This window comes from Symphalangus syndactylus, chromosome 13 (genome assembly GCF_028878055.3).
Source record: "Symphalangus syndactylus isolate Jambi chromosome 13, NHGRI_mSymSyn1-v2.1_pri, whole genome shotgun sequence".
NCBI classification, from domain to species: domain Eukaryota; kingdom Metazoa; phylum Chordata; class Mammalia; order Primates; family Hylobatidae; genus Symphalangus; species Symphalangus syndactylus.
Genome location: NC_072435.2, coordinates 52,048,230 through 52,120,318, shown reverse-complemented (window position 1 = coordinate 52,120,318; position 72,089 = coordinate 52,048,230).

The window sequence follows — 72,089 nt, the reverse complement described above, 5'->3', positions numbered from 1 at the left end:
AGAATGAATATCTTGAAAATGGCCATACTGCCCAAGGTAATTTATAGATTCAATGCCATCCCCATCAAGCTACCAATGACTTTCTTCACAGAATTGGAAAAAACTACTTTAAAGTTCATATGGAACCAAAAAAGAGCCTGCATCACGAAGTCAATCCTAAGCCAAAAGAACAAAGCTGGAGGCATCACGCTACCTGACTTCAAACTATGCTATAAGGCTACAGTAACCAAAACAGCATGGTACTGGTACCACAACAGAGACATAGATCAATGGAACAGAACAGAGCCCTCAGAAATAATGCCACATATCTACAACTATCTGATATTTGACAAACCTGACAAAAACAAGCAATGGGGAAAGGATTGGTGCTGGGAAAACTGGCTAGCCATATGTAGAAAGCTGAAACTGGATCCCTTCCTTACACCTTATACAAAAATTAATTCAAGATAGATTAAAGACTTAAATGTTAGACCTAAAACCATTAAAATCCTACAAGAAAACCTAGGCAATACCATTCAGGACATAGGCGTGGGCAAGGACTTCATGTCTAAAACACCAAAAGCAATGGCAACAAAAGCCAAAATTGACAAATGGGATCTAATTAAACTAAAGAGCTTCTGCACAGCAAAAGAAACTACCGTCAGAGTGAACAGGCAACCTACAGAATGGGAGAAAATTTTTGCAACCTACTCATCTGACAAAGGGCTAATATCCAGAATCTACAATGAACTCAAACAAATTTACAAGAAGAAAACAAACAACCCCATCAAAAAGTGGGCAAAGGACATGAACAGACACTTCTCAAAAGAAGACATTTATGCAGCCAAAAAACACATGAAGAAATGCTCATCATCACTGGACACCAGAGAAATGCAAATCAAAACCACAGTGAGACACCATCTCACACCAGTTAGAATGGCCATCATTAAAAAATCAGGAAACAACAGGTGCTGGAGAGGATGTGGAGAAATAGGAACACTTTTACACTGTTGGTGGGACTGTAAACTAGTTCAACCATTGTGGAAGTCAGTGTGGCGATTCCTCAGGGATCTAGAACTAGAAATACCATTTGACCCAGCCATCCCATTACTGGGTATATACCCAAAGGACTATAAATCATGCTGCTATAAAGACACATGCACACGTATGTTTATTGCGGCACTATTCACAATAGCAAAGAGTTGGAACCAACCCAAATGTCCAACAACGATAGACTGGATTAAGAAAATGTGGCACATATACACCATGGAATACTATGCAGCCATAAAAAATGATGAGTTCGTGTCCTTTGTAGGGACATGGATGAAACTGGAAAACATCATTCTCAGTAAACTATTGCCAGGACAAAAAACCAAACACCGCATGTTCTCACTCATAGGTGGGAATTGAACAATGAGAACTCATGGACACAGGAAGGGGAACATCACACTCCGGGGACTGTTGTGGGGTGGGGGGAGGGGGGAGGGACAGCATTAGGAGATATACCTAATGCTAAATGACGAGTTAATGGGTGCAGGAAATCAACATGGCACATGGATACATATGTAACAAACCTGCACATTGTGCACATGTACCCTAAAACCTAAAGTATAATAATAATAAAAAAAAACAAAACACTTGTCATCTCTCACATTTATCTCTTTTGTGGATCTGCTTTTTATCAGAAGAACCCCCCTTCCTGGGCCATCTGGGGTAGGATGTCACCACTGCCAGAGCATTCTCTTTGATTCCCAAATGTCTGTCCTGCCAAACCTGGACATGTTGTACCCTTTATTCTACCTGGCTCACAAGGTGGTTGTAAGACAGTGGTTCTCAACTGGCGGTGACTTTGCCCCTTAGGGGACATTTGGCAATGCCTGAGAACATCTTTAATGGCTGCAATTCAGGGGGTGCTGCTGGCCAGCAGTGCTGTTAAATAGCCCATGCACAGGACAGCCACGCATGATGAAGAATTATCTGGCCCCAAATGCTGAAAATGTCACGGTTGAAAAACCTTCTTGTAAGGGAGATATGAAATAATAACTGCATTCTATTTACATTTTACAGATGAACTAACGGAGGCTGGGAAAGGTTAGTTGCCCCACCCAAGGTCATACAGCAAGGAAAGAAACAGCAACCAACTCACAGTTCTTTTCAGCGTGCTCTTTATTCTCAAGTATGGTGCGTCTGGGGCTATCGATGGAACTGGGTAGGTGCCACTGCAGAGTGTGGAAGGGCACTGGATTAGGAAAGAGGAGAGGCTGCTGAGAAAGTGGGAGAGGTGTGAGACCCACTAGTCTCATATGATAAAAAATGAAGCATGTCAATGACTGTGCACATTTAGCTATCGGTGCTGGTTTTTGGCTGCTGCAGGAACCCAGGATTCCTCAACAAATATCTCCACAGGTGATCACAGAGTGTGGTGGTTTAGTGAGAATCCAATTCATCTTAAGGTGCAGCCCTGTCTTGGGCTCTGAAAGCAGTGGTGTGTGTGGCAGAGACTGAGAAAACTTTTCTCTGTGAAGTGGGAGAGGAGGTAGACAGGGGTAAGTTTAGTCTCCATTAATAAATGGAAGCTGGCCAGCACTCCCAGGACATGCACGATCGCCCTCTGCCAAACAGCCAGCATCAGCAATCAGTTCTGGGAGCCGAGTAGTTGAGGAATAAAAATGAGCTGTTGGCTCCGGGGAGGGACAGGCAGCTCTTTAGAAAGATTAAAGTTATCCCGTGCCTTTCTGTCCCCTAATTACATTCCTTCTAAAGGATGTATCTGAATAACCCGAGAATCTGCCATAGCTGTGCAAAGCCAATAGACCATTACCTTGTTCCACAGAAATTGTGGGAAGGGGCAGAAGGAGCTGATGCAAAACCACCTGACCCCAAGCTGGTACCTGCCCAGGTCTGCACTTTCCTACTTCGATGCCTTTGCTGACACCCTTCCCCATGCCTGGCATTCCCTTCCTAGTGCTGACACCCTCCCCTTGCCTAGCCTCGAAACTCCTCTGTTCTTCAGTGGCACTTCTGTGAAGACTGCCTTTAACTTCCATCTGGAAATGACCACTTTGCCCCCTGAATTCTTGTAGCCTGTCTCTTTATCTGCCTGTTTCTCGTGACTGTTAGGATTCTCTTTGTATTGTGTTGCGGACTGAATGTTTATGTTTCCTCCAAACTTTATACATTGAAATCCCAAACCCCAGTGTGATGGTATTTGGAGGTGGTGCCTCTGGGAAGTAATTAGGTCACAAGGGCAGAGCCCCCATGCATGGGATGAGTACCCTTATGAGAAGAAGCCAGAGAGCTGCTCCTTCTGCCCTCTACCATGTGGGAGCACAATGAAGACAGGAAGCTACCAACCAGGAACCAGCCCTCACCACACACTGGGTCGGCTGGCACCATGATCTTGAACTTCCCACCCTCCAGAACTGTGAAAAATAAATTCCTGTTATTTATAAGCCACCCAGTCTGTGGCATTTTGTTAGAGCAACCCGAGTTGACTAAAACTTGCAGTTGTTTGAGTTTATATCTAATTCTATTTGATGGTTTCCTAAAAGAAAACACTCATACAAAGATATTTTGTGGAAACTAAGAGGAGGGGTGTCACATAGGAGAGCCTACCACTGCAGCCATGTCTTGGGTCTCTGTGCTCTGAATCCCTGCTTGGCCAGCCTCCTGGAGGTGAGTGGGCTTGCTTTTCTCTCTTCTCTTTCCCAGCAGGCACTACCTTGGCTGACTCCTCTCTGTTCTATACTGGAGATTACAGTTATCCTCGCTTGAGCTTCTGCCTCTGTCTTGCTCACTCTGACCCCACTGGAAGTCAGTCTTGTGATCCTTCAGAGTCACCTTCATTCCTACACCAACCCCAAGCAGCTCATCAGAGCATATCCCCCCAAAAAACAGGGCTCTGGCTGCTCAAAGAGGAGTCCTGGCAATTAGAGATTCCTCCCTTTTATTGCCTTGCTCCCTGGATCCTTACTTTTCCTCTCTGCTAAATCGGATGGAGGGTATTTATCTTTGCCCTTCCACTTCTGTTCCAGCTCTTAATCTACACAGGTGCTTAAGAGCCACTTAATTGGATGAATTAATTAGATATTTTTCTTGCTGGAGTCTCTGCCAAGATAGGCTGAGGACCCCAATTCCTGCCTGAAAAGAACATTTCTTGACCACTCTACCTGCCTTTCTCCCACGTCTTTGTCCTGGCTTCCTGAGGGGGCTTGTCTTATCTAGACCTGAGGGGAAAAGGACAGAAAGAGAGTGATTGGAAGGATTATTTTCTGAAGAATTCCCCTGCCCAGGAACCAAAGGACATGAGGTAGCAGGAGGGAGTTGTGATCAGTAGAGGAGGAAAATGGAGATGCAAGAAAATTCTTATATAAAACTTTCAAACTTTAGAAGAGGAGAAACTTTATATTTCTTATATTGTGAAACCTTAGACAGTAGAAGCTGTGAAAAGAAATTCTCCAACTGAGTTTTAGCAGAATCTAAAGACTGGCGAACCTTTATGAAAAAATAGGTTTGGTTCTAGCAGTGAAACTTAACAAGAAGATAGGCTGCTCATTAAATACGCTGCCTGCCTGTGTTCAAAATTGAAGGGTGTCTTTCTAAAGTTATACCATGCTTCAGTGTCATTCCAATGTATTTTCTTAGTCCTTGACATTTAATTATTCACAACTGCTTTTTACTGCCTCATTTATATTACCATCATGAATGTAATATTATCATGCAATTAAATGGCATAATATCTTGCAAAACTCACTGTCTGCCAAGTAGGTCCTAGGTACTGGTTAAAACAGTTGAGTTGGCAATCAATGGAACGTTAAAGTATTTTATGGGAATTAAGAAAGACAAGATATATTGAATTTCAATGGCTGCTAGCTGAATCCTCTAACTCCTTTGTAAAGCTTGTTAGCCCAGTATTCAAACTAAGTCTCCAGCTCTAAAGTCAGACTTCAGAAGCAAAATCAATCAGCTATACTTAAGAAAAACAAGAGGGGAAAATAAGAGGTGAAGCAAATTCACGTAGGTCAGCTTGAAATCTTTAGCTGGTCTTTAAATTTGTTTAAAAGAAAAAAGAATTACATTACACATAAAAGAAGGGGATAAAGTATAGTATGTAAATTTAAAATGCTGCTTTTCAGACTTCTGGTTTATTGTCTGGCAGATTGGAGCTCAGAAGTCTCCACTTTGTTCTAATAACAAGTGAAAAGCTGACTTTATCACAGGATGTTTTTCTCTCCACACACCTTGCCATTGCAGTACTAAACGTCTGTTCACCTCAGTTCCTGTACCAAGTATACCATGTCCACCTTGCAACAAAAATTACAGGGCATATGACAAGGCAAAAACACAGTTTGAAGAAACTGAGCAAGCACCAGAATCAGAGTCTGATATGGCAGGAGTGTTGGAATTATCAGCCCAGGAACTTTACAAATATGTACATAAGTAATACGCTAAGGGTATTAATGAAAAAGTACATAGCATGCAAGAACAGATGGATAATAGAAGCTGAGGCAAGATTCTTTGAGTTTGAGTATATAACAGTAGAAACTGCCAAAACTCAAAAGCAAACAGAAAGAAAAGACTGAGGAAAAAAAAAACAGAACAGAGTATCTAAGAACTGTGAGACAACTACCAAATGTGTATCAAGGGGCAGAGGGAGGAATCAAGAATATTTTGTTATTATAAAGCACATGCACTTTGTGAAGTGCTACGGTGTTATCAGAAAGTGGGCTCGGAGTAGTTGTAAATGTATATCGAAAACTCTAGGGCAACCACTAAACAAGTAAAAGAAATATAGCCCACTTAGTGGTGAGAAACTCAAAATTTTTCCTGTAGGATCAGGAACAAGGCAAAGAATGTTACCACCTTTTTTTTTAACATTATACTGAAAGTGCAGCTAAATGTAAGACAGGAAAAAAAAAAACACAAGAAGCATACACATTGGTAAGAAAAAAAATATAACTGTCTTTGTTTGCAGAGTATAATCCTCTCCATAGAAAAATCTAAAATATTTGGCAAGAAAACTCTTGGCATAAGCAATTATAGTAAGGTTTCAGGATTCAAGGTTAATATACAAAAGTCAATTGCATTTCTATATACCAGCGATGAACAAGTAAAATTTGAAATTAAAAACACAGTACCATTTGCATTAGTACCCTGAAAATTGAAGATACTTAGGAAAAATCCAACAAAATATGTATAAGATCTATACAAGAAAAATTACAAGACTCATGAAAGATATCAAAGAGCTAAATAAATGGAGAGATATTCCATATTTATGAATGAAAAGAGTCAACATTGTCAAGATGTCAGTTCTTCCCAACTCATATATAGATTAAATGAAATTTGGATAAAAATTTCAACAAGTTATTCTGTGGATATCAACAAACTGATTTTAAAGTAATATGGAGAAGAAAAAGACTCAGAATGACCAACTCAGTATTGAATAACAAGAACAAGGTTGGAGAACTGACATCATCTCTCTGGATTCAAGACTTAGTGTAAAGCTACAGTAATTAGGACAGTATGGTTTGGTAAAAGAATAGACAAGTAGATCAACAGAAAAAATAGAGAGCCAGAAATAGACCCACATAAATAGAATCAATTGATCTTTGACAAAGCCAAGACAATACAGTGGAGTCAAGATAGTCTTTTCAACAATTGGTGCTGGAACAATTATACATCCACATGCAAAAGAAATGAATCTGGACACTATCTGCTTACACCCTTCACAAGAATTAAACTCAAAATGGATTATAAACCTAAATGTAAAACACAAAATTATAAAACTCATAGAAAATAACATAGAATATCTAGGTAACCTTGGGTATGGTGATGGCTTTTTAGATACAACACTGAAGGTATGATCCATGAAAGAAATAATTGATAAGTTGAGCTTGATTAAAATTAAAAACTTCTGCTCTATGGAAGACAATGTAAAGAGAATGAGAAGCCAAGCCACAGATAGAGAGAAAATATTATCAAAAGACATATCTCATAAAGGACTTTTATCCAAAATATACAAAAAACTCTTAAAACTCAACAATAAAAAAATGAACAGCCAATTTAAACCTAGGCAAATGACCTGAATAGACATCTCACCCAGTAATATTTACAGATGGCAAGTAATCATATAAAAAGATGTTCAACATTATATGTTACTAGAGAATTTCAAGCTAAAACATTGAGATACCACTGCCTACCTGTTAAGAGGGCCAAAATTGAAAACACTGACATCAACAAATTCCGGTGATTACATGGAACAACCAGAATTCTCATTCATTGCTGGTTGGAATGCAAAGTGTACAGCTACTTTGGAAGACAGATTGACAGTTTCTTATAAAACAAAACCTATAATTCAGCAGTCATAGTGTTTGGTATTTGCCCAAGGGAGATAGAAACTTACATTCAAACAAAAAATTGTACGTGGATATTTATAGCAGCTTTATTCATAATCGCTGAAACGTGGAAGCAATCAAGAATGTCCTTCAGTAGGTGAATGGACAAACTGTGTGTTACATTCAGAAAATGGAATATTATTTCGTGCCAAAATGAAATGAGCTATCAGACCATGAAAAGGTGTGGATATTACTAAGTGAATATTACTAAGAGAATGCACATTACTAAATGAAAAAGGAAAATCTGAAAAGGCAACATACTGCATCACTTAACTATATGATATTCTGAAAAAGACAAAACTTTGGAGTCAGTAAAAAGATCAATGATATCCAGGAGTTAGGAGGGAAGGAAGAATGAATAGATGAACCTAGGATTTTTAGGGCAGTGAAACTATTCTGTGTGATACTACAGCGGTGGATACATGTCATCATACATTTGTCAAAACCCACAGAATGTACACCACCAAGAGAAACCCTAATGTAAACCTGGACTTTAGGTGATAGTGATGTGTCAGTGTAGGTCCATCAATTAACACAGATGCACCCCTATGGTGGGGAATTTTGATAGTGAGGAGGTTGTGTGTGTGGAGACAGAGGGTATATGAACTGTGTATTTTCCTCTTGATTTTCCTATAAACCTAAAACTCCTCTGAAAAATAAAGTTTATTTGCTTAAAAATGATGCTTTATATGAATATTTCTAACATTAAAAGTTGTTTGCAATGTTTTAAGTGAAAAAAATTTACAAAGCCAATTACTGTTATACATTTACACTTATAAATATGTATGTTTATGTCACTTAGGACAGTGTGGAGCAGATAATAGCATGTTTATATCTTTACTCACTTGTTTAATTCTCTTAATAAAACTATAATGTAAACATGTTATTACCAGCATAATCCCCTTTTTGTTTAAAAGTGCATAGAAATAGTTTTGGAAGAGTATGAAACCATTTTCAGAATTTTTGGAATCATTCCTGGAAGGATATGAAAGGATTCTCTTTGGCCAATTTTTCTTTTCTTTTGTTTATCTCTGTTTTATTATTTCTCTATAGTGAACATGTATTGATATTTTTCAATAAAACAGTAATTTTTATGTTGTTTTACTTTGTTTAAATTAGGCTTTTCAACAGGTAGCTCACACTGCACATGAGGGTATAGAGTGAAAAGCAAATCTTCCTGGATCAAGTCCCTGGGTCTCTTTACTTTCTCCATCAGAAGACAAAGATTTCAGAAGGAAATAGTTCCTAGTGAACTTTTCAGAGACTGTCTCTATATTGACAAGCATAAATGTATGAGTTACCTTCTTTTCCCCATGACAAATGATAGCATCCTATGCACAGTTATTTACCCTGCTGTTTTATTTAGTTGCACATCTTAGAATTTGTTCTAAATCCATACATACAAAGCAGACTCTTTGTTTTTAATGTCTGTAAAATATATTTTTGTTTAGATGCACTATGATTTATTTAACACCTCCCCCAATAATGGGTATTTAGGATGCTTTGTCTTTTGCTTCTGCAGACATTGATGTTACAGTAAATATCCTTGTATAGACTATTTTTCTGCATACGTACAAGAATATCTGGGGTATAAATTTCTTGAAACAAAGGTACCAGGTCAAAGAGTTAATGCATTTTAAAATGCTGGCATTTGCCAAATGGCCGTCAAAAGCATTATGCTAGTTGAAACTCCCAGCAAAATGATTGAGCACCTGTATATCTAATGTGTACTTACCAGAGGTAGCCAAATATCTATGTATGCCTTTCCTCACCCAGCAAGGTGCTGTCAAATATTATTTTAAATAATGACAAAAAATAGATTCAGCAATCATTCATGTTAGACTTCATCTGGCATTTGTGTTGAGATTACCATGAGACTTTGAGACTGAAGTGAAAATATGCCTGGATTCAATTATTTTTAAAACACACTGAGAAATCACTTGATATATTGCTGAAGGGCCTTGCAGAGATATATTGTAGAGAACTGTTGAGAGATTGTTTGTTCTGAGTTCCAAAGAAAGTTGCATGCTAAAGTTTAGCAATTGGAGGCCTTCTGGCCAGGACTCATCTGTTTCACTACCTCTCTCCAGAATCTTCCTCCATGAAAAGGAAACTGGTGAACCCCACCATCTCACTGCTTCAACAATTGATTTAATCCTTCCAATGGGCTTTGACTTCTTGCAAGGACCTGGCTTTCAGGATAGGAGGAAATGGTCCAACTCCAGCAGCCTTGAGGATTAGGCTCCCAGTGATTATCAGGATTAATTATTACTCCATAACATCATTATAGTCAGGGCATTGATTTAGAAAAAAAAAACAAGACAATGTAATCTGCTTTGCACAGAGGGCAAGGGAGTTGAGAGCAGGTGCAATTTAAATGGAATTGTTTTATTACTTGCTCATCATATTTGGCTGCTGCCAGAAGAACAAAGATGTCACAAACTTTTTTTTCTTCCTCTCTTTTTTGAGACAGTTAACTTTATTTTGTGTGATGCAAACGAGACCAGCGTGACTCATTTAGACCCAGCCCAGCATTCAGATATCTAATTATTATTTTCTTGGATGTGTATTGGGTTTTGTGGACTTTTTAGAGATGGCTGTATGATGTGTTTGATAAGCAGGGAAGGCTGTGGGGGGAGATGGGGAGCCTGCAGCATTCTCTTCCACTGGAAGATGAAATGGGGTTCCTGCTCTGGAGAGGAATAGGAGGGGACCTGCCAACCTGCCATGTGCCCTCTTTCAGGGGTTTTGCTGTCTGCAGCTGTAATGGTTCTTTACAACAACCCTGAAAGGTTTTGGATGTGCACCAAGACTTTCAGAGAGTCCTTGCACTCAGAGGATTACACATTAGAATGAGTGAAGACCCTGCCCTTGGGTGAGCACCACGTATCTGACATGTGCCCTCTGCTCAGGCACCTCTGGGGTCCCTGGGAGACCACACTGTTCCTTGTGTCTGGATCATGTGACCCCTTCTCAGGTTCTGGGAAGTGGGAGCCTGGCTGGTAGGTGTGAGGCAGTCCTCACATCCCACTCCCTTGCCCTCCTTGATTGATTCTGGAGTTAGCACATGACCCAGTTATGACCAATAAGATGCCACCAGGTTTTGCTGGGAATTCTAGGGGAGAAACTCTTGATTTTTTCCACTTTGCTGGAACAGCACAGGTTGGGTACCCTGGAGTTGCTGCTGCCACTGAGGAGGGTCTGCTTCAGAGGGGAGCCAATGGGGAGGAGAGAGAGAGGAGGCTTTCCTGAAACACACACATGTTCTTTGATCCTACTGTGCCTGAAGCCAGCATGCCTCCAGGCTCCTCTGTTATAGGAGGCAGCAAGGCCCACCTTGGGGTAGGGTTTCTCTCATGTGTATCTAAAAGGTACCTGATACCTGATTTTTTTTTTTTCCCTGCAGAAAATCAGAAGCACCAAGTCTGCTCCTTAGTTACCTCTCACAAGCCACCTTCCATCTCTATGTAGCCTCCTACTTCCTGCCTGATTGTGTTGAGGGCAATATCAAAATTTCCAGACTCTATTAGGAGCAAATTTCTACTTAATGTTTTACAGCTTAGCACATTTTGATTGGATGTTTGTGGAAATTTGGGGAGGAATGTTGATGATAGACACAGGAATAGAAAATCGGTGCTAGACTACAAGTTCCCTAGGGGCAGGGCTGAGGCCTCCCCCAGTCCTCTTATGCCCCTGTCCCTGGCACTCAGTGCAGCGCTTGGCTAAGTTAAGGGATCAAGGTTTGGCTGGAATCAGGAACCCAGGGTTATCCTAATTCAACTTTCTCATTATCCTTTTGGGATGAGAAGTGGGTAGGGTGGTAGGTTCAATGACTATTGTCCTTTGGCCTGATTTACTTCGACTCCAGAGCCTCATTCCTGACCTTCTTGCACTGACTTCTCCCCTGGTGTCTAATGGTGTGTTGACAGTGCCTTTTATCTCTGATCTTGGGGGACAGCTGTGCCAAGAGTAGAAAAGATATAAGGGCCAGAAAAAAATTTGTCCGATGAAGTAATCTATACTGAGGCCAAATGCCCCCTCTGGCCCTGATTCTGGCTTGGTCGGAAGAGTCAGCAGCCCTGATTTGCAGTTCTGTCCAGGGCCCCTGGGCAAGTCACTGACCCCTCTGCTGAGGAAACTTAAAATGTCTGGTGCATAAATTCCCAGCCTATTACATCTTGCTTCAAGGAATGAAGCCGCTATGCTGGCATAAATCATTTGAAAAATATAAAGTGCTTTACATGTGATTGTTATTGTTAAAAATGTTATCCTTTTCCTGTGCTAATAGCATGGATAACAACAATAACTAAAACTGCATTTTCCCTGATGGACAGAAAAAACACAGGAGAACGCAGTTTGTCTATGTGGGTTCCTACCACAGGGCTTCCTGGGCCAGGCAGGCAGGAGAGTGGCTGCCATTCCTTCTTCCCAGGCTGTCTTCGTCCTTGAGGGGAAAGCCTGTCCTGCCAGTTGCCCACCTGGGCAGCTCTATCCTAAGATGAGCCTTAACATTTACAGGCTGCTTGCTTCTGGCATGGGGAAAGAAGCTATAGGGGAGGCAGTGCCAGGGCATCCTGGCTGACACCCATGTGGAGAGGAGCAGGGTAGGGCAGGCTTCTCCGGATAATGGTAGCAGGGCTCCTAAGCCTGTGGATTGGGGATATAATAACTGGTTGGTAACTGGTAACCAGTTGGATATATGTGACTTACACAGGGCCTCTCACTGTGGCATTTGCATGCTGGCCTTAGGAGGGCCTGGCCCAGCTGTCTCTAGGATAGCCCGGCATCCTGGGGGAAGCTTTTCTTCCCCACCTTTAAAGGTGAAACAAACATGCAAACCCCTCACCACCTGCGGGGATCCCTTGGTCCCAGGAGGAGGAGGTAGAACTGTGGAGTTCTGGGCAGGGCTTACACCCTGTTTGTATTTTCCTGTTTGGTTCTCACCATCATTTGTGATATAAGCACTATTGTGCTTATATCCCATGGGAAAATAGAGACACAGAGAGATTAAATTGATTGCCCATGGTATTATTTTGCTTAAAAAGGGATGGAGGCAGAATTTGAGCCTGTGGATTCCAACTTCAGAGCCTGGGCCCCAAACTCCTGTGCCGCCCCTTCTCACATGCACATGTGTTTCTCTGGTCTCCTGCCCTAACATGCTTGGCCCAAGGCAGATGTTTTAACAGGTTTGTTAAAAGGTCAGTGAAGGTTAGACATCAAATGATAAGGGAAATATTTTTGATAGCTTGAACGCTTCTAGAGACAGAGATGGTTATGTGTTCACCAAGCCCAGGTACACAGGAGACTCATGTCTGACTGCTGCCGTGAGATGGGGTCTGTGAAATGTGGGCAGAAGTGTCATGGGCTCCTGTAGGCCCTGCATATGGAACCTCCCAAACTCTCATTTTCCTTCCCTTTCCACTGGGTTCATGGGGTAGATGTGGAAGGTCCAAGCAAGGCAGAACTGCAAGACAGAAGGAGCTCGGGCACTTGTGTCATCACATGGAGGAGGGCTGTCCAGGAGAGTGGCTCAACCACTGTGATCTGAGCAGGGATACTATTTCTTTATTGTGTTAAGCTTTGAAATCTTGAGGTTTGTTTATAGCAGTTATATGTCCCAACCGTACACTTCTTTAGGAAAGGTTTGCTTTAGACTTGTTTAGGAATCTTCAGCTATAATCTTCATAATCTTCAGTATAACTTTGTGTGTGCGTGTGTGTGTGTGTGTGTGTATTCAAACATGTCACTTTGGATTTATCCAAAGCACATTTGCTCATTTATCTCCACTCTGTTCCCAAGTTCAAAACCCTTAAATGCCTATCTATTTTTTCTTCCCATAGCTACTAAGAGATCTCTCCACCAGACATCCAGAATTAAACATTGTACCAGTTTATACAGTCTCCCTTCAAACAAACAGTTTTCAGCCAACTCTAAAGCTGTCTCTTTCATTTACTTTCAGTGAAGCTCTTAGCATGAAGCTGCATACGGTTGAAATCTGGGCAGCTTTTTGGCAGAGAAAACCATTGGTATTTAAAAGGAAACTTTTTGGGTAATTTTTTTTATGAACCTCAGAAGCACAAAGGGTGTTTGATGCTACATCTGCTGCAAGCAATGGGCTGTGTCTGGGATGTGTGAGGCGTTCATGCCTAGGAAATCCTCAGTCTCTGAAAAGCCTGGGGGAGGCCGGCATGCCTGGCACAGCAGATGAAGGTAGGGTATTTCCAATGCCTGGAGACAGCTGCGACTGGGGCAGATGATGGAAGTCACAGCCATTTTAGAGGCCCTGTAACTGACATGGGAAATAGGAAAGCCACATGATATTTGAACTGATGAGTCATCAGCGTGCTCAACTAGAATCCAACAGATTCCCCTCACCATCTTCAAACCACAAGAGTGGCTTATTCTGATGTCTGTAGTGGCGGGGTTGGCTTTGTTACCCTAAGTGATCGATGCGGAAACTGAGGGAGCTGTAATAATTTGCTCAAGGTCATTTATCTAGTAACCGGCAGAGCTTGGACTTGGACCCGTGTCTGTTGGCTGCCAAAGCCAGGATTCGGGGCTGTGTCACAGTCTCACAGGGAAGTCTCATAGGGAAGGCAGGAAGTGCATGTGCGTCTGCTGGGATTATTCTGAGAGACCCCCCTCTCACACAACATCATTGGGAACTTCCCTGCCAGGCTTTTTTTTTTTCCTTTCTTTCAGTGGCACCTCTGCTTTCTTTGTATTCATTCCCAAGACCAAGGAGTGGGGCTGACCTATTTGGTATACAGTCCCTGTCTGTATGATTCTCTAAAGCAGGCCACACAGCAGCTGTGGTGTTGAACCCATGAAATCCTCAGCTAAGTGTGGTGGCTTGCCAGTGCAGGGAGGAAAGAGTATCTTGGGAAGAGGAAAGAGCTTGCAGAAGGCCCAGGGATGTTAATGAGTGTGGTGTAATCGGGGTGAAGCAACTCAAGGGGGCTAGAGCTCAGCATGGATGGGGCCAATGGTGAGGATAAGGGGAGAGATGACAGCAAGGACTAAAGGATGAAGGTCTGTAAAAGACATGCCAAGGACCCTGGGTGGCATCTTGTAGGATATGGGCATAGGTGGGAGGGTGGTGATCCCTGGTTTTGCCATGTGAAAGGGAGAGACTGCCTCGGCTCCATCTGGAACTGTTGCAGTGACCCACCAAGAAGACCAAGCATGTCATTCTTTATATTGATGAAGCATTTTGTAGGTTTCAAAGTCTATCCACATTCATCATGGAATTTGAAGTACATGGGGAGGATGTTATTATTTCTGGTTGACACATTCTGGCCCTGAGGCCTTTGTTGCCATGTGTATAATAAGTATATAACTCTGCTCTCATGCTTGCTGTTTGCACTCTCCTAATGGTCTTTTTTGATAAACGGAAGTTCTTATTTTTAATATAGACCAGTTTGTCGAGTTTGTCTTATATATTTCATGTGTGTGCCCTGTTTAAATATTTTTACTTACCTTAAGATCATAAAGATATGGCATTTTTTGAGTGTGAAAACCAGAAAGTATCTGAGACAGGTCTCAATCAATTTAGAGGTTTATTCTACCAAAAAGTTAAGGCCCATGGGCTTGTGACACAGCCTCAGGAGGTCCTGAGAACATGTGCCCAAGGTGGCTGGGTTACAGCTTGGTTTTATACGTTTTAGGGAGATAGAAGTTACAGGCAAAGACATAAATCAATACATGGAAGATACACATTGTTTGGCCTGGAAAGGTGGACTTTTGGAAGCCAGGGGCTTCCAGGTCATAGGTAGAGTCAAAGATTCCTGGTTGGCAATTGGTTGAAAGAATTAAGCCTTGTCTGAAGAGTTTGAAGTCAGCAGAAATAAATGCTCAAGTATAAATAAGGGGGTTGTGAAAGCCCAGGTTCTTGTCATGTGGATTAAGCCTCCAGGTAGCAGCCATCACAGAGAATAGATGGTAAATGTCTCTTATTGGACATTAAAAGATGTCAGACTTGGGCTGGGCGCGGTGGCTCACGCCTGTAATCCCAGCACTTTGGGAGGCTAAGGCGGCTGGATCACCTGAGGTAGGAGTTTGAGACTAGCCTGGCCAACATGGTGAAACCCCATCTCTACTAAAGATATAAAAAATTAGCCGGACGTGGTGGCGGGCACCTGTAATTGCAGCTACTTGGAAGAATGAGGCAGGAGAATCATTTGAACCCAGGAGGCGGAGGTTGCAGTGAGCAGAGATTGTGCCATTGCACTCCAGCCTGGGCAACAAGAGTAAGACACTGCATCCCCTCAAAAAAAGGTGTCAGACTCTCCAAAAAAACAAAAAAACAAAAAAACAACCTACTAAGGGAAGGAGATTCTCTACAGAATGCAAATTTCCCCCACAAGAGACAGCTTTTCAGGAACATTTCAGACTATGTCAGAGAAACATTTTTAGGGGTAAGATACTTTGATATCTGCTGTCTGTCATGCGATGCTCTGCCACAGTCAGGTCGGAATTCAGTGTCTTATTGCTGCAGTCTGTTTTGTCAGTCTTAATATCTCTGTTTTAATGTTCATGCTTGTCGGTTGTACCTAAACTCCAAAGCTAGGCATGTCTGATGCCCTTTTTCCATCATGGCCTCGACTAGTTTTCCAGATTTCTTTGGGATTCCCTTGGTCAACAAAGGGAGATACATTTGGTCATTTGAGGAGCTCAGAATTTTATTTTTGGCTTACAGTGGAAATCTAGAAAAGGCCTTTCTGAGTAAGTGACATTTGAGCACTAAAGGACACCGGGGAGAGGGCCAGGAACCTGGGCACACATCTCAGGCAACCATGCTGACCCCTCTGCTTGGGACGCCAAAGAGAGAGCCAGGAACCTGGGTGCACATCTCATGCGACCATGCTGACCCCTCTGCTTTGGACGCCAAGGAAAGGGCCAGGAACCCAGGCACACATCTCAGGCGACCATGCCAAGGAGAGGGCCAGGAACCTGGGCATGCATCTCAGGCGAGCATGCTGACCCCTCTGCTTGGGATGCTTTTTCCTTCAGTTGAACCCTGTCTTTGGAACCACAAATCCCTTTCCCCTTCAGGTTAGACTGCAGCAGAGAGGGCAGACAGCCAAGGAAAGAAATGCAGCAGCAGCACTGTTTGTCTTAGAGTCCTCAGAGTTCATGGACTTGTGGCTGGCAGGAAACAACAACATGAGATGCATCAAGAATTGCCTTAAGGTTGACAGAGGTGAAGGCAGGAAGTTGAGGTAATGCTTTCAGGACAGCTTTTGGCCTCCTGAGACATTTAGAAGAAAGGACACACCTTTAAAGCACTGGAGACAAACAAAGGGCAGTGCGCCTGCAACCTCCCGCATTTCCTAGTGAGTTTGATTTGATTTAAGAGGCTTTTGTGCAAAGTGAAAATCAATAAAAACAGAACTGGCAGGTCTCCCCTGCAGAGAGCCTATGAGTGCCTTCCATCAGGAACACACTTCCGGGACAGCGACTCCGGGTCCTCACTCGGGACAGAGAACGTTGGGCGTGTCTTCAGAGCTGCACTGCCCATTTCTCGGACCCCAGGCTGGGTTTATTCATCAGTGCCAAGAAGGGCCCTGAGCAGGTGTGAAGTGACGGTGTTATCTTCAGAGCAGCAGTAACTGTGGTCTAGCTGGTCCTAGGTCGGGGGCAACAAGCAGTGGTTTAAGGCTTGTCAAATTTTGGTCACTGTTCACCTTGGTTGACAGGGATTTGGGGATAAAGAGTGGCTAAGCACGAAGGCTCCAGAGCCAAGACTGTCAGGCTTGAATCCTGCCTCTGCCATTTACATCCTCTGGGACTGTGGGCAAGTGACTTACACTCTGTGCCTCAGTTCCCTCATCTGCAAAATGAGGATAAGAAACCAGCATGTTGAGTGGATTAATGGAGTCAATATGGGCAAAGCACCTGGAACAGCATCGACGTGGAGTCCCTACTCAGCAAATGTCATTCACCAACAGTTTCATGCAGTCATTACATCTACTGAAGCAAAAATGGACTCCTAGATTCCAGAAGCTATTTCAGCTTCCTTAACTATAAGGTTGTAGCAATGGGAAAATTATCAGAATAAAGTAAAGAAGTTTCCTGGTTGTTAAGAAATTTAAGAAAGTTAACTACCAGAAAATTATTGGAATATTTCAGATGGCCAAGTGCATGTTTGCCTGAAACATTCTGATAAAGGAGGCAAAAGTAACTGGGATTGCAGGACTATGCTACCACATCTAGCTAATTTTTTTTTTTTTTTTTTTTCTTGTAGAGACGTGATCTCCTTTTGTTGCTCAGCCTGGATTTGAACTCCTGAGCTCAAGTGACCTTCCAGCCTTGGCCTCCCAAAGTGTAGAGAATACAGTTGTGAGCCTCCATGCCTAGCCCCATTGCACTTTTTAATATGTAAGTGTGAAAAATAATGGCCAGGTGCAGTGGCTCACGCCTTAATTCCAGCACTTTGGGAGGCCAAGGCAGGCAGATCACTTGAGGTCAGGAGTTTGAGACCAGCCTGGCCAACATGGTGACACCCCATCTCTACTAGAAAATACAAAAATTAGTCTGGCATGGTTGTGCACACCTGTAGTCCTAGCCACTCAGGAGGCAGAGACAGTCAAGTCACTTGAACCTGGGAGGTAGAGGTTGCAGGTCACAGTGAGCCAAGATCATGCCACCACACTCCAGCCTAGGTGACAGAGTAAGACTTCAACTCAAAAAAAAAAAAAAAAAAAAAAAAGAAAAGAAAAGAAAAGAAAAATACATCAACTCCATAATACATTTAAAGGTTTCCTTCTTGGTGGGATGGTCAGTCAAGTTTTTCTCTCTGCATAGAGATGAACTTATGACTCAAGAACTTTGCATTTGAGTGAGGTGATTAGAGGATAGAAGGAGTTGGAGGTCATTCCCTGCAGCTCTGGCACCCGGAAAAGGCTGTGGCCTTTTTCTGAGTCTGGTTCTTTGTGGTTCCTGTTGTTTTAGTTGGTCTTCATCTTCCATATAAATCTCTAGCCTCTCCTTCTGTTGCTTCTGAGCAAAAATCTTGGGTTCTGCCCTCTATCCATGAGTGTCCTAGGCCATTAAACAAACACTGTCCCTTGAGGACTGAGCAGCATTTGGGGTCACAGATGGGCATCACTCCTGCCATAAGTCCATAGGTGACTGTCATGCTAGAGGTCCTACATCTGCCCCAGCATGCAGCATGTGAGCTTGGTGGCCCAGGATGCAGCTGATCTGCTCTGAGCTGCTGTCAATATGGCCACAGACACACCTTCCTTCTCGTCTCTCCTTTCTTTCTTTCTTTTCTTTTTTTTTTTTGAGACTGAGTCTCACTCTGTCACTCAGGCTGGAGTACAGTGGCACAATCTCTGCTCACTGCAAACTTTGCCTCCTGAGTTCAAGCGATTCTTCTGCCTCAGCCTCCCGAGTAGCTGGGACTACAGGCACATGCCACCATGCCTGGCTAATTTTTGTATTTTTAGCAGAGATGGGGTTTCATCATATTGGTCAGGCTGGTCCTGACCTCCTGATCTGCCCACCTTGGCCTCCCAAAGTGCTGGGATTACAGGCGTGAGCCACAGTTCCTGGCTGGTCATCTCTCCTTTCTTAACTCAGCAAAGGAGAGGGTAAGTTAGAGCAATGTTTGCAAACTTCATTTGCCTAAACCAAGAATTCCCCAGGGATTCCCAGAACTAAAGGAGTGAGGAAGTGGGCAAGCAGGAGGGGTCCAGGGACCCTGGCATCCCTTTAATGCTCACATTAACCCATTTAATGGTATGGGGTTTTCTGGAAAATTATTTTTTTAACATCAAGACTTCTGCAGCTCACAGGGTTTCTATGAAGAACCTTCTAGCACAAACATCCTATGTCCAAGCTCTATCTTGCCTGAAACTTTCTCAAAAGGCATTTTTTCCCGTGAGAAATATTTTAGAAAATTGGTCTGAAAGGGGTTTTAAAATATCTTCTTTGCATAAACATTTTATCTTCCAAAATCATTTGTTTCAAAATGTTTTCAGAATTATTTGGAAGAGGAGGGTGGGGAGTCTTTCAGTAGTGACGGTAACTTGTAACACTTGGTTCATAGAATGTCCCCTGCCCAGGAGAGGGGCACAGCTGACCTCCCTCATCAGGGGCTGCTGGCCCACTACCTGGCACCGGGAAGAGTAGCCCCCACAGGGCTGGCCTTTTTCTTTTACGAAGGACCCTCCCATGTGATGTCACTATCCTCACACAATCCTGTGGCCTGGCATTGGTTTACAGAAGACAATTTGGATCCTCACAGGGCAGGTGAGTTTTCTCTGGGTTTCACAGTGGATATCAGGGGATCTGGGCTCACACGCAGGTCTTTTGAGTTCCAGCCCAGTGGTCTTCCCACGACATACCACTGCTGAGGGAGACCACTTATTTGAACATAATAAGCTTAGAAGAGAGGCCTTATAGAAGGAGATGACTTGGAGCGCAATGGAGGAGGGTGTGTGCAGTGAGACAAAGGCTCAGAATGAGGCCCTGACCACAGCAGGTGTGAAGGTCAGGGAGGGGAAGAGGGGCCAGGGATGGACTGAGAAAGCCTGACCAGAGAGCTGGAAGGAAGAGCACAGGGCCCAGAAGCCAAGAGAATATGTGTTGAGGAGAAGAGCGTGGCTGCTGGTACACGTACATGCAGGACAGAAGATGCTTACTAGATAGAGGGGAAATGATGATTCTGGAGAAATACTTTCCTTGAGATTTCCATTTTTCTTCCCCTGGATGACCAATATCCTTCTCTTTGGAAAGGTGCGATATTGTGGCTCATATCAAGGCCAGGGAGTGGGAAGAGAGGGATGCGGTTCTGCTGGGTCCTGACTTTGGCTGCAAAGATCAGATTCAAAAACTATTCTTGCTGCAGGACCTGGGGGAAAGGTCATGTGTGGCCTCCTGGATTCCCTTTATCAGCCCTGAGCAGAGGAGCTCTTTGGACCAAGCCACTCCTCTGTTTTTGTACCAGTCCCTGTAACAGGCTTCTGTGAGGTGGGAGCAGCTGAGGATTGCAGTTTCCATCAAGGCCTAATGAGGTGAAAGGGGCCTGGGGGTGGTTCAGGCCAGTGTGCTTGGAGCGTGTTCATCTTCCAGGAGAAAATTATATGGACAGTCACCTCAGGTTTCCTTTGTAGACACGCTCTAAGGTGTGTTTAAGTTTCCGTGGCTAAAGCCTGATGGGGCACAGGCTGGAGCCCAGTCCAGAGCTCCCTGCAGCCACCTGAAAGCAGGTCTCTTAATGGCGTCTCTGGGTGGGTGACGGCTGAGCCCTTCACAGACTGGCTCGATCGTTGTCCACCTCCTCATGGTACTCTGTGTCCTCAGAACCACACAGGTTATTTAACTGAAGGCTGTAAGATCTTCTGCATCAAGGGTTTGTGCCGGAATCAAAGTCTTCTCCAGTTTGGTTATTTTATTGTTCTCATCTTGTTTTCACCTCATCAAGATTCACTGTTTGTATTTCTGTTGTTATGTTTCATATCAACAGTTTTTAGATGAGATTATAAAATCATCTGCGTGTGAAATGAAGGAAATGGTTAGAAGGCCTTTGGGTACTTTCAAACAAAGAGAGGGGAGAAGGGAGGGAGGAGGCATAGAATGAGAACTGTGTGATTTGTGTGTGCACACAGTCGTGTGTGAAGCATGAGCGTGTGGCCTGTGTTTAAGGTCCATGGGGAGGATTGTTTTTCTATCTTTTTTTTTTTTTAGACGGATCTCGCTCTGTTGCCTGGCTGGAGTGCAGTGGCACGATCTCAGCTCACTGCAGCCTCCACCTCCCAGGTTCAAGTGATTCCCCTGCCTCAGCCTCCTGAGTAGCTGGGACTACAGGCGGCGCCACCACGCCTGGCTTACTTTATTTTATTTTATTTTATTTTATTTTTGTATTTTAGTAGAGACGGGGTTTCACCATGTTGGCCAGGCTTGTCTCAATCTCCTGACCTCATGATCCGCCTGCCTCGGCCTCCCAAAGTGTTGGGATTACAGGTGTGAGCCACCGCGCCCAGCTGTATTTCTATCTCTGTTTACAGTTTTGTTGATCTGCTTCCTAATTCTTTTATATACTTCTCTTCCATAATCTTCATAAATAATCCTTTAGGGCTATTTCATTCCATTTCTATAGCCAGTCTTGTGCTTACATAGTCACTGGGCTCCTGCCCACCCCCATCCCAGCTTCCATCCACAAAAGGTCGAATAAAAGAAAGGCCTCCATGGGGACTGGTGCCTATCAGAGGGTCTCAGGCAACTGAACAGTTTAGAGCTAGCTATGGTTTAAGATATAGCTTGATCCATGGCTCAGATGGTATGACAGAATGGAATCTCTCTCCATTTGATGACTTTGCTTCTTAAAGAACTGTCCAATTCCTGACATCTGTCATCCTTTGGTTGCAAAATGGCCATTAGCATTTTTTTTGCAGCATTTACTTCTGGGCACAAATCTAGCCTTTTTAGCAATGTTCTGAGATCCACTCTGAATGGACTGACTTCAATTCCATATCCACCTGAGCCAATCATATGTCACTGGGGGAAAGGGGTCGTTGATTGGCCAGGCTAGGTTTGTAAGCTCTGCCTCTAAACTTGTGGGGCAGTCAGTTCTAGTAACAGCTTACAGAGCAGGGGCATGGTGGTCCTTCTGAAAGGAATGGTCATTGCTGAGCAGCATGATAATAAAAGGTAATTGCGCCATTTACTGTCTCTCGGACTTACTATCTTATTTACAGACAAGGAAACTAATGGTATCTACCTCCTAGGGATGTTATAAAAATTAAATAAAATTATCCATGTAAAACATTTAGTTCATTGCTTGACCCTTAGGAAGTTTCTAGTAGATGTTCTCTGTTATGCTAATTATTACCTCTTATCCTTAAAGATTTGGTTTCCTCTAGAAAAACCACTTCTGTGTGAATGAAACTGAGGCTAACATGAAGCCGCTCATCTTGTGGGGCCAAATTGAGGGGCACAGGCACTGTCGTTAGGAGTGATCCCTGGGGAAAAGCTTCCAGGAGGAAGTGCTCCTTGTTCTGAGCCTGGAACAAAGAAACAGGATATAACGAATCCTAGTGAAACCAGTGACCACCAGTGAAAGAAATCTGAGCCAAAGTGGATTCCGGGAACAGAAAGTATTGGCTGCTGTAGCTGAACAGCTTGAGGGCTAGGGTTGACCTCAGGTGGTCTTATGGAGGGTAAAAGCCTCCTCAGAATTCAGCTTATTTCTTTATTTATGTACTCATTTATTCTTTTAGCTGTAGAGACAGGGTCTTGCTACATTGCTCAGGCTGGTCTCAAACTCCTGAGCTCAAGCGATCTCCCACCTCACCCTCCCAAGTTACTGGGATTACAGGCGTGAGCCACCACAACTGTCTCTAGATTCAGCTGTTTTTCTCCACTCCGGATGCACCTCTGGTGGCAGCAAAAGGGTTTCTCTGGGGTGGTTTCCACACAAATCCCCAGAGTCACTCTGATTGGACCACCTTAGTCACATGCCCATGCCTGACCTCATCACTGCATTGGCTCAGACCTCACATGACCCCACCTAGGCACATGGACTGAGGTGGGTGAGGTGGAGGGTCTTTCATCAGAAGAGTGTGGACTGGATGCTGGACAGGTAGTTGACACATTTCCACCACAAACATGCTCATTACAAAACCCAGTAGAAGGCCGAGTGCAGTGGTTCCCACCTGTCATCCCAGCACTTTGGGAGGCTGATGCGGGTGGATCAACTGAGGTCAGGAGTTCAAGACCAGCCTGGCCAACATGGTAAAACCCTGTCTGTACTAAAAATACAGAAAATTAGCTGGGCGTGATGGTGGGCGCCTGTAATCCCAGCTACTTGGGAGGCTGAGGGAGAAGAATCAAACCCAGGAAGCAGAGGTTGCGCCATCTCAAAGAAAACCTCCTCAAAAAAAAAAAAAAAAAAAGCAAAAAACAAAATTACCCCACAAAACCCAGAAGAGGAAAGTTCCTTATAACTTTCCCCCCTTCTTTGCTTACCCCGGGGTAGTCACTGTGAGCAGTTGCTACTGTGTTTCTCCAGGTGCTCTCTGTGCCTGTGGTAATATATGAACGGTAGGTAATATGGTTCAGTGAGATCATCTGTGCGTGTCGTTAGGCAATTTTCTGTTGCACTTCATAGACCTTGGTTATTTTACTGCCTTACTAGTGTAGATATGCTTTGTCATATCTAATGTCTGTATGGTATTCTCAGGAATTAATGTAGCCTAATGTGTTTAATCAGTGCTGGGCATGGGGCATGGTTTGGAACGATGCAGGTGAGTGACGAGAATCCAGTGCAGGCTTGGGGAGAGAACCGCATGCCATCTCAGCCATGAAAATGTCAGCATTGTCACATCAGGGGAAGGACGGGGCATAGCTCATGTCATCCAGGCCACAGTTTGCTGCCCCCTGACAAATCAGACTCCCCAGAGGCATCAGTGAAACCTCATTACCAGTGGCAGGTTAATGAGCAGCTGGAGCTGCTGCGGTGGAGCTCAAAAAAATTATAAAGATGTCATCAGAGAAGCTCAAGGCCCTTTCACAGGTGTCATCCCCTGTACGAGATCTGAAAGGATGAAAATGTTATGATCATTATTACTCTGCTAATAGCTAAACAATAAGAGAAAAAAGAAATAACCTACCAAAGATCCTTGCAATTCAAAATTGTGCTGGAAGGACACTGTGGCTTTATAAAAAGCCACTGCTCAAAGTCAAACACCATAGCTTGCTGAGAGAGAAGTAGAAAATCAATATTAATGCAGCCTTAGCCTGGCTTGTGCTTCTCATAGAGAACCAGATCTTTTAATAGGGGAGGGAAATCGGTGAGGGTGTAGGGGAAATGGTAATAAACAAAGATGAAAACCTACTGCAATCATGTGCTGCCTGTCATGGGAGAGCAGAAACAATGTTCAAAGACCAAGGGAATAGTAAAATGGAAACAAGAAAAAGAGCCTTGCATTGAGATGAAGTAGTAATCAGGCTGCCTTCATGAGCCTTCTTGGTCATTTAGCTAAACTCGTAAACACACTTCTAATGTAGGATCCTTTCCTCCACTTCTAAGTAGCTTCCCTGTAGCTATGTAAGGGCAAAAGGGGAATTTTTACAACATTTTTCTTTTTTAAATTTTATTTCAATAGCTTTTAGGGGTACAGGTGTTTTATGGTTACGTGGATAAATGGTATAGCAGTAAAGTCTGTTCTTTTAGTGCACTGTCACCCAAATAATGTAGCATACCCCATAGGTGGTTTTTATCTCTTCCCCCTCCCACCATCCCCCCTCTGAGTCTCCCATATCCATCATAGCCGTCTGCCTTTGTGTACCCATAGCTTAGCTCCAGCTTATAAGTGAGGACATGCCGGATTTGGTTTGGTTTTCTATTCCTGAGTTACTTAGGATAATAACCCCCATTTCCATCCAAGTAGCTGCAAAAGGTATTATTTCATTCTTTTTTATGTCTGATAATATTCTGTCACATACATGTATCACATTTTCCAAAAGGGGAAATTGAAGGTTATTCAGGGCACATTTCCACCTCGGCACTACTGGCATTTTGAACTGAACAATTCTTTGTTGTGAGGAACCATGCTGTGTACTAGAGGATGTTAAGCAGTGTCCCTGGCCCCTATCCACTAGATGCAGTAGCATTCTCCCAGTTATAACAGTTAGAACCATCTGTGCACATTGCCAGAGTCCCCTGGGGGGTGCAGAATACCCCTAGCTGAGATCCAGGGAGGCTGCTGTGCACACAGTGTTTGAGGTGGCCCAGCCCCTAGCCTTTGCTCTGGGTCAGAAGGAGGAAAGCCAGGCTTCCCTTTGCTCTCCCCTGCCAACCCAGTGCAGCCATATTCCATCTCACCCCATCAAACCACCTTGCAGAACACAACAGTCCCTACAAACACATCCATTTTCAGAAGCCCAGATATGTTAAGGTCCTAGTAGCATCTAGCTGAGTCCTAGGACCTCCAAATGCTAGAACCCTGCTCAAGTACAGCCCCTGCTCTGTGGGTTCTTGGAAGCTTGGAAGATACACCAAATGTGAGTTTGGGCATTTGGTCCCAACCCGAAAGTCATCCTCTGGTGATCGAGGCAGGACTGCTGGGAGGGCTTCTATTACCAAGTGTAGCCTGAGCCTGTCTTTTCCCTCTTTATGGACTCAGGCCCAGTTAACCACTCAAAGATGGAGACATACTGTTTCAGAGAAAAGCAAGGTAGAGAAGTAGGCAAGGCAGAGAGAGCTTTTCTCCCTAAGGCCTAGAACTGGTCTCCTCTTCCCAAGTGGAAGCAGCCCCAGGGGCTTGTGCACTGGCCTCCAAGACCAGGGTGTCTCCCACTCTGCTCACTGCAGAAGAGCTGTGGTCGGTGGTCTCCAAGGAGGGCTGCCATCAACTCCCTGCCTATTGAATTACCTTGGCAACTTGTTGAAAACCGAATGAATCAAACGTATAGAACTCTTTCTGGATTCCCTCCTCTCTTCTGTTATCTATTTGTCTACTCTTATGCCAGTATCACATTGTCTTATTTTTTACCATATGTATTATGGTAAATGTTGAAATCAGTTAGTGAGACTCCTCCAATTTTTTTCTCCTCATTAAAAGTTGTTCTTATGATTCTCGGTTATTTTTATTTCCATATAACTTTTAGGCCTAACTTGTAATTTATATTAAAGTTCTTGTTGAAATTCTGATTTGTATTGTATGAACTATATAGATCAATTTATAGGAAACTGACATATTCATAATATTGAGTCTTCTGGCTGGGCGCGGTGGCTCAAGCCTGTAATGCCAGCACTTTGGGAGGCCAATGCGGACGGATCACCTGAGGTCGGGAGTTTGAGACCAGTCTGGCCAACGTGGCGAAACCCCATCTCTACTAAAAATAGAAAAATTAGCCCAGTGTAGTGGTGCGCGCCTGTAATCCTAGCTACTCCAGAGGCTGAGGCAGGAGAATTGCTTGAACCCGGCAGGCGGAGGTTGCAGTGAGTGGAGATCATGCCACTGCACTCCAACCTGGGCAACAGAGCATGACTCCATCTCAAAAAAAAAAATAAAATATTGAGTCTTCTAATCAATGACTATTTCATATCTCTTTGTTTAAATTTTTCTTACTTTCTCTCAGCAATGTTTTCAGTTTTCAGTGGTCTTGCATGTCTTTTGTTAAATTTACTTTCATATATTTATATTTTATGATGTTATTTTAAATGAAATTTTTAATGTTTAATTGTTTGCTGCTAGTACACAGAAATACAATTTTTGATATTGACCTTGTATCATGTGATCATGCTAAATATTTGTGTAGATTATTTAAATTTTCTATGGAAACAAGTCTATGAATACAAACAGTTTTACTTTGTTCTTTTCAATTTTTATGCATTTTGTTTTATTTATTTGCCTTATTGAAGTAGATAGCATTTTCAAGACAATGTTGAATAAAAATAATGAGAGTGGATATCTTGACTTTTTTATTCTTAAAGGGGCAGTATTTAATGTTTCACCTTTAAAAATGACTTAGCTGTAGGTTTTTCTCAGATATTCTTTATAAGGGTAAGAAAGTTGCATTCTAGTCCCAGTTTTCTGAAAGCTTTTTAAAAATGTGTTGAATTTTGACATTGGTTGATTTTTAAATGTTAAACCAATCTTGTATTTCTGGAGTAATCATAGTTGGTCATTATACTTTTTAAAATATCACTAGATTTTATTTTCTAATATTTTGCTTAAGACTTTTTTAACTATAGTCATGAGAGACCATTGGTCTGTAGTTTTTGTTGTTTTGTGTTTTTTGTTTTGTTTTGTTTTGTAATTACCTTGTCAAGTTTTATGTCAAAACTTATGCTGGTCCATATAACATATTCCCTCCTTTACTATTTTTCAAAGTGTTTGGGTAAGATTAGCACTATTTCTTCTTTAAATGCTTGATAGAGTTCATTAATAAAACAATGTGAGCCTGGAGTTTTCTTTATGTAAGTTATTTTGATAATGCACCCTGCTTCTTTAATAGATATTGGGCTATTAGATTTTTTATCTCTTTTGTTTTAGTTTTGGTAAGTTGTGTTAATGATATCCCCTTCTTTCACTGACAATGTTGGTATTTGTGTTTTCTCTCTCTTTTTCTTTATTTGTTTCACTTGGGTTTATCAATTTTATTAATCTTTGAAAAGATCCAGCTCTTAATTTTATTGACTTTACTGCTTGTTTTCTATTTATTGATTTTTGCCCTATTTTTATTATTTTCTTCCTTCAAGTTACTATTTTTTTCTAAATGTATATCACTTTAGGTAAAATATAAAAAAAAGCGTTCTACTTATTTTGGGCATACTTTGCTTTTCTTTCTCTAGCTTTTTAAAGTGGAAGCTTAGATAATTGTTTTTAAGTCTACTTTGCTTTTAAACATTTAAAGCTATACATTTTCCTCAAAAAACTGCTTTACCGCATCTCACAGATTTTTATATGCCTAATTTTTTAGCATTCAGTTCAAAATATTTTATTATTTCCATTTAGAGAGAATTCTTCTTTGTCTTACACATAGAGGCACTGGCAACTTTAGTTTTAGGCTACATTTCAAGGAGGTTGAATAACAAATATCATTAGAAAATAGAGACAGCACTTCTCTGGAGTAGAGAAGACTTGTTTGCTGCCTAACGTAGTAAAGATAATATCTCCCTCTGGAGAAAATGTTGGACAGATTTGCTTACTGAATTTCCTAGCTTAGGGTTCTTTAAATGTGATACAAAGCTACTGTGTGTATAGCATTTATCTGGGCAGCCCCACATCTCTCCCCTGGGACTGGAGGGGTAAGAGGGACTTGGGTAAATATGAAACTCATTCCGCTTGCTGTGCTATGAGTCTTTACCTCTGACTCAGGAGTTTTGTGTCCTCTGCCACCATCTATGAAACTGTGGCAGGCAAACTTGTTAACTTGCAAACAGAATACAAACTCAGACCCTTCATGGTTCTTGACAATTTCCTTTGAGATTTTTTTTTTTTGACCTATGCATTAGGTAGAAGTAGTTGTTTAATTTCTAAATATTTTGTATAATTCCAGGCATCTTATTTTTATTGATTTCTAATTTAATTCTGTTGTGGTCAGAGAACATACTATATAAGATCTCAATCCGTTAAAAACTTTGAGACTTATCTTGTGTCCCAGCATATTGTATCTAAATATATGTTTCATGTGCACATAAACAAGTTATATATTTATAGTGTATGGATGCAGTGTTTATTGTTAACCCAGTAAAACTGGCTAATAATGTTATTCAAACAAATAGTTGTTTTTCTTAGGCTTGCTCTTTGTGTGGAATATTTATTTGCATCTTAGTATTCTCAAACAATCTGCAGTTTTATATATAAAGTATGCCTCTTATAGGTAGCATATGGTTGGATATTGCTTTTAATATCTAGCGTGACTATTACTGCATCTTAATAGGGATATTTAATACATTTACATTTAATATAATTATTGGTATGGCTGGGTTTAAGTATATCTATCATATTGCTATTTGTTTTTTTAGTCATCCCAACTATTTTTTTCCTTTGTTCTTCCTTTCTTGCCATCATATGGATTAATCAGATATTTTTAGTGTTTCATTTTAATTTTTCCATTGATATTTAGCTTAACTTCATTGTACATTTTAGAGATTTTTCTAAGTATTTCTATGTACATAGAAGTATATATATATTTATATATCATATGGAAGTATTTATATATACATATACTTATCATAGTCTACTTAGAGTACATACTGTGCCACTACTTATACAATGCAAGAAACTTCTAAAACTCTCCTCTTATAGTCCTTTATGCTATCATTGCATATATTTTGTATCTATCCACATAATAAATGATATAATACAATGTTATTCTTTCTGGTTTAATCATTCAATTTTATAAATTTTTTTAAAAAATTAGCATATACCATCCTGGCTAACATGGTGAAACCCTGTCTCTACTAAAAATACAAAAAATTAGCCAGGTGTGGTGGTGGCGCCTGTAGTCTCAGCTACTTGGGAGGCTGAGGCAGGAGAATGGTGTGAACCTGGGAGGCGGAGCTTGCAGTGAGCCGAGATCACGCCACTGCACTCCAGCCTGGGCGACAGAGAGAGACTGTCTCAAAAAAAAAAAACAAAACAAAATTAGCATACAGTAGAATTGGCCCTTTTGGTATTGGTATACAGATGCATGCATATTAACACATGTGTGTTGTTACTGTTATATTAACTGTTATATTAATACTGTTATATATATACTGTTATATTAACTGTTATATTAACATATGTATGTTGTTAATATGCATGATTGGCCCTTTTGGTATATTGGTATACAGATGCATGCATATTAACACATGTGTAAATACCACTATAGTCAGAATTCAGGATAGTTCTATCATCTCCAAAACTTTCCCGATGCTGTTCCATTGTAAGTCACACTCACCTCCATTCCGAATCCTTGACAATCAGTTATCTGTTTTCTATCACTGTAGTCTTTTGGAAACTGTTATATAAATGAAATCTGTAGTATCAGCTTTGATTCTGGCTTCGTTTACTGAGCATTCAAATTGCTACGTGCATCAATAGTTTGTTGCTTTTTAGTGCTAAGTAGTGTATCATTATATGGATGTACTAAAGTTTGCTTATGTATTCATGTAAGGGTTTTAGGGATCTGGGGACTGAGCTAGGAAAAACATGACAATGAGAGGCAGTAACACACAACTTTATTGAGTGGCACTAAGACAGGATTGCATGAGACAGTGTAATGAGACCACCAATGAGAAAGAGAATAAGGCAAGAGAACTCTGGAGGGAGGGTTGAAGATGGGGCTTATGTATGTATCTCAAGAGTGTCTCACAGCAGCACAGCAGGAAGTCTTGGGTCAGGCAAACCAAAGGCAGCAGGAATTTTGGGTTTTATAACTGCAAGGCCCTACTTATCAGTAGGTAACAGCTGTTGGGTGAGGTTTCTTGGAGTATGCAAAGCAGGAAAGCTCTAAATAGCTAAAAATTTGCTTGTTCAGGCAATTTTATAAATAACTGGGTATGTACAAATTTGAGTTTGGTTTGGGCAGGATTTTGAGCTAACTGGTCTCAACCTACCGTAAAGAAATAAACAACACAGGGGCCAAAACACAGAGGCCATCTTTGGCTCATTTATGTAACCATCCATCCCTTGAAGAACATCTGGGTTGTTTCCAGTGGGCAATTATAAATAGAGCCTCTATCAACATTCCTGTACCAGTTTTAGTATGAACATAAATTTCTATTTCTCTAAGTACTCAGGAGTAGGATTGACGTGTCTGTCATGTGGTAAGTGTGTGTTTCACTTTATAAGAAACTTGATATTTCCCAGAGTGGCTGAACCATTTTGCTTTCCCACAGCAATGTTTACAGTTCCAACTGTTCTGCATGTTCACTCACTTGACATTGTCGTTATTTTTATTTATGTGTGTAATTGCATTTCAACAAGGTTTTAATTTGCATTTTCATAATGACTAACGATGTTAAATATCTTTTCATGTGCTCATTTGCTCTCCTTAAATACTGTTTGGTAAAGTGTCTGTTCAGCTCTTTTGCCCATGTTTTAATTTGGTTGTTTGCTTACTTACTGTTGAATTTTAACATTTCCTTTTAGATTCTGAATGCAAGTCTTATGTTGGATATGTGATTTGCGCACATTTTCTCCCAATCTGTAGCCTTTCTTTTTATTCTCTTAGCAGTGTTGTTTCAGAGTTAAAGTTTTTAATTTTGATGTAGTCCAATTTGTCCAAAAATTAATTTTCAGTTTATATATTTTGAAGGTTTGTTTTTAGCTTCATATACATTTAGGGTTTTTATGTAATTCTTATAAAAGAACTCTTTTATTGTTGTATGATATACTGCTAAATTTGTTTGCTCTGAAGTCTACTTTGTCTGATATTAATATAACCAGTTGAGCTTTCTTTTGGTTAGTGTTTGCGTTTTGTATCTTTTCTCATAATTTTACTTTTAATATACTGATACTATTATGCTTGAAGCAGAATTTTTTTTTTAAGGGCGTTTTTATTATTATTATACTTTAGTTTTTAGGGTACATGTGCACAATGTGCAGGTTTGTTACATACGTATCCATGTGCCATGTTGATTTCCTACACCCATTAACTCGTCATTTAGCATTAGGTATATATCCTAATGCTGTCCCTCCCCCCTCCCCCCACCCCACAACAGTCCCTGGAGTGTGATGTTCCCCTTCCTGTGTCCATGAGTTCTCATTGTTCGATTCCCACCTATGAGTGAGAACATGCGGTGTTTGGTTTTTTGTCCTGGCAATAGTTTACTGAGAATGATGTTTTCCAGTTTCATCCATGTCCCTACAAAGGACACGAACTCATCATTTTTTATGGCTGCATAGTATTCCATGGTGTATATGTGCCACATTTTCTTAATCCAGTCTATCGTTGTTGGACATTTGGGTTGGTTCCAACTCTTTGCTATTGTGAATAGTGCCGCAATAAACATACGTGTGCATGTGTCTTTATAGCAGCATGATTTATAGTCCTTTGGGTATATACCCAGTAATGAGATGGCTGGGTCAAATGGTATTTCTAGTTCTAGATCCCTGAGGAATCGCCACACTGACTTCCACAATGGTTGAACTAGTTTACAGTCCCACCAACAGTGTAAAAGTGTTCCTATTTCTCCACATCCTCTCCAGCACCTGTTGTTTCCTGATTTTTTAATGATGGCCATTCTAACTGGTGTGAGATGGTGTCTCACTGTGGTTTTGATTTGCATTTCTCTGGTGTCCAGTGATGATGAGCATTTCTTCATGTGTTTTTTGGCTGCATAAATGTCTTCTTTTGAGAAGTGTCTGTTCATGTCCTTTGTCCACTTTTTGATGGGGTTGTTTGTTTTCTTCTTGTAAATTTGTTTGAGTTCATTGTAGATTCTGGATATTAGCCCTTTGTCAGATGAGTAGGTTGCAAAAATTTTCTCCCATTCTGTAGGTTGCCTGTTCACTCTGATGGTAGTTTCTTTTGCTGTGCAGAAGCTCTTTATTTTAATTAGATCCCATTTGTCAATTTTGGCTTTTGTTGCCATTGCTTTTGGTGTTTTAGACATGAAGTCCTTGCCCACGCCTATGTCCTGAATGGTATTGCCTAGGTTTTCTTGTAGGATTTTAATGGTTTTAGGTCTAACATTTAAGTCTTTAATCCATCTTGAATTAATTTTTGTATACGGTGTAAGGAAGGGATCCAGTTTCAGCTTTCTACATATGGCTAGCCAGTTTTCCCAGCACCATTTATTAAATAGGGAATCCTTTCCCCATTTCTTGTTTTTGTCAGTTTTGTCAAAGATCAGATAGTTGTAGATATGCGGCATTATTTCTGAGGGCTCTGTTCTGTTCCATTGATCTATGTCTCAGTACCATGCTGTTTTGGTTACTGTAGCCTTGTAGTATAGTTTGAAGTCAGGTAGCATGATGCCTCCAGCTTTGTTCTTTTGGCTTAGGATTGACTTGGCGATGCGGGCTCTTTTTTGGATCCATATGAACTTTAGTTTTTTCCAATTCTGTGAAGAAAGTCATTGGTAGCTTGATGGGGATGGCATTTAATCTATAAATTACCTTGGGCAGTATGACCATTTTCATGATATTGATTCTTCCAACCCATGAGCATGGAATATTCTTCCATTTGTTTGTATCCTCTTTTATTTCATTGAGCAGTGGTTTGTAGTTCTCCTTGAAGAGGTCCTTCACATCCCTTGTAAGTTGGATTCCTAGGTATTTTATTCTCTTTGAAGCAATTGTGAATGGGAGTTCACTCATGATTTGGCTCTCTGTCTGTGATTGGTGTACAAGAATGCTTGTGATTTTTATACATTGATTTTGTATCCTGAGACTTTGCTGAAGTTGCTGATCAGCTTAAGGGGATTTTGGGCTGAGACAATGGGGTTTTCTAGATATACAATCATGTCATCTGCAAACAGGGACAATTTGACTTCCTCTTTTCCTAATTGAATACCCTTTATTTCCTTCTTCTGCCTGATTGCCCTGGCCAGAACTTCCAACACTATGTTGAATAGGAGTGGTGAGAGAGGGCATCCCTGTCTTGTGCCAGTTTTCAAAGGGAATGCTGCCAGTTTCTGCCCATTCAGTATGATATTGGCTATGGGTTTGTCATAGATAGCTCTTATTATTTTGAGATAGCTACCATCAATACCTAATTTATTGAGAGTTTTTAGCATGAAGTGTTTTTGAATTTTATCAAAGGCCTTTTCTGCATCTATTGAGATAATCATGTGGTTTTTGTCTTTGGTTCTGTTTATATGCTGGATTACATTTATTGATTTGCGTATGTTGAACCAGCCTTGCATCCCCAGGGATGAAGCCCACTTGATCATGGTGGATAAGCTTTTTGATGTGCTGTTGGATTTGGTTTGCCCGTATTTTATTGAGGATTTTTGCATCAATGTTCATCAAAGATATTGGTCTGATACTCTCTTTTTTGGTTATGTCTCTGCCAGGCTTTGGTATCAGGACGATGCTGGCCTCATAAAATGTGTTAGGGAGGATTCCCTCTTTTTCTATCGATTGGAATAGTTTCAGAAGGAATGGTACCAGTTCCTCCTTGTACCTTTGGTAGAATTCGGCTGTGAATCCATCAGGTCCTGGACTCTTTTTGGTTGGTAAGCTATTGATTATTGTCACAATTTCAGAGCCTGTTATTGGTCTATTCAGAGATTCAACTTCTTCCTGGTTTAGTCTTGGGAGGGTGTATTTGTCGAGGAATTTATCCATTTCTTCTAGATTTTCTAGTTTATTTGCAGAGGTGTTTGTAGTATTCTCTGATGGTAGATTGCATTTCTGTGGGATCGGTGGTGATATCCCCTTTTTCATTTTTTATTGCATCTATTTGATTCTTCTCTCTTTTCTTCTTTATTAGTCTTGCTAGCGGTCTATCAATTTTGTTGATCTTTTCAAAAAACCAGCTCCTGGATTCATTAATTTTTTGAAGGGTTTTTTGTGTCTCTATTTCCTTCAGTTCTGCTCTGATTTTAGTTATTTCTAGCCTTCTGCTAGCTTTTGAATGTGTTTGCTCTTGCTTTCCTAGTTCTTGTAATTGTGATGTTATGGTGTCAATTTTGGATCTTTCCTGCTTTCTCTTGTGGGCATTTAGTGCTATAAATTTCCCTCTACACACTGCTTTGAATGTGTCCCAGAGATTCTGGTATGTTGTGTCTGTTCTCGTTGGTTTCAAAGAACATCTTTATTTCTGCCTTCATTTCATTATGTACCCAATAGTCATTCAGGAGCAGGTTGTTCAGTTTCCATGTAGTTGAGCGGTTTTGAGTGAGTTTCTTAATCCTGAGTTCTAGTTTGATTGCACTGTGGTCTGAGAGACAGTTTGTTATAATTTCTGTTCTTTTACATTTGCTGAGGAGAGCTTTACTTCCAGCTATGTGGTCAATTTTGGAATAGGTGTGGTGTGGTGCTGAGAAAAATGTATATTCTGTTGATTTGGGGTGGAGAGTTCTGTAGATGTCTGTTAGGTCCACTTTGTGCAAAGCTGAATTCAATTCCTGGATATCCTTCTTAACTTTCTGTCTCGTTGATCTGTCTAATGTTGACAGTGGGGTGTTAAAATCTCCCATTATTATTGTGTGGGAGTTTAAGTCCCTTTGTAGGTCACTCAGGACTTGCTTTATGAATCTGGGTGCTCCTGTGTTGGGTGCATATATATTTAGGATAGTTAGCTCTTCTTGTTGAATTGATCCCTTTACCATTATGTAATGGCCTTCTTTGTCTCTTTTGATCTTTGTTGGTTTAAAGTCTATTTTATCAGAGACTAGGATTGCAACCCCTGCCTTTTTTTGTTTTCCATTTGCTTGGTAGATCTTCCTCCATCCCTTTATTTTGAGGCTATGTGTGTCTCTGCACGAGAGATGGGTTTCCTGAATACAGCACACTGATGGGTCTTGACTCCTTACCCAGTTTGCCAGTCTGTGTCTTTTAATTGGAGCATTTAGCCCATTTACATTTAAAGTTTATATTGTTATGTGTGAATCTGATCCTGTCATTATGATGTTAGTTGGTTATTTTGCTCATTAGTTGATGCAGTTTCTTCCTAGCCTCGATGGTCTTTACAATTTGGCATGTTTTTGCAGGGGCTGGTACCGGTTGTTCCTTTCCATGTTTAGTGCTTCCTTCAGGAGCTCTTGTAGGGCAGGCCTGGTGGTGACAAAATCACTCAGCATTTGCTTTTCTGTAAAGTATTTTATTTCTCCTTCACTTATGAAGCTTAGTTTGGCTGGATATGAAATTCTGGGTTGAAAATTCTTTTCTTTAAGACTGTTGAATATCAGCCCCCACTCTCTTCTGGCTTGTAGAGTTTCTGCCGAGAGATCAGCTGTTAGTCTGATGGGCTTCCCTTTGTGGGTAACCCAACCTTTCTCTCTGGCTGCCCTTAACATTTTTTCCTTTATTTCAACTTTGGTGAATCTGACAATTATGTGTCTTGGAGTTGCTCTTCTCGAGGAGTATCTTTGTGGCGTTCTCTGTATTTCCTGAATCTGAATGTTGGCCTGCCTTGCTAGATTGGGGAATTTCTCCTGGATAATATCTTGCAGAGTGTTTTCCAACTTGGTTCCATTCTCCCCGTCATTTTCAGGTACACCAATCAGACATAGGTTTGGTCTTTTCACATAGTCCCAAATTTCTTGGAGGCTTTGTTCGTTTCTTTTTATTCTTTTTTCTCTAAACTTCCCTTCTCGCTTCATTTCATTCATTTCATCTTCCATCACTGATACCCTTTCTTCCAGTTGATCGCATCGGCTACCGAGGCTTCTTGAAGCAGAATTTTTATAGAGAGTATATAATTGGATTATGTACTTTTAAAAACTTATTCTGACAATCTCTTTATTTGGTGCATTTAGATCATTTACCTTTAATGTGATTGTTGATATGTTTGAATGTAGTTCTATAATTTTATTCTTTGTATCTCTTTGTTCCTCTGTTTATCATCCCTGTGTGTTCCCATTCCTGCCTTCTTTTGGGTTATTTAATAATTTTTTTTTTTTTTTTTTAGACAGAGTCTTGCTGTGTTGGCCAGGCTGGAGTGCAGTGGTGCAGTCTTGGCTCACTGCAACCTCCGTCTCCCCGGCTCAAGCTATTCTCCTGCCTCATCCTCCCAAGTAGCTGGGATTACAGGCATGTGCCACCACAACCGGCTAATTTTTGTATTTTTAGTAGAGACGGGGTTTCACCATGTTGGCCAGGCTGGTCTTGAATTCTTGACCTCAGCCCGCCACTGCCTCCCAAAGTGCTGGGATTACAGGTGCAAGCCACCGTGCCTGTCTTATTTAATAATTTTTAATTCAATTCTATGTATTGTGTTTTTGAATATATCTCATTGTGTATGTACTTTTTTTAAATTGAAAAAAGTGGTAGCCCTAGGAATTACAATATTTTCATTTAAGTTTTCACTATCTAAACAGAATCAGTATTTTACTGTATCATGTGTTTTGAAATCTCACCTCTCTATAGGTTTCTTCTTCCCCCTTTATGTTGTAATTTCTTATATATTTTTTTTTTTTTTTTTTTGAAACGGAGTCTCACTCTGTCACCCAGGCTGGAGTGCAGTGGTGCCATCTCGGCTCACTGCAAGCTCCCCCTCCTGGGTTCCCGCCATTCTCCTGCCTCAGCCTCCCGAATAGCTGGGACTACAGGCGCCTGCCACCACGTCCGGCTAATTTTTTGTATTTTTAGTAGAGACGGGGTTTCACTGTGTTAAGCCAGGATGGTCTCGATCTCCCGACCTCGTGATCCGCCCACCTCGGCCTCCTAAAGTGCTGTGATTACAGGCATGAGCCACTGTGCCCGGCCTTTATGTTTATTACGTATTGCATCTACATACTTTGAAATTTCATTTAAAAATATTGTTTTACTTTGAAACATATAACATATTTTAAAGAATTCAACAGAAGAATAGTTTACTCAATTTTTTCATATATTTTAAATTTCTTTTGCTTTTTTAAAAATTTGTGCTCTGAAGTTTCTTTCTGGTACCATTTCCTTTGAGTCTGGTGAACTACTTTAGCAATTCTCTTAGAGCAGGTCCACTGACAATGAATTCTCTTGGTTTTACTTTAAATGAGAACTTCTTTATTCTCCTTTTTTTTGGAAACATACTTCACATACCATAAAATGTACCTTTTTAAAGTACACAATTTGTATTTTTTTTGCATATTCTCAAAGTTGTGCAACTATCACCATTATCTAAAGCTAGAACCTTTATATCACCACCACCACCCCTAAAAGCCCTGTATACATTAGCAGTTCATCTTTTCTACCCAGCCCCTAGCCATCAATAATCTTTCTGTCTCTATGAATCTGTCTATTCTGGACATTGCCTACAATTGAAATCATAGAATATGTGGCCGTTTCCTTCTGGCTTCTTTCACTTTGCACAATTTCTTTGAGTTTTATCCATATTAGCATGTATCAGAACTTAAGTATTTTTTACCGCAGAATAACATTTCATTGTATGAATATAGCATTATATTTATCTACTCATCAATTGATTGATAGTTGGAGTGTTTCTACCTTTTGGCTATTATGAAAAATGCTGCTATGAATATTCATGTACAAGTTTTTCTGTGAATATGTGTTTTCAATTATCTTGGGTCTATACCTAGAAGTAGAATTGTTGGGGCATATGGAACTCTATATTTAATTTTTTTAGCAGCTGCCAAACTGTTTTCCAAAGCAGTTGCATCATTTTATAGTCCTATGAGCAATGTGTAAGGGTTTCAATTTCTTCACCTGGTCGCCAACATTTGTTATTGTCTCTCTTTTTTATTATAGCCATCCTAGTGGATGTGAAGTGGTATCTTATTGTGGTTTTGATGTACATTTCTGAAGAGTGTTTTTCTTGGACCTAGAATTCTTGGTTGACAGATTTTTTTTTTTTTATTTTGGCATCAGAAATTTCTGATAAGAAATCCACTGTCTTGTGTACTGTTTTCCTTTTTTAAGCAATGCATCGTTTTTTGTCTGGCTGCTTTTAAGATTTTTTCTTTGTCTTTATTTTCAAAGTTTGCTTGTAATATGTCTTTGCATTGATTTATTGGTGTTTTTGTGTTTGGAATTTTCTGAACTTCTTGAATCTGTAGGTTTATTTTTTCCCCCAAACTTGAAGAGTTTCTATACATTATTTCTTTAAATATTATGTCTCCACTGCAGTCTTATTATTTCTTTCTAGGACACAGATGAAACAAATGCTAGACATTTCTATTTTATCCCACAGATTAATTTGTTTTGTTTTGTTTTGAGACAGAGTCTCACTCTGTTGTCCAGGCTGGAATGCAGTGGCACAATCTTGGCTCACTGCAACCTCTGCCTTCCAGGTTCAAGCAATTCTCATTCCTCAGCCTCCTAAGTAGCTGGGATTACAGGTGCCTGCCACCATACCCAGATAATTTTTGTATTTTTAGTAGAGACAGTATTTCACCATATTGGCCAGGCTGGTCTCGAACTCCTGAACTCAGGTGATCCTCCTGCCTCAGCCTGCCAAAGTGCTGGGATTATAGGCATGAGCCATTGCACCCAGCCCAGATTAATTTCTAATCAATCTTTTCTTAGTTTTTAAGGTTGAATATTTCTATTGATCTATCCTCAAGTTCCAGTGAACTTTTCACTCTGTCATCTCAATTATGCTATTGAGTATACCTAGTGAGTTTTAAAATTTTATTCATTGTGTGTTTTAGTTCTGAATTTTATATTTGGTTCTTTTGTGTATTGTATATACATTTATGTATGTTTGGCTCTATTTTGGGCTGAGACTTTCTATTACCTGATTTATTTTAAAGATGCTTAGGCCAGGTGCTGTGGCTCTTGCCTTTATTCCGTGCACTTTGGGAGGTCTAGGCAAGTGGATTGCCTGAACCAGGAGTTTAAGACCAACTTAGGCAACGTGGTGAAACCCCATTTCTACTAGATAGATAGACAGATAGATAGATAGATAGATAGATAGATAGATAGATAGTACCAAAGTTAGCTGGGCATGGTGGCGTCTGTCTATAGTCCCAGCTACTCAGGAGGCTGAAGTGAGAGGATGGCTTGAGCCCAGAAGACAGAGGTTGCTGTGAGCAGAGATCATGCACTCCGCTCCAGCCTAGGCAGCAGAGCCAGACTCTGTCTCAAAAAATTAAAAATAAAAATAAATATGTTTACCCTGACTAGTGGGATAATTATCAAAGCTTTTGTCAGATAAATTTAACATCAGTTGGAAAGGTTTACTGTTGGATGAGTTCCAACATCTGACTGTTGTTATCTGCCGATTGTCTTTTCTCATGCAATTTGTAATTTCCTTGGTTGTTCATGTGCCATGTAATTTGGGATTATATTCTGGACATTTTCAATAGTGTGTAATACAGGACTGGGTCTTGTATATACCCTGTGGAGAATATTGACATTTTTGTTTTAGCAGCCAATTGACCTGATTGGGCTTAGATTGTAAATTCTGAGTGGCCTTCTCTGGGATAAAGTCTCTATATTAGTTTAATTTTAACAGCCTTTGCAGTCCTATTTAAATTTGTCCTACATGTGTACCCTCTGGTGGTCAATCTGGGACATGGGTCATGGTCTCTTAGTTTAGTTCTCAATGTCTTTGTAGGCTGCTTTGAATCAGAACCTGAATGCTAAACCTGAGATTGATTTCAGCAGTTCATAAACACCTTAATGGTATTGTTTCCCAAGCTCCTCGTTTTCTGCAGTCTTGGTACTTTATGGTTCCCTGGGATTCTCCTTTTTTAGTCCCCTAGCCAGAAACTTGGAGTTTTATTTACTTTGCTTTCGCACTTTCTTTCTGGAACTGTGTCTATATCCAAAGCCAACCAATGTGTATCTGGAGAGAGTGGGGGGCAGAGAGGAAAATCAACAGGAACTTGCCTCACCCCCTTTGGACGGTAGCTCTTTTCACTGAAGAGGAAAGCTCTTCTTTCTTCGAGTTTCCAGCGCTGTGGGTTCTGGCTGCCACAACTTGTATTAACAGGAGACCCCTTTTCCTCTTCTTGAGCCTGAACTAGAGGACTTCTCTTCGAGATCTTTTTATCAATACTGATTGTGTTTCTGGAGTTCTGGCTGCCTTGAGACCAGGTCAAGAGATACCACAGGAAAAAAAAATGGTGAATGACATGTTGAATACAAGCAGAGACACTTGACACCTTAGTGTTGAGCATGACTTTAATGAGAATGATTTTTAAATTTCACTATTACATATGATGTTTTCTGTGGCTTTTAAATTAAATATCATTAAGCCTTTCATTTTTACTGTTCTTATTGTTAATATATGTTTTATTATGTGTATAGATTGAATTTTATTGAATACTGTTTCTTTTCCTATTGAAATAACCATATAATTTCCTGGTTTGTTAATGTGGTAAATTATATCAATAGGTTTTCTGATTTGGGCCCCTTATACTTCTGGAGTAAAGAGGCTCTTAAATTAAACATAAATGTGGTGATATACTTTATTACAAGTTTTACACAAAAATGAATTAACCCAGTGTTACATTGGTGGTCTCTGCTGTGTTAAATGTTTTAGTTTAGAGGGTTTTATATTTGGTTACAGATTTCCGTATGGTTGTATATTTATTGTAGCTTTAAATAGTTGAAATATTGCTTTTGATATGAAATTTAAATCAGACTTTATCTTTTTTCTGAGGTTGGTTGGAAGACATGAAGCTGAGCTGTTTCGTATTTTGTTAGGCATTTACTCAGAATAGGCAGCTGCCAATAAGAATCAGGGATTTTAGAAGACACCCAAAAGGCCCTCAGTTTTGGCCATGACAGTGTAACTAGTACTAGACTTTCATTCCCACAGAAAACTACTATTAAATTAGACAAACATGAAGCAGGTGTTTTCAGACACTGAACATTACACAGTGCAGAACTGTGATTGTTGAGAGAAAGGAAACACACAAAATGAGCCTCAAGGTGTTACAGAACAGAGAAATACAGGAAAGGACTCCCAATCCAGACCCCAAGAGAGGGTTCTTGGATCTCGCACAAGAAAGAATTTAGGGCAAGTCCGCAGTGCAGAGTGAAAGCAGGTTTATTAAGAAAGTGAAGGAATAAAAGAATGGGTTACGAGTACATAGAGCAGCCCTGAGGGCTGCTAGCTGCCCATTTTTATGGTTATTTCTTGATGATACGCTAAATAAGGGGAGGATTATTCATGCCTACCCTTTTTAGACCATATAGGGTAACTTCCTGATGTTGCCATGGCATTTGTAAACTGTCTTAGCGCCGATGGGAGTGTAGTAGTGAGGACGACCAGAGGTCACTCTTGTGGCCATCTTGGTTTTGGTAGGATTTAGCCGGCTTCTTTACTGCAATCTGTTTTATAGGCAAAGTCTTTATTACCTGTACTTTGTGCCAATCTCCTATCTCATCCTGTGACTTAGAATGCCTTAGCCATCTGGGAATGTGGCCCAGTAGGTTTCAGTCTCATTTTACCTGGCTCCTATTCAAGATGGAGTTGTTCTGGTTCACATACCTCTGACATTTCCCCCTTCCCTTTTATAAGAGAACCCTTAATCCTAAGGGTCGCAGAGGGATGAAGATTCATTTTCTGTAACTTCTTCAGGCTGAATAGGGGTGATGATATTTCTGCCTGTTAGGGTCTATTGTGTTCAGGGTAGAGAGGAGCTCAGTTAGAAAACATCAGTATGGTGAGGGCCATTTATGACTCGAGTTTTGACAAGAGGTGATATCTGGAAGATTAATAAGTGTTTAGTTTAAGAAAACATTTAGTAAGCTTTTTTTATATTCCTACACAAAGAGTATAACAGCAATATATTCCACAAGAGTGAAGCAAAATAAGTAAAGTTATTCTGAGTAAACTAAATTAGAAGGCTTTTCATGAATTGGGCAACTGTTGGAACTAAGCTGTATGGGGTTGCTAGCTGATTGTAATGTGCCCAGAATTGGAATACTAATCCAGATTTTTACATTGCCCATCCCTCTTGTTTCTTCTGAGCAACAGTCAGACATCACTGGTTGGTTCACCAGAAGAAGCAGAGTTAGCCTGTTTATTGCAGAAACAAACTTAAAAACCACTGATGAGACTAGAATTTAATAACAAGTATACCATAGTTTTTGAAACAAAATATTTCTCTCTCCAGTTTCCCATTTTTGCTAAATACAAATTATGGTAAGACCAATTTGCTTTATTATACTTGGCCTGATTATTTGTATAAAGTGCAGCAAGAATAATTATTTTTCACATAGGTTCTTTTTAAATTGGCTTTGATGGAATTCTGTTCCATAGAAGGAATTTTAGATAAGGTTTTTAAAGCCAAGCTTAGCCATGGATTTGTACCCTCAAATACCTATGAGTTTGGTAAATTTCTTTCCTCTTGAGGTCTCAAGATAACTTGTGGCTTCTGGACCTGTTAGAAAGTGGCATTCTTACCACAGGTCAGAAACCCTGTACTGGCACTGTTGTAGGCAAGGTATGAGGCCAGTTTCCCACGAGGCTTTTATTGGCTCTACAAGTTAAGTTTAATTTCTTAAGGGAAAACCCACCATTCCAGTTAAAGCCTTGGTAAAATGACCAGTTTCTTCAATTGTGTCTTGTTACAAAAGCAAACAGATTTTTATTGCACTTATACAAATAGCTATATTGCCATAAGTTAAGCATACTTACAACTAGTTCCTAAATTTTGGAGAAATTAGGTAGAGAGAAATATGTTTCCATTTTTTTCATAGCAGTATACTTTACTCAATTGTTATAAGCTGTAAATAGCTTAAACAAGGTTTTTTTTTTTTACTCTGAAAAACGAAACAAAGGATTAGCAGTGTTTAAAGCAAAGTTGAAAAGATTACTTCAGTTTCTTATTGGTTCTGTTAATTTCTGTTGTATTTGATATTTGTAAACATTTTAGCTTTTTATGAGAGTTTTGAATGTTGTTTTCTTTACTTTAATGTTACAATTTCCAAAGTTATTAGAAAACCTGTGTTTAACAACACCTGCTAGGGTTTTATAGTTGATTACAAACCATCTTTTAAAGGGGATTAAAACAAGACAGCAATTGCCTGTGGATGATAAAAAGTTTTAGGACAGCCACCATTAAAGCCATAATTGATAAGGAAATTTGGTTACCTATGTGGTACACAGAATTTTACATGACAATTATAATTATTAATAACATGCACTAAGTTATATTAGAATTATAGAAGTTTTCCATAACTTTGGAACATATACCAATAACACATTTATGCAAATATCTAAAGAAAGCAAAACACCATTTTACATTTGATAATGCTTCCTGTATGAATTTTACATCAATTAAGCCAAATTTAACTTTATTTTAACGTACTATTAATGTTAAATCCAATTTTTATATAGAACCTTATAGACATATTTACCCAATTTTAATGTTTAACCATAAGGAAAGATTCTTATAAACCTTTTATAACCCTTTAAATTTTTTGTGAAAGAGCAGAAAAACCCATTGTGCTTTTATTCCAGTGTTTAGTGAATAATACCCCTTTAACTTTAGCCAATATGTTCAAACACAGAATCTCTTACAATTAATTTTTATAAACCTTCTACAACTAGTTTAAAATTTTGTTTTTTTTTTCTTACTTAAAACAATCCTTTAACACTTTAGGAAGAAAAAAACCACATTCCTATGTCTTCTTATAATCTTTTTTTTTTTTTAACCAAAAACACATTTTGCTTTTCTTACACACCTGGCATGTAAAACTGTTTATTCAGTAGTCTTAATTACATGTTACAATGTTAACTCTTAGCAACTTTTATTTTTGGTGAAAACCTTGGTAAATTCAAGATTTTAATTGTGTACTAGTGTGGAGCCTGCCTAGGACACACCAGGCAAAAGTGCAGATAAGAGCTGACTCTCTAGCACAGCTAGGGAATGTGGCTAATTCCAAATGTTCCCACGCCTTACTCTTACATAAGTAAGAGTATAGTGGCATTTTGTGAAGCATTTTATGAAGCATTTAGGAGGCCTAAGAACCTTTGAATTGTACATTTCTTGCATAAATTCCCTTTCACAAGTCCTTTCACGACTTACACAGACCATCTGAGTCATTCTTGGACTTTCTGACTTGCCTTAAACATCCCTCCTTTTAAACAACCAGTTATTTCACTTTAGGACAAGAATTTATCATATGAGATCCCTTTTTATATAAAATCTCTTTCTTTATAATCTTCTTTGTATAACTAGGTAGTATGGTTAATTCCACATGTCCCAGCCCTTATCTAGAAGCTAATGACTTTAAGGTAGGTAAACTGAACATTTTTCTTTTTTCTTTTATTTATTTATTTATTTATTTTTGAGATGGAACCTTGCTCCATTGCCCAGGCTGAAGTGCAATGGTGCAATCTCCACTCACTGCAACCTCCACCTCCCAGGTTCAAGTGATTCTCCTGCTTCAGCCTCCCAAGTAGCTGAGATTACAGGCACCTGCCACCAGGCCCAGATAATTTTTGTATTTTTAATAGAGAGGGTTTCACCATGTTGGTCAGGGTGGTCTCGAACTCTTGACCTCAGATGATCCACCTGCCTCAGCCTCCCAAAGTGCTGGGATTACAGGCGTGAGCCACTGGGTCCAGCCAAATTGAACAATTTTTGAAAGTCAGAAAAACAATTTGACCTTAAAGCATTTAGCAAATCTGATATTTGACATTTAGACCAAATGTCTACATTTTTAAGACATTTTATTTTACTAATAATTTTTAAAACTGTCATTATTTCCAAAAGATTACTAGTCACATGAACAAAAAGGCATTAAAGTTCCTGTTTTTCTGACAAAATACTTAAGTGCCTCTTTTTCTAAGCCAGTTAATTAGAGCTCTTTTATATATAAACATACAACATATCTAAATCCACAGACAGAAGATTCAGCACTTGTAAGATTTTTCATTTGCCATTTTCTCCCTTCCTTCCTTCCTTCCTTCCTTCCTTCCTTTTTTGAAATGGAGTCTCACGCTATTGCCCAGGCTGGGGTGCGATGGGGCAATCTCATCACACTGCAACCTCTGCCTCCCAGGTTCAAGTGATTCTCCTGCCTCAGCCTCCTGAGTAGCTGGAATTACAGACACCCACCACCATGCCCAGCTAATTTTTGTATTTTTAGTAGAGACAGGTTTAATCATGTTGGCCAGTCTGATCTCAAACTCCTGACCTCCTGATCAACCTGCCTGGACCTCCCAAAGTACTAGGATTACAGGCGTGAACCACCTTTCTTAATTGGATTACTGGCTTCAGGGTGGAGCCCTAGGAGGAACAGGGCCAGGAAAGCATGCATTTCTAGGGCCAAATAAGCAGCTGAAGGCAAAGACAGAACCCCCAAATTAAGAGTGCCATTTTATACCAGTTCCTGGATCCCCAAAAGGAGGGAAATATTTTGGGAGAAGACAATGCAATGCTTCTCTCCTGCATTTCATTGCAAGGCAACCCAAAGCCAATCAGCCCATTTTATAATCAGACTATCTTCATGGGAGTCTCATCCCCCAGTGTGGGGTGGGGATGTTTAATCATCTTCCAGGTGGCCAAGAGCATGCTTCTCTGATCCAAGTGTGCAAAGAGTCAAGTATCCTTCCATAACTACTATTAGCCATCCCTTAAAGTATATTTCCTACCTAGTTATTATACACCAAAGCTCTCTCATAATGTAAAGTAATTTCTGATACCTCCAAAACTCAAAACTGTCGATAACAATGCAAAACAAAACAGCCTTTGATTTTGAGAGGAATCTATCTGCTTTTAATTAAACTGATTTTAACCGTAGCACTATTTAATAATGTCCTTTTAAAATTTCTAGGGCCAAATAGCTGATATTTCCAGCTTTTGAACTTTACCACAGGTAACCTCCCACGTCCTTAGAGAAAGGAAAATTTAAGACAGTCTGCGAAGCAGAAGAGAATAGACAAGGTCACACAGATACTAAACCAGAAATAACTTCCTACATGGAAAATTGAACCCGGACCACCACTGCAAAAGTGCAAAACCCTAGCTACTGAGCTACAGCAAGGGGCAGTCTCCATTTTCTTTCCCAGAAGGAGTCTAGAGTAGTTAATTTTGAGTTTGCAAAGACTTTTATTTAATATGATTTTTTAGAGCTATTACATGAACCCTAAAATTCCTGTCCCTGGAAGGGACAAGGAAGAGACCAAGAAAAGGTATCACCATGTGATTAAAACGTCAAGCTCCCAAGGACATAAAACAAGGTGGAGACTTCATCCAGTTTTTTTGTTTGTTTGTTTGTTTCAGGGACCTGCAGCCAAGTTTGTTATGACCAGCTGCTGGGTCATCTTGAAAAGCCGGCTTACAGGTGTTCTAAGCCCGTGTTTTATCCTGAAGTCCCCCTTGACACCGAAAAACAAATTCATAGCACCAAATACACTAGCTTAAGACTAGCCTTAGAATTCTTTTTCGCATTAATTAAAACTTTACAGAGGAGATAAATACTGATTTTGTCTTTTTTTTTTTTTCCATACATTCAACTGTTTGCACAGAGAGAAGCCAGAAATCTGACTGGTAAGAAATTCTTACCCTTTTGCTGGTGTGCCAGGCTTCTGGGTTCCCTTTCCCTGAGCGCCCCTAGTAATCCAGCTTGCGGCACCATCACCCTGGGGGCCAAGCTGCATCATAAAGGAAAATTATTTTTTTTGTTCTGGCCAGAGCAAAATACATGTGATAAAACATAGACATTAGCCACTCTGCTTAGCACGCAATGTCAAACTGGCAAGGCTTAAATTTGCCCCCAGATGGGTGGACCCCGTCACCTTTAATCCAGCCTCCAAATTGGAGTTTCAACACGTGGTCTCTGGGCAAGATGGTCGCCCTGAGTAACAGAACAGATAGGAAAGGGAAAGGAGAGAGAGAAAAGCATTGCCTGTGGCAGGGTGGGAAAGGCGAAATGCTTGGGGAGGCCAGAGAAAGACCCACCCATTGCAGCGACACTGAAAAGTTCAGGCGGCTGCTTGTCAGTAGCCAAGGAATCTTTTCCAGCAATCCTATTAGTGCTTAAGTTTCCCCTTTTAGGGAGGAAAAAGCTCCCCATATCCCATGATCCTGTACATGCCTAACCCTGTCACCCACACACAGCTGTCAACAAAAAGTACAAGGCAGATTAATACAAAGAGCATAGCCTGCGGTGCCAAACCTGGTTTTAGCCAAGAGGGACTTTACTGAGAGGGGCCTCTAACCCCATACATGGTAGAAGGGACTCTAACCTTCCTAAGTTGGGCCTCTAACCCAATGTCCGTCAAGCATTCTTGCCTTTTATTAAGAGGGGCTTCTAACCCACTCTGTCTTAGGAGAGACTCTAACTCCCCTAAGTTGGGCCTCTAACCCAATGTCCGTCAAGCATTCTTGCCTTTTATTAAGAGGGGCTTCTAACCCACTCTGTCTTAGGAGAGACTCTAACTCCCCTAAGTTGGGCTTCTAACCCAATCCTATTCTTTACTTGGGTGCCCCACCCACTTATCCGAAGTCATCCAATCAGTGCCGCAGTCCATTTCCTCCAAGTCGGGGGTTTTTCTCAGTATCATACGTTCGTGGTGGCCAGAAATATGTTGCAGGACAGAGAAATATGTTACAGGAAACGAGTCCCAATCCAGACCCAATCCAGATCTCACGCAAGAAAGAATTTAGGGTGAGTCTGCTGTGCAAAGTGAAAGCAAGTTTATTAAGAAAGTAAAGCAATAAAAGAATGGCTACTCCATAGACAGAGCAGCCCTGAGGGCTGCTGGTTGCCTATGTTTATGGTTATTTCTTGATGATATGCTAAAGAAGGTGTGGATTATTCATGCATCCCCTTTTTAGACCATATAGGGTAACTTCCCAACGTTGCCATAGTATTTGTAAACTGTCACGGTGCTGGTGGGAGTGTAGCAGTGAGGATGGCCAGAGGTCACTCTTGTGGCCATCTTGGTTTTGGTAGGATTTAGCGGGCTTCCTTACTGCAAACTGTTTTATCAGCAAGGTCTTTATTACCTGTATCTTGTGCCGACCTCCGATCTCATCCTGTGACTTAGAATGCCGTAACCATCTGGGAATGAAGCCCAGTAGGTTTCAGCCGTATTTTACCCAGCTCCTATTCAAGATGGAGTTTTTCTGGTCCACATGCCTCTAAAAAACGGGTCCCAGCTTGCTTTCTTGGGCCGTTTTTTTTTTGTTTTTTTGTTTTTTGTTTGTTTGTTTGTTTTTTCTTTTTTGTTTGTTTGTTTTTTCTGAAATGCAGAGAGGTAGAAACTCAACAAAAGCATTGATCTCACTCAGCAAGTATTCAGAGATCAGGGTTGTGGACTGTTGAGTTTGTGAAGGAGGCCACTGGAGAAGAGGGAGCTGAGCAAGTTGGGGCTGTAGAAATCTGCCTGAAGATTCACTTGAGTCCTTGACAGATTCTGAGCTCTTGGTTACAGCAATATGTGGCCCTGTCATAGGAACCCTTCCAAACTTCTCAGCTAACACTATCGGCTCCATTCTGAGCTCCCCAACAGGGCGGACCATGCTGGTTCCTTCCATCCTCCACAGAAACCTAGTTCACTGGGTTCTCCTGGTATGCTTAACCACATATCTGTGCTCTTGGTAGTCATGCTTCCTGGCAGGAATCTTCTCTGAAGGTCTCATAGTCTTCTTGTTATGCCTTTATTTACCAACATTGTATCAGCTATTAATTGCCTTAAAGAGACCTTCCATCACCATCCTGTGTAAAAATGGATCTCTCTATTCACCTGTCCTGTTTGTTGGTCTTCATTGCGCTTGTCATTACCTGACATTAGATAATATAGTTACATATGTTTTGTTTATTATCTATTTCCCCAACTAGAATTAAGTTCCATGAGTCTAGGGACTCTGTGCTAGTCCCAGGTGTTGTAAAGGAGACCAAAGACATTCAGAGGTTGCAGAATACACAAGCAAATAAATGTCCTTAGTGCTTAAGCCAGTTTCATTTAGATTTTTTTTTCTTCTTTCTACTAAAGGAGCCATCACTGACACAATCAACATAAATTAGCAACCTTTGTGCAAAATAGTGTATGTAGATTTGGTGGAAGAGTCTCCTACATAATCCACATATCAGATACATTGGAGCTCAGCTCTGACCAAGCTCTCAACTCTGCCTACCTCTCTTCTCCAACACACTAGAGTCATAGAATCTTAGAGCTAGAAAGAACTTGAAAAATGTGGAGAATGACTTTATTGTTTGACAGATGATGCCAACAAAGTATTGTGATTTCATTTCAAGCAATGTACCCAGAGTTTCAGACCTGGTGGCAGAACTGGGACCGAGTGCTCTTTCTTCCATAGCACATGGCCCCGTCATCTTCTGGACTTGGTGTTCTTCCTATAGAAATGACTCTAGCTGAGTGCACTGGGCTATGAATTCTCTAGCAGCCATCATGACCGTCTTCTGAGCCTATGAGGGAGAAAGTGTGGCCAGCACAGAGCCTGCCTAGTGAGAGCGTGACTTAACATTTTTTCAGCAAGAGGTAAAGGACTGCTGCAGGGAAGACCACCACCTGCTGAGCCTTCTCTTTGACCTCCATGTCCAACTGCTCTCTCTCATCCAGTTAATCTGTTATGTGGATGGGCGCTCATGGCTTCAAATGAGATATTTTTAAGTTTCCTGACATCTCCTGCATTTCTTGGCACAAAGAATGAATCATATTACTGGGATAATGAACCATTTAATGACTTGTGTGTTGATTTATCAGACGGTGCTAGAGAGGCCAATTTAAAAATATAAAGCCATAAGTCACCCAGTCAGTGTGTCTGGTAGGCAGAGCCGCCCGGCTCCCTGGCCAGTGATTGCTGCATTAATCATGATGACGCCAGGCCTGGCAGCAGTGCAAGGACTTAGGTGCTCAGCACTCTTCCCCTATTGAGGTCATTCATGCAAGCAGCAATTATTGTGGTGGGGTTTTTTTTGTTTGTTTTTTTGTTTTGTTTTCTTTTCTTTTTCCATCTGCCAGGGCTGGGAAGAGAAAATAACCTAAAAAGTCAGAATGCCTCCTTCTCATTAGACTAAGGGAGCCTCACCCTGGATCTCCGGGGATTCCTGGGGACAAATGAAAGGGAAGGAGGCAGCGCTATGCTAGGCCCTGGCTGTGCTGCAGGGCAGCTGGGGACCTGCTGATTGAAGAGTCGCTGATACTTTGCAGGTGAAATGGGCCTGGCATTGTTAATCCATGTTTGGCTGACCTGGTTTACCATGCAAGTTCCCAGCCCCTGTGTTTACACACAGTGTGGATGGATTTCTGCAAAAGGGGACCAAGTACTTGGTGGTTTATTGTAGAAGGAACCTCCTCTGAAAAAACCTCACAGGGAAATTCTCAAATGGTAGCTAACAGAGATGCCAGTTGCTTAAGGTGTGCATTGGTGAGGTAGGCACTATTCTGATGAATGGTTGATGGTGAGAAAACTGAGGCTCAGGAGTTCATGTAAAATCCCCATAGCTACATGGCTCAGGGGGCGGAACTGAGATTTAACTTATGCCAGCCTGACTCTAGAAACTGAGATTTAACCAACATGTGTGTTGCTTCCCTTTCTAGAAAAGGAGTTCCACACAAAGGGAATAAGTCACATCTACTTTTCTAACAGAAATCTCAGTGTCAAAATAGCTATGCTGGTGTTCCCAATCCACTTTTCAAAAGAGGAACAGCCACCATTAATCTTTCTGGTCAATGAATGAAACATAAGGAAGTGAGTGAAAGCAAACTGTTAGCAAGGCCCGACTGTGAGCCAGACACTGTTACACACTAAATGCATCATCTCATTCAAAGGAGAGAACATTTTCATTAACAAATGTGACACCCCTCCCTGCTGAGCACCCCCTCCCACCCTGACCTCCAGCTCCTCAGTCAGATTCTGTCTGCCACACTCCAGTGAAACTGCTCATGTCAAAGTCACCAGGGGCTTCCACATTGCTGCTTCCAGTGAACCATTTAGGACTTCATCTTGTTTGATCTCTCATCAGCATGGCACAGTTGTCCATGTTTTCCTTCTGAAAAGTGCTGCTCTTTTGACTTTTTTTTTTCTCTTTTTTTGAGATGGAGTCTCACTCTGTCGCCCAGGCTGGAGTGCAATGGTGCAAACTTGGCTCACTGCAACCTCCGCCACCCAGGTTCAAGTGATTCTCCCACCTCAGCCTCACGAGTAGCTGGGATTATAGGCACCTGCCACCACACCTGGCTAATTTTTGTATTTTTAGTAGAGATGGGGTTTCATCATGTTGGCGAGGCTGGTCTCAAACTCCTGACTTCAAGCAATCTGCCCGCCTCGCCTCCCAAAGTGACATTATCTCTGACTGATTCTATTCCTCTTCATTCCTGCCATCCCTCAGTCCCCTTTGCTGGATTTTCTTCTCCAGACCTTAAAACACTGCAGCTTTGTCCTGGGCCCTGCCTATACAATTGCACCTTATCACCTCACCTAATCCCACAGCTTTCAACAGCATGCATGCTGACAAATGCCGTGGTTGTTTTTTTTTTTTTTTTCTGAGATGGAGTCTCGCTCTGTTGCCCAGGCTGGAGGGCAGTGGTGCAATCTCAGCTCACTGCAAGCTCCACCTCCTGGGTTCATGCCATTCTCCTGCCTCAGCCTCCGGAGTAGCTGGGACTACAGGTGCCCGCCACCATGCCTGGCTAATTTTTTTGTATTTTTAATAGAGACGGGGTTTCACCATGTTGATCAGGCTGGTCTCGAACTGCTGACCTTGTGATCCACCCGCCTCGGCCTCCCAAAGTGCTGGGATTACAGGCTTGAGCCACTGCACCCGGCCGACAAATGCCATGTTTATAGCTCAAGGCAGACCTGTCCTCCCAGAGAGGCACACCTGGGGAGGTATCCACACGACTACACAGAGAGCTCCAGGTAGATGTTTCAGAGGCTTTCCACGAAAAACCGAAAAAAGAACAACGTAAACTCAAAGCAAACAGAAAGAAATGAGAAAGATACCATAAATTTCTGCTTTTTAAAGATGTTTTCAATTTTAAAATTGAAAACAGGTGAACAATGAAAGAACATCAATAAAATTTAAAAGGCAGTTCTTTTAAAAAAAAAAATCAATAAAATTGACAAATCTCCTGGTCAATTTCTTTTTATCTTTTTCAAGGCTGACAATAGAAGAAAAGACACAGATCACCAATGTCCAGATAAAACAGGAAATATCTCTACAGATCCTTCAGTCATGAAAAGGATGATGCTATATTCATAACGTCAACAACTTAGAAGAAATAGACTAATTCCTAGAAAACTATAAATACTGAAATTCAACTTTTTCTAATTGATTACTACTGGTGTACAGGAAACCTATTGGTTTGGGAATGTTGTTTTATTTGGCCACCTTACTAAACTCACAGATTCTAACAATTTTTAGCTGATTATTTTTTGTATAAACAATCATGTTTATAATCAATAGATTAAAATAGGTTTTATCTCTTCCTTTTGAATATATATATATATATATATATTTTCTTTTTTTTTTTTTGAGACATCGTCTTACTCTGTCACCCAGGCTGGAGTGCAGTGGGGCAATCTTGGCTCACTGCAACCTCTGCCTCTTGGGTTCAAGCAGTTCTCCTGCCTCAGCCTCCTGAGTAGCTGGGATTACAGGTGCGTGCCACCATGCCCGGATAAATTTTTTTGTATTTTTTTTTTAGTAGAAATGAGGTTTCACCATGTTGGCCAGGCTGGTCTCTAACTCCTGACCGCAAGTGATCTGCCTGCCTCAGCCTCCCAAAGTGCTGGAATTACAGGCATGAGCCACCACGCCCAGCCTGCCTTCCTTTTGAATATTAATACTAATTTCTTGTTTTCATTTTCTGGAGTTTTCCAGGACCTCTGGAACAATGCTGGATAGTTAAGACAATAGTTACTGTATATTGGGTTTAATAGATTTCTAATGCTACCACTTTAAGTATGTTGTTTATTGTAGGTTTCGAAAGCTACCTTTTATCAAGTTAAGAAAGTTTAAATTTTTTCCTGGATAATAAAATATTGAGGGAGGTGGGGAACAGAATGTGTTTCTGCCTCTTGAGCTGACCTTGTGGCATCCCCTTTTCAATATAGTGTATTTTTTCATAAATTTCCTAATGTTGCCATGTTCTTGCATTCTCAGGATGACACACTTGGTTATGAGTTAGTATTCATTTAAAAGAATTTTCTGTTTTCTGCTGTATTTTTATTAAATTTCTACTTTTTAAAGATGTATTTACTTTTACCTTCTTGAGTAGAATTCTTATTCTATTTTTGGTCTTTCTTGTGTGCTAATAAATGCAAATGTGACCAAAATTGGTATCAAATATGGCTTTGGTGACATCTATATACTTCATCATTTAAAAAAATAACTTCAAGGCCAACCATTAGAAGACTAGACATAAGACGTAATTTCTAAAATACTAAAAGAATAAAAGTGACCAAAAAAAGTAACTACCTTTAGTACTCTCACTGACATTTATTTCTATTTACTTTGTAATTTTAGTGTAAGGACATTTTTTGTCCCAGCTTTATTGAGGTATAATTGGTATATCAAAAAACTGCACACAATTAATGCATACACTTGGTGAGTTTGGACATGTGTCTATATCATGCTACCCTCACCACAGTCAAGGTGATAAACATCTCCATCACTTCCCAGAGTTTCCTTGTGTTTCTACCCACTTTTGTGGTAAGAACACTTAACATGAAATCTACCCTTTAAATTATTGTTAACCACAGGGGCTGCATTGTACAGCAGATCTCTGGAGCTTACTCATCTTAAAACTGATCTTGGCCAGGTGCGGTGGCTCACCCCTGTAATCCCAGCACTTTGGGAGGCCAAGGTGGGAGGATCGCCTGAGGTCAGGAGCCAGCCTGGCCAACATGGCAGAACCCCATCTCTACTAAAAATACAAAAATTAGCCGGGCATGGTGGCATGTGCCTGTAATCCCAGCTACTCAGGAGGCTGAGGCAGGAGAATCGCTTGAACCCGGGAAGTGGAGGTTGCAGTGAGCCAAGATCGTGCCACTGCACTCCAGCCTGGGCGACAGAGCAAGACTCTGTCTCAAAACAAAGCAAAACAAAACAAAACAAAAAAACCTGATTTTATCCTTGTTGAACAACAACTCCCCACATCACATTCCTTCAATGCCATGGTAGCCACCATCCTGCTGTCTTCTTCCATGTGTTTTACTATTTTAGGTCTCAGGCAAGAGATGTAATTTCAGTTTTGATATTCACATTAAACTAAGATATATTTAGATTTGCTTTAATTTCCAAATGAGGTGTTTGTGAAACTTATTTTTATTGGATCACTTCAGTGAATGTGACCTGTGTGATTTTTCACTTTTGGCAACTTATTTATTTATTTATTTTGACTAATAAAAGGGCAGTTAAAGGCTGTTCCACTGGGAACAGGGAAAGATGGGTCAATAAGTACAAAATTACAGTTAGATAGGAGGAATAAGTTCTGGTGTTCTATTACACAGGAGGGTGACTATGGTTAACATTTCTCTATTGTATACTCTAAAAAGGCAAGAAGAGACAATTTTGAATGTTCTCACCACAAAGAAATAATAACTGTAGGAGGTAATGTATATGCTAAATACCCTGGTTTTGTAAATAAAAAAAAATAAAAATATCCAACAGGTATTTGAAAACATTGTGCAGCCTTTTTACTGAGAACGATTCATATTAGCAATGCAACTGTATAGTTAATTAAATTAGAAACTGGCAATTTATATGAAAGTACAATAACTATGTCCTCTGTGGCTTAATTTTTTTTTCATCTAGTTGGTATCTTAATTTCTTGGAGAGGTTTTAAAATCTCTCGCCAAGATTGTGGTTTATCAGTTTCTCTTATGTTTCCAGGAGTTTTAACCCTATAAATACCAATATAATATTGCTCTGTTCATAAAGGTTAATAATTGTTATATTTTTGGAGGCAACTGTAATTTTTATCATATAAATATGTCTCATTCCTATTTAATGCATTTAATGCTTCTCACTTTGAATTCTATTTTGACTACTATTGCTATTGCCATTTCTGCTTTCTTTTAGTTAGCATTTCCCTGGTATATCTTCATTTATTTTTTTATTTTCAAATTTTCCTCTCTGTCTTTTTTTTTTTTCCAAATTTGGGCATGCTTTTTTGTAAATAACATACAGCTGAATTTAAAACATTCAAATTTAAAAATTTCTCTCTTTAAAAAGGAGATTAAATTCACATTAGTTGTGACTAATCATGTGTTTACATAATTACTACCATCTTATTTCATGTTTTGGCCTTAAAATATCTTATTTGTTTTACTGTTTTTTGTCACTTTTATTATTTTACTATTTTAGAAATTACATCTTATGTCTAGTCTTCTAATGGTTGGCCTTAAAGTTATTATTTTTAATGCCAAAGTATTATACAAGAGTTTTAAACATTTTAATAATCCATGTGAATATAGTCATAATTTAAAGTGCAGAATTAATTTCTACCTGTAACTACTTCAAATGAACAAGACACTTAGCACATATTATACTCTCCTTTCCACCTCTACTCCTAACATCCACATTATTTTGAAATAACCTGGAATCTTAGTTCTATATTTCATTCATTTTTTAATTTTTTTATATAGGCCAAAGCTTTTTCTCATTCTTGTCAATTGCATTATGTCTCACAGTCACACCACTGAGAGTTACTTGGATTTGACCATGGATGTCACTGGTGCCCTTGCTCACTGCTGTGGCAGGTCATATTTTCTAAAAATGGCTGCAACAATGTCTGCCAACCCCCATGCTTTTACAGCTATACCATGTTCTCTCCCTGACCCTGGCTGGGTCTTGGTGACTGCCTTGATCAGCAGAGTGCAGCAGATGTGATGCTATGTGACCTCTGAGCCCAGACTGTGAAAGGCCATGCCTATATGCTTTGTTGTCTTGGGATGCTCACCCATGGAATCAAACTAGCTTATGTGGAGGGGTCACACGGAGGGCCCACAGTAGAGGTTGTGGCTGACAGCCCTGCAGAAGCCCCAGCCTGGGCTGGTAGGAGCCACAGACACCTGAGGGAAGGTGTGTCCCGATGATGCCAGCCTTTTCCTGCTGCCTTTGCTGAGGCCCCAGAACCTGAGGGGCAGAGAACATCCTTCAGTAATTTATTTTCCCACAGAAGGTGAATTTATGATATTTTTATGAGTTTAATATGTTTATTTTTAACCTTATTCTTGATATTGGGTATAGAATTCTGGGCTAAAAATAATTTCCCAGCCAGGCACAGTAGCTCATGCCTAAAATCTCAGTACTTTGGGAGGCTGAGGAGGACGGATTGCTTGAACCCAAGTTTGAGATCAGCCTGGGCAACATAAAATTCTCATCTCTACAAAACAAAAAAAAAATGAGCCAGGTGTAGTGCTGTGCACCTGTGGTCCCAGCTACTCAAGAGGCTGAGGTGGGAGGACCACTTGAACCTGAGAGGTAAAGGCTGTAATGAGCTGTGATTGCACCACTGCATGGCAGCCTGGGCAACAGAAGGAGACCCTGTCTCAATCAATCAGTAAACATAATTTTCCTTAAAAAGTTTGAAGACAAAGTTTTATTATTTCCAGAATACCGTGTTGCAAATGAGCAGTTTGATGGCAGTCAGATTTTTATTCTTTTTAAGGTAACCTGAACTTTTACTTTTATAAAAGTTCTTTGGAATTTTAACTTTATCCTTGGAGATCAGAATCACCAACGTATATATATTTCAAGTACTTCTCCTTGGCACACAGCTTCTCCAGACTTCTGGTTGATCACCATTTCTGGGGAAACTCACAAGAAGAGAACTAGGGACAAACCATAGCCCTCCACTGTTGCCTGTCCTGAAGCCATGCCTCATACCCATCATCCACCTTCTCCCTCAGGCTTTCGGAATTTCTCTGTCTCTTGGTGAGGCTGGCACTTCCATTGGTTTCGGTGGCTTGCCTCCATTCTCCTGACCCAAGCATTCTGCCTCTTGGGGACCAAGCATCACATAACAGCCCTTTGTTCAAAGTGTATACCACGTTTTAAAGGGTGCCACTCTCTTTGCAGAGTGTCATCTCTAAGCTGGTTCTTCAGCCATGTCTTCAATAGGCTATCCCATTGCTTATCCCCCAGCAGTTCCTGGGTGGTGTGGCACATGGTAGGACCAGTGGATACCATGGCTGTGTGCCCGCCTCTATGTTTTTCTTGCTGTAAAGTGGACCCTTTGGTCTGAGGTGATGCTATGTGGAATCCTGTCACAGAATGCATAGAGTAGATCTACAGACACTCTAGGAGTCCTGGGATTGCAGGACTGGCTGAGGGCCTTTGGACAGAAAAGACAAACCCATATTTATAGATATATGCCATTTCTAGTGAAGATGACTCACAGTCCCTTCAGGGTAGAAGAGGTTCAATATAATCAACTTGCCTGCAAGTGACTGTTTAATGAGACACCCAACTTCTGTGGCTGTAGTTAGACACAAATCAGTAGCTGTGGCTGGATCAGCCTTGGGGAGAGGGACCCCATGACGTTGGGTCATGTTAGCCTCATTCTTTGCCACCATCTCTGCCTCCACTACTGTGTCACTCATGAACCCACTTCACAAGAGCAGCAGTAGCCAGGGCCAGAGGCTGGCTGACATCTACTGGCTGGATCATTCTATCCACTTGGTTCCTTGTCACAGCAGTGGATGCTTTCTAGTGAGGGTTAACTTACAACACTAAGATCCTCACACTCCATGCCCACCCTCATGTGTCCATCTACATAGCTCTTCCCTGAAGCTCTTGATGTCCCATGGTCAGACACTTATTCCGCCAGGGCCCAGCAGGATGTCAGGAGCTCGCTTTGAGTGGCCCATAGTTCTCTGCTGTGGATGGCACAGCTGTTTTCTGGAACTGCAAGAGTCTGCACTGCAACTCATCTATTGCACACTTTTCCTAACACAAATACCTTTGGTCCCATGGATTCTTCCAGGTTATAGTCCAAGCAGAGCTATTTCCACTGCAGTCTAAACCTTCTATAGGGCCTTTACTGCTCTGGGCCCACTCAAAACTAGTAGTTTCCATGTCACCTAATAAATGGGTCAGAGTATTGCCAGGCATGGTTTGTGTTACTCCAAAACCTGTAGAGACCTCCAATTAATGTGCTTTGTTCTTAATGGTAGAGAGCGCTACCACTAAGCAATAACTTGTCCTTTACTTTTTAAGTGATGTTTGAGAAAACCCCAGACCACCGGACCCAAAAGGCACCTTCACCAAAATGGCAGGACCCTAAGGTTTTGCAGGTTGCTCTCCCACCTTCTAGTGTGTTTCTTAATGAAACATCTAGAATATTTGCTCTTCTTGTTCATAGGTCTGATTAACATGATGTCATCAACATAGTGCACCAGTGTGAAGTTCTTTGGACTGTCCCTTCTGGTTATATTGTAATGGAGAGCAGGGTTAACAGCCTGTAAATGTCTACTGTTGTCCATCCATAAGAATGCTAACTGTTTCTGAATCTCTTTCATGGTGGGTATTAAAATAATGCAAATGCCAAATCAGTAGCTGCATTCCACATGTGTATGCATTCGTATGTTCTAGTAAAAACAAACACCCAGCGTAGCTGTGAGTAGGGGTACTACTTGCTCAAATGTGTAGTAGTTTGCTGTTGTCTTCTATGGCCTATCTTGTGTTTGAAGATGTTAGACTTGTGAGTTAAATGGAGACCATTGCTCCTGCATCCCTTATGTCTTTGGAAGTGGCACCTGTCTTCACTTTCCTTAGGATGTGGTGTGTTTGATTTATTCTTCAGGTCAGGATTAAAGGATAAGGGGCATCTTCAGAGGCTTCCATTTGGTTACTCCTATTGTGATAGCTTTTATTCTATAAGTCAAGAAACCAATTCTTGGGTTCTGCAGCCACTGTTTGGCCATTCCAATGATAAATTCAAGAGCTGGAGCAATGACTGCCATGGGGACCCACTTCGCTGTGAGACACACTTGAGCCAGGACTCCATTTAGCACCTGATCCCTGTACATCCCTACTCACATCACATGGGGGCTGATGGCACTTTGGGTCCTCAGAGTCTGTACAGGGTGACAGCCACCCTGAACACTCATCAGAAAACCATTCTTGGATTGCTCCCACATGTGATTTAGGCTGCTGAATTTCTGATTTTTTTTTGAGATGGAGTCTTGCTCTGTCACCAGACTGGAGCGCAGTGGTGCGATCTTGGCTCACTGCAACCTCTGCCTTCCAGGTTCAAGCGATTCTCCTGCCTTAGCCTCCCAAGTAGCTGGGACTACAGGTGCGCACCACCATGCCCAGCTAATTTTTGTATTTTTAGTTTCACCATGTTGGCCAGGATGGTCTCGATCTCCTGACCTCATGATCTGCCTGCCTCAGCCTCCCAAAGTGCTGGGATTACAGGCATGAGCCACCGTGCCCAGCCCTACTGAATTTCTGTACTATTAGGCACAGCGAAGACAGTGTTACCTGGAAAAATTTAGAGCAGCCATTACTATTTCCTTGCCATGGCCATAACCTTTTAATTAACTGATATTTCAGCACCCACTATTTCTGTAGATCTCTTTGGCTCTCTTTCTCTGATTGTTGATCTCTTTATAAACCTGTTAACCCTGTTAAATCCTTTGTAGAACCCTTAGGGTGTATTATTTCCTTTACCTCTAGCTCTCTCTGCCTCTGTTTCTCTCTGTGTACCCCCTCATTTCTCTGTCTTTTGACTGTTTCTGTTCATTTGATGGTGGTGTGGTATCTTGTTTATCTCCAAGCCTCTGGCAATTAATCTAGTGCCAGGCACATATGGAATATCCAGTGAAATTTGCTTGCTGGTGGATGGACATTTAATGAAAATCCATTATTGACCAAGCACGCACTGGGCACTGTGGGGGGTGTAGGAATAAATCATATGTGGCTCCTCTGGCAAAGATTCTTTGCTGTGCCAGTTTAGTCCGGCTTCTGAATATTCTGCTGGGCTCACTCATGCACTGCCTTGTAAGATCTAGTTTTAGCAAAGAACCCTGCTAAGTCAGGGTAGCACCCACCACCATCAATATCTGATGGCCCTTGATATCTGATCAGGCTCCTCATCCTCCACCATCCCCCAGGTGATGTAGGATCACCCGCCACCATACCTCAGTAAGAAACTATTAGGTCGGTTTACCCAGAACCTCCCTCACCCTTGATGTAATTTTCCATCTGCTGACCCTTATGCTGCTCCTTGGCCATAAATTCTTACTTGTCCATGCAATATTCAGAGTTGAACCCAAGCTCCCCCCTCCCATACCTATTGCAATGGTCCTGAATAAAGTCTTACTTACCATGCTTTACAAGTAGCACTGACTAACTTTTTCTTTAACATTTCCCTTGAGGAGATCGCAGTTGGGAAAAGAAAGTACGAGGCACACTGGAAAGGGCATTTTCTGTGGCTGCCGCTCTAGCGCCCAATTTGGAGTGAAACTCAGAAGAAAGGTTATAGCCATTCCTTAGGCCCCCTGGTACCTGAACCAATAACTCACCAGATCAAATGGGATAAGCCACAGAGGCAAGAAGCTCCCCAACAGCTTTGGCAACAGGTCTCCCTTCCCCAGCGTCCACCCTCAGCTCTGGGCCTTGAGATGGACGAAGTCACCTCTCTTGGCAGCATGTTAATACCACAACGGCTGTCGTCTTTCTCTTCCAGCAGCTTCAGTGAGCAGGCAGTCAACCAGCTGTGGCTGACAGCAAATGCCCTTTAAAAGGCATTAAATGACCTCTGTGACCATTTTTAACAGTTTGAAACAGTAAAAGCCATTTTAAAACAATTTTACTTAACAGTGACTTTTCTGTATAGTCTTAAGAGAATGAATTTACTTACCTGCTCTCAAAAACAATTGAGTACTCACTATTGAGAAAAACGAAAATGGTGTGCCATGGTGTTTGTTGCTATGCCTCAGGAGATAGGAGGTGAGACACCAAGGACATGTTCACTGCTGATGCGTAAGACAAGGAGAGGGATTTGCGCTACTCCTCATTCTGCTTTTGTTTCCTCTTGAGAAAAACACCAAGAAGGTAGAAAGGGAGAGGGAGTGTCACTCTGTGCTTTAATACCTTCCACGTGGCTTCCTGTTATAATTGGAATGCAGTCTAGACTCCTTCCAAGATCTGCCTCCTGCCTGCTTCTTTGACCTCATCTCCTGCAACTATCTCCTTTGTCTCCTCTGCTCTTCTGCCTTATTTCTTTTCTTGGAACAGACCAAGAGGTGTGCTGGAACCAGCTCAGATTGGCTCATTTTCACTGCTTTCCAACTCCAAACTCAGTGACCTTGCATCATCGCTCAAAATCCTGGGAGTATTTACACCACAGAAATGGGCAAACACCACAGATCAGGGCTCCCCTGACCCAGCCAGCTGCTAAGCATTTATCAGGATGCCACTGAACATGCCAGCTGCTTTAGTCCTTTGCTTAGCTGTTCTCTCCACCTGAAATAACCTCGTCCTCATTTTTGCAGGCCTTTTTTTTTGGCCTTTAGTCACATGTCCCTCCTCTGAAAAGTCTTTCCTGACCACACATTCTAGAGGGACCACTCACTAACTCATGATTACATCAATCATTTTAATTCTCTGAATATGATTGTCAAATAGGATACTAAAAATTTAAAAAACATAATTCCCATATGGTTGTAGTATGCATTTATCAACCTAAAAAAAGACATCAGAGAAAAATACGTCCAAATATGTTGAATTTATTCAGTGATTAGAAAAGATGTCTGGGCACAGTAGCCCACACCTGTAATCCCAGCACTTTGAGAGGCCAAGGTAGATTGCTTGAGGCCAAGGGCTTCAGACCAGCCTGGACAACATAGCAAGACCCTGTCTCTACAAAATAAAATATTAAAAAATTGCTGGGTATAGTGGTGCATGCCTGTAGTCCTAGATACTCAGGAGGCTGAGGCAGGAGAATCACTTAAGCTGACAAGTTTGAGGCTACAGTGAGCTATGATTGCCTGGGCAACAGAGCAAAACCCCATCTCTGAAAGAAAAAGTAAAGAAGAGGATTGCAATCCAGGTTGCACTGTGGCAAGCCCCGGATGTATCTGCTGAGGGAAGGGTAAATAGCAGCTTTATTGGCAGAAGGGGGAAGTTGACGTACACTGTGTAGAAACAGAATTCATGGGTGCCGGAGGCTCGGCGCCTGAGTTGGCATGAATTTGTTGGTGGAGATGCCATTCCTGAGCAGGTGTTCTTTGAGAGCATCTTATCTGAATTGCCGTGGTCCTAAAGACTGTCTAGTGATAAACCTTGTCATAGAAATACGTGCACCCATGAGAAACATGCAAGCCATGCAGAGCTGGAGATGCGTGAAGGACGTGAAGGATTTCCTGTGGGGTTTTCAGACAGTCCTTGGAACAGTTCTCATTCAGACAGGAAAGCATACCCTCCCTCCCTCCTTTTTTGTGCCTTCCTGGCTCTATTTTACCCAGGTCTGACAAGAGCAACTTTATCCTGGTAGCTGCAACTTTCACATGTCTCTTCATTTTATTTAATTCATTAATGACAAGCCAAGTTCACAAGAGAAATATGAGGAACTGGGATTTTAATGTCAGCAGGGAAAAAATAAATGCTAAGATAGAAGTATGAAATTAGATCAAAACTGGTTAATACCAGGCAGGGCAATAAAATCCCAACCTTGGAAGTTATTGTCACTACTAGACAGAAAATTATTTATTGCACCTTAACAGTTTTATAAAATTGTAAAATGGCCAGGCATGGTGGCTCATGCCTGTAATCCCAACACTTTGGGAGGCCAAGGCACGCAGATCACTTGAGGTTAGGAGTTTGAGACCACCCTGGCCAATGTGGCAAAACCCCGTCTCTACTAAAAATTAGCCAGGTGTGGTGGTGCACACCTGTAATCCCAGCTACTGCAGAGGCTGAGGCAGGAGAATCACTTGAACTTGGGAGGCGGAGGTTTCAGTGAGCTGAGATCACATCACTGCACTCTAGCCTGGGCAACAGAGAGGACTCCATCTCTAAAAAAAAAAAAAACAATTAATTAATAAAATTTTAAAATGCCTGGGTCCTAATAGATTGTAGAAAGAAAGATTCAGATGTCTCTTATCAAGTTCTGAATAATGTATCTTAAGCAAAAACAAACAAACAGAAAAACAGAAGCTAGTGGTAGGTCTTGGTATCTTTCTATGTTCTTTTATACCTATCTATCATGTCTATCTCCCAATAAAAAGAACATTCTGGGCACCTGAAACAGCACCTAGAATGTAGCAGGCACTCAATGCATTTCTGTTGGTTGAAGGCTGAAGCTAGACATAGTAGGAGGAAGATCCAGGAGGAAAGTTTGCAGTACCAAGGGGCCAGGAAAAAGCTTTGGACATCAAGGCTGATGTGAAAACTTATTGTGCTGCAGCACCTTTGGCCAACCGGCTGCATTGGTGGCCTGTGTCACTGTGGACACTCCTTTCTCTAGCCTGGAGTCTAGAAGGGAGTGAAAGAGTGGGCCCCATCATACTTAACCTCTCTGGATGGTGTTTTCCTCAGTTATAAAACAGGAAAGATAACAGTAACTTGAGATAGAGTTGATGTAGAGATAATGTGTGTAAAATGCTTAGTGCAGGGCCTGGTGCATAGTGTTCATTATTTGATGTGTACATTTACATAGCATCAATAGTGAACAACTGTGGGAATTCAGTGGCGGGAGGGATGCTGCCCAGCATGTAGCTGAAGAAGCTTTTGGCGAGGAGGGGAGAGGCATGATCTGGGCCAAGAAGGACTGGCAGAGTTTTCACAGCCAGAGCTGTGGGGCAGGGGGTGGGGTGAGGGGTAGCAGGGGTGGGTAGGAAAGGAATTCTCCTTAGAGGAAAGAGCTCGAGTAATGACATAGACGGGCAGGTGTGGTGAAGGGGGATGATATCACAAAGGGGCTCCCTGACCCTATCTGAATTCTACCTCTCTAGAGAGGCCAGGCAGTACACTCGTTAGGGTTATAGACTTTGGAGCTGGAACTGCCCAGATTTGAGCCTCAGTCTGCAGATGACTAGTTATGTGATGTTGGTGAAATTCCCTCATCTTCCTGACTCTCAGTTTCTCCAGCCATAAAATGGGGTCACAAGGGCAAAGGTCACCTTGGGGTCATTCTAAGGAATTAAGTCAGATGCTTTGTGTAATGTGCTGCAGAAGTCACAGTGATGAGTACTGGAGAAATAGTCACCTGGTTTCCTCATCCTGCCCCCAGAAAAGCTCGACTTGACTCAGAATATGTGTAAGAGGGTAGTGGGCTTCTCCCCCTCTTCTGTTAAACATATTTCAGTTTGTTTGTTTGTTTTTTATTGAGGAACACAAGTCAGGTAGCTCTCGGTTCTCAATTCTTTCACCTGCATCTACTTAAATTTCCTTTGCTGAAATTGAATCAGATGGGAGAAATATTGTCAGGAAATAAAATGTCTGCTCTGTCACTACAGGAGGTGTTTTGATTTGATTTTCATCAGAGTCAAGATCCCCTGTGTGGTTCTCAGATGTAGCCCCCAAATCCCATATTTTGAGGAAATGAACCAACAACTACAGAAATGATTTTCTACAGTAACCTGGCTGTCTTGATGTGCAAGCAGGAATAGTGAGAAGCTGTCAAGAAACCAAGACCCTTCTCGTGATCTTCACTCTAGAAGAATGCCATCTGGACCTTAGGATGAGAGGTCCAGCATCCAAAACATGCAGCCCTGTGACATTTTCATTATCCAAATTTCCCAGGTGCCTGCCAGAGCCTGGAATCCCCTCCCAAAGCTGAACCCAAAGCTGAACTTGTGTGTAGTTCACTCATTGTGAGATCCTATTCCAGAAAACAGAAATGGGGGGACTGAGGAGCACAAAACAAGATAGGAGGAAAAGCCTTTTCTAATTGAGGAGTTATCAAATTAATCACCACTGTGGGCAATGGGGCCTCATGACCCTCTAAGGAGCTGTATGTATAGAATGCACCCACCAAGTCTGTCCAGGGCAGGAGGAGGGGAGCGTTCAGCCGCCAGCTCCTGGAGCCCCCCATTGCTGAGGGTCATTCCATGGATGTTAAGGCCCTCCTACACCCATGCTGGGGTGACCAACTTTTCCCGCTTGACCTGAGACTGTCCTGATTTTCAAACTAAAGGCCCTGTGGCAACCCCAAAATCCCCTCAATCCTGAAAACACCCAGGTGTTTGGTCCCTCTAGTCCAGGCTGGCCTGTAAACTCCACAATGGAGCATCAGAAAGTGAGCTACCTCTAGAGCAGAAGGTGGGAGGAATATAGGGCAGCTGAGATGAGGAGCCGTTGGGCTCCACCCTCGCAAGCTGGTTGCCACAGCAACGGCTGGACTGAAAGGTGGACCACAATGATGGGAGGCAGGCACAAGAGGTACCCAGGACAGAGCTTTGCAGAGACAGCCGGGGAGTCCCGCCTGGAGGAAGTGGTGAGCCATCACTCACACAAGGATGAAGGTATAATCCCAGAGGTCAGAGCTTGGACCAGGGGGTGGACACTATAAGGAAGGAGATTTTTGGCTCCAAATAAGGCAGGATATTTTAAGTGTCTGCATTATTGAAACATCTTAGTTGGACCTTGAAGATCAGTTGTTCCAATATCCTCTTGCTAAACCTAGGGCTTAGAACAGAAACTGATGTGTCCATGGTAATCCACAGGGCAGAAGCAGAAACAGGACTTGAATTTTATGACCTGAAGAGCTTTGCAGTCAGGAGACATGAGAAAAAGAATGAGACTTCTTCAGCAGGGCGCAAGTTCTCTATTCCTGGATGCATCACAGAGAGTCTGAACTTCTTGGTCTGGTTACGGTTGGGAGAGGATTCACTCTTTAGCGGGGAAGTAGCCTCAGATGGCCTTAAGCTGCCCCAACTCAGAATTCTGTGGTACAATGATTCAGCAGAGTGGAGTCTCTAAAAGTGAAACATCAGCAGAATAGCAAGGGGGAGGTACATTAAGAGTTGGAATTAAATAGTTGAATATTAAAACACAGCAGGCGGCACAGTCCAATACTGATTCCTTCTACTCTTCTGTGTTGACTAAATCAGTCTGTGCATGAGAAGAATGAAGTGTGACTGCACATATGTGCAGGTGTGTAGGTGTGCACGTGAATATGTGTGATGCATGCAGATGTGACTGTATGCATGTATATGTAAGCACACATGTATGTGTGTGTGCATGTTTGTGTGTAGAAGAGAACAAAATGGAAATGCTAAATTGGGTTCTGAAAGCTGAACAATTCAAGTTTCATCAAAGAAAAACGAATTCATTTTATATTGTAAATATTAAAGTCTGAAGGCATTTTCCGTTTAAACCTAGGCCAAATGCATCCTCACAGACCTTTTCAAAAGTTGCATATGAAACATGCATTTCATTTCTGAACGTTCACAATGCAGATTTCAGCCTCGGACCTTGAAAGCCCTTTTCTCCTGATTAGAAAGAAAGATTTTTCTCTGCAATGCTCAGTGCTTTTATTAGAAAGCGACCCTCTAAGGAGCTGTATGCATAAAATATGAAAAACCCGGAGTCTTCCCACGGTCACTGAATAGCGAAAAGCCTGGAGTTTTAGGGATTAGAGAATGAGGAGAGGGGAGTGAGCCAGAGGGCTGTGGGGGCAGTGTTCACTCATTCATTCTTCTGAGTGCTCATCCATTCTTTTAAGGATGGTCGTCGTGCCGAGTGGTGAGAGCAGAGTGGTGTCACCTTGGAGGTCTGTTGCAGAGTTTCTGGAGAAAGCGCTCAGGGCTGGACCTAGAAGACTTCGGTTTCAAGTTCCAGAATTGCTCCTAGTGCTGCACAGCCTTGGGCCCCTCTTAGCTTTGTGTAGAACGGAAGACTGCTTGCCTGCTTGTTGTAGGGGGTTAAATGCGATCGTGAAAAATGAAAGTCATCTGTAAACTGTAAAGTCCTCTATGTATACATGCCTTGCTCCTCCTGGAGAACACGTGGGCTCTCACCATTTTCCAGCCCACCCCACAAGACACCATGTGAGATTCTGTGTTCTTTGTTGTGACTTTTGTCTCCACAAATACTGGAAGTGTTTTGAGGCTCAGGACGGTCTCGTTTACTTAGAAAGAATCCCCTCTGTGCTCCACTCAACTCGCTGGCTAACGTTCCTTATGTAAATACTGATGTTTATCTTTTCAAGATTTGCATCATCCATTCACTTTTCATGTGTTACTGAGGGACAAAGTCCCTAAAATTACTGTCATTTTTTAAGAAATTGAATATTTACTAAAGTCTCCATCTTCTGTAAAACCAGCCATAAAAGGCAAACAGATGTTTTTTATGAAATCTGAATGCTTCAGTCCTTCGGGGCAGTCATACTTGTCTTGCAGCAATTCCAGAGGCTGAGGTCTCTCCAAAATGGGAATAAGGTTGATGACCTTTGGAGGGGCCTTTGTGAGAAGATAAGGTTCTGTGGACTTTTTTTTTGGCACAAAGAGAGGCTTTAGTGGTTATTTTCTTTAAAGCCTCTTTATTGTTTTAGGTAGGAAATTATACTGACTTGGAGCTAATTAATGTTATTGTGTTTATTTTCCTGTGTCTGTTCTTCAATAATGTCTCAAAGCTCTGACTTTATTTACTATCAACACTAATTCACCATCACCTTGGTAAGATTCAAGGAAATTGGGTTGGGAGGTTACCGCCTTGGTTCTGAAATCAGGACAAAGTGATTTAGAGACAGTCATGGAAATGTAATGACAGGCCCTACACAGTCCATTTGGTTGGTCATCCAGGGATACAGCTCCATGTGGTGAATGTCTGTGTACATGTTACATGAAGAGGGGAGAGAGAGAGCAAGAGAGCTGGAGGGCCTTGGGCAGTTTGACAAGTTGTATGTTTTGTGATGGTCCCCAAACCAATTGCATTAAGAAAACATAAATAGGTCATCCCCACCCTCCTATTTCCATCTCTTGCTGCTCCCTGCATCATCTCTCACACTCCGTAACTCACCATGCCCCTCACCTCTGCCCTCCCTTGCCTGCTCCCACACTTCACTTCCTCCTCCCCCCCGTCACCTCCACATGGCATCCCTCACTTCCTGTACCCTGCAGCTCTCAGCTCTGGGGAAGCTCACTTGCAGCTTAAGGATGGAGCATCAGGGTTGTCTACTGAGTCCTGTATTTTACTTAATACAAAAAAGAAAGCATTGTTAAATGTGAACGTACATTAAAATAGCCACATCATTTGCACTTGCATGAGCAGCAACGTTTTCTCAATTATTTGGAATAAAATGATGTTCTTTAAACCTTGAGCTCTTCTTCTTGCTTCTCTGCCTTTTTCATGGTTCCTGGAATGCTGTCTGCTCATGCCCCTTCTTCTGCTAACAGTTCACCCTCAACACTCAGCGTTAATGTCACTTGCTTCTGGAACCTCCCCGATTTCAGTGACTGAATCAGTGCCCCACATTTCATGGCCCATTGCTTTTTCGCTGTGGCGAATGTCATTTCATGCCATCGTATCTTGGTGTATGTCTCTCTTCTGTTTGCTGCTGAAGAGGCCAGGACTATGTGTTCGTTCCCTGTGTCCCACTCTCAGCACAGGCCAGCCCTACTGTGGAGAGTCAGGGAATGCTCCTTGGGTGGACATGAATGTAGCATTCTCAAATACAAAACTTTGATGTTCAAATTCACAAAATAAGAATGCTATTTATCTTCTCACAATAAGAGAATTACAGACACTGAATTTCCTGGGGAGGCCTCTGCTAACAGAACCGGTGTTGCTGTCACCCACAAAGATGCAAGTTTCCTTTATTCTCACACGCGGGCTCACAGGAACTTGACAATTTCGTCACGCCTCACAGCTCTGTGATTGCAAGATCCTCTCTCTTGCCTTGTGATTTTCTCTCTAAGCCTACAGAAGATGACAAGAGGGACAACAGCCAGCGGAAAGCTGCTTGTAGAAAGAGACACAGCAGGAAAACAATTCATTCTTCCTCCTCCCATTTGTTCAACTCCAGTCCTTGGAGCACACATGAGAGCTTCTGGAAACTCATGGGGTGGCCACTGCTGCGTCTGCTGTGATGGCTTCTTCCGGTTCTTGATTTCACATCTAGGGTCAAGTGACGCACATTGGTAATGGTCCCAGCTGGGTCAGAGCCTCTGGGAAAGCGGTGGCTTTGGGTGTTCCCTCCCTAGCCTGGGAGATGTGCACTCCATCTTAACTCCCAGCAAGGATAGCAGTGTCTTAGTCTGGGTTCCCCTGGAAGCTGACCCCGAGGCCAGGATGTGAGTGCAAGTGGTTTATTTGGGAAGTGAACCCAGGAAGCACAGATAGGGGAGTGTGGAAGCGAGCCATGGAGGGGAAGACAGCAGCAGAAGGTGAGTAACCACCCGGTCACCCAGGGGCGACTGGAGTTAGCCCTGCTGGGAACTCTGGGGGAACTTACACTCACGACTTAGAGTTACCCATGAATGAATGAGAGAGCTGGGGCACACCTCGTTAGCGTCTGTCAGCCGTTGGCCAAGGGTCACTCCTGGAGAGCTGAATTCCCTGGCATTTCTGGCCTGCCACATCTATGGGCAGAGTGGGTTCCAGGGACAGAAGCAAGCCCGCAGGAAAAGAAGTGCATTCAGGCTGTTGGCCCTCTGGTCAGCAGAAACGCAGATGCCAGGAACCAAGGGGGCGCAAGTGGGGCCCCCACAGATGTCTGCTGCAGACAGGGTGCCACAGTGAGCTTCTAGAGCCCAGCTGACATGCCCATCCATCCTGGGCCACCCCTGACTCCTGGTGGGAGGGCTGGCAGAAGTGCTTTCTGGAAGGGCTGTAACTTACAGGCCCTATGTAATTCCTACAAATGACTCATTTTAATCCTAATCGTCAGGCTGTCAGAGTTTATGAGAACAAGGCATTAAAGTGTTCTTGAAAAGCACTTGATAATCTAGCTTGTATTTGGGCAGCACTGACATCGGGACTTAAAATGTCACGCAGCTCCTCAGTTGGTTTGATCTGTGCCACTCCAGTTTTCGAAGGAATAATTTGATAAATGGATTCTTATGAAAGTTTGGTGATGAAATGCAACTGGATTCTGCAGAACAGCACGCACCTCACTGCAGCGACCCAGCTTCAAAAGGATTGGAAAGTTTGTAGGAGCCAGAGGGGACCAGAGGCTGACCAATCTGCTCTGTTTAAAGCACTTTCTCTGCATACAGACAATTTTCACTGGAGTAATAAGTGCGAATTTATCAGGAATGCTAACAAAAGAGGTTTAGTGTTGTGTTTCCCTTGCATATTCCCATTTTTTTAATTATACTTTAGGTTTTAGGGTACATGTGCACAATGTGCAGGTTTGTTACATACGTATCCATGTGCCATGTTGATTTCCTACACCCATTAACTCGTCATTTAGCATTAGGTATATATCCTAATGCTGTCCCTCCCCCCTCCCCCCACCCCACAACAGTCCCCGGAGTGTGATGTTCCCCTTCCTGTGTCCATGAGTTCTCGTAGTTCAATTCCCACCTATGAGTGAGAACATGCGGTGTTTGGTTTTCTGTCCTTGCAATAGTTTACTGAGAATGATGTTTTCCAGTTTCATCCATGTCCCTACAAAGGACATGAACTCATCATTTTTTATGGCTGCATAGTATTCCGTGGTGTATATGTGCCACATTTTCTTAATCCAGTCTATCGTTGTTGGACATTTGGGTTGGTTCCAAGTCTTTGCTATTGTGAATAGTGCCGCAATAAACATATGTGTGCATGTGTCTTCATAGCAGCATGATTTATAGTCCTTTGGGTATATACCCAGTAATGGGATGGCTGGGTCAAATGGTATTTCTAGTTCTAGATCCCTGAGGAATCGCCACACTGACTTCCACAATGGTTGAACTAGTTTACAGTCCCACCAACAGTGTAAAAGTGTTCCTATTTCTCCACATCCTCTCCAGCACCTGTTGTTTCCTGACTTTTTAAGGAACCAAAAAAGAGCTTGCATTGCCAAGTCAATCCTAAGCCAAAAGAACAAAGCTGGAGGCATCACGCTACCTGACTTCAAACTATACTACAAGGCTACAGTAACCAAAACAGCATGGTACTGGTACCACAACAGAAACATAGATCAATGGAAAAGAACAGAGCCCTCAGAAATGATGCCGCATATCTACAACTATCTGATCTTTGACAAACCTGACAAAAACAAGAAATGGGGAAAGGATTCCCTATTTAATAAATGGTGCTGGGAAAACTGGCTAGTCATATGTAGAAAGCTGAAACTGGATCCCTTCCTTGCACCGTATACAAAAATTAATTCAAGATGGATTAAAGACTTAAATGTTAGACCTAAAACCATTAAAATCCTACAAGAAAACCTAGGCAATACTATTCAGGACATAGGCGTGGGCAAGGACTTCATGTCTAAAACACCTAAAGCAATGGCAACAAAAGTCAAAATTGACAAATGGGATCTAATTAAACTAAAGAGCTTCTGCACAGCAAAAGAAACTACCATCAGAGTGAACAGGCAACCTACAGAATGGGAGAAAATTTTTGCAACCTACTCATCTGACAAAGGGCTAATATCCAGAATCTATAATGAACTCAAACAAATTTACAAGAAAAAAACAAACAACCCCATCAAAAAGTGGGCAAAGGACATGAACAGACACTTCTCAAAAGAAGACATTTATGCAGCCAAAAAACACATGAAAAAATGCTCATCATCACTGGCCATCAGAGAAATGCAAATCAAAACCACAGTGAGATACCATCTCACACCAATTAGAATGGCCATCATTAAAAAGTCATATTCCCATTC